Below are 72,089 nucleotides of genomic sequence, written 5' to 3' on the forward strand. Positions count from 1 at the left end.
CTGTAAGACAATGATGAAGGAAATTGAAAACAATACAATTAAATGAAAAGAAATTCCATGTTCATGGATTGGAAAAATTAATATTGTTAAAATGTCCATACTACCCAAGGCAATCTACCAGTTCAATGCAATACCTATCAAAATACCCATGATATTTTTTTTACAGAACTAGAACAAATAACCTGAAAATTTATATGGAACCACAAAAGATCCCCAATAGCCAAAGCAACCTTGAGGGAAAAGAACAAAGCTGCAGGAATCATGCGCACTGATTTCAGACTATACTACAAAGCTACAGTAATCAAAACAGTATGGCACTGGCATAAAAACAGATACATAGATCAATGAACAGGATAGAAAGCCCAGGATCAAACCCACACACCTATGGTCAATTATTCTGTGACAAAGGAGGCAAGAATATACAATGGAGAAAAGACAGTCTCTTCCATAAGTGGTGCTGGAAAAACTGGACAGCTACATGTAAAAGAAGGAAATTAGAACATTTTCTCACACCATATACAAAACTAAACTAAAAATGGATTAGAGACCTAAATATAAGACCAGAACCATTAAATTCCTAAACAAAAACATAGGCACACTTGCTCCTGATGCCCATAACTTCCCTTCTAAATAGGTCCCATTTGTTTATTTTAATATTATGCTTGGTGAGGTAAGTGAAAGACAAACACTGTATGATATCACTTATATGTGGAATCAAAAAATAATACAAATGAATGTATATGCAAAACAAAAACAGACTCACAAATATAGAAAGCAAACTTGTGGTTACCAGTGGAGAGAGGGACAGCGGGAAGATAGGTGTATGGGATTGAGAGGTACCAAATACTATGTACAAAATAAGCTACGAGTATATATTGCACAGCACAGTGAAATATAGCCATTATTTTATAACAACTTTAAATGGAGTATAATCTATAAAAATATTGAATCACTATGTTGTACACCTGAAATATTGTAAATCAACTAACTACACTTCAATTAAAAAAAGCCAACCCTACCCATCACCTTGATCTCAGACCTTCAGCCTCCAGAACTGTGAGACAGTAAATTTCTGTTTTTTAAACCACCCAATTTGTGGTACTTTGTTATGGTAGCCCTAGCAAACTAATACAATTATACACAGAATTAATTATAAATGACTAGTCTCTTCAGGAGACTAATCATTTTAAAAGACTTGAAAACAACTGACATTATGTCATTTTTTAAAAATTAAAATCTTCCAAGATATAGTGTTTTATCTATCTAAGTAGGTCTCCCTAAAAATTCTGAAATATTACTATATTCAAATTAGGCAATGATATCTAAGCATGTAAGTTTTTTGGCCTCACTAAAGGTGTACTCAAATATTTCTGAAAGTTTGTGAGGTCCAAGAAAAAACATTCTACCTACTAGTGACTTAGCATGGACACCAGTCATCTACACAGGGTTTCCTAAACAATTCAGAGGTTCCCAAGTTTGGATGATTATTGAAATAACCTGGGAGAGAAACAGTCACTGATCTTACCCCAAAACTACTCAGAATCTCTGAGGGGGATTTTAGAAGCTTATTTCTGCAATGCTTCTCCACTTCTCTAGGTTTGTATAATAATTAGGTTTGTTTCTGTGTTGGGTCCTATTGAGTCAGGTCACCCAGTCTTTATTTGTGCAAGTTAACTTTTTAAGCCCTGTGCAGAATTTTCCCTTACCACCCGTACACACTCACCCTTCTTCTCTTGATACTGCCTTCTTGGAAGAAACCAGGCCTGTTGTCTTGCAGAACACATGACGCACACTTGATAAATGCACACTTGCTCCTGATGCCCATAACTTCCCTTCTAAAAATTCATTCAGCATTTACTGAGCAATATGCAAGTCAGAGTTAGGAACTGGGGATAAAGGTGAATGAACCAGCTTCAAACTCATCAAGGAGGTCTATTAAGAATGTTAAATAATTAGAATGCAAAAAGGTTTTTGTGCCATAAAGACCCATACTGGCAATGTAGAGGGCCCAGATGCACCCCTAATTTAACTTGAGTGAGGGGCAGGGGTGAGAATAGGAAAAATGATTCCAAGGAGACAGAGTTTGGACTGACACTTGCAGGGCACTGGGCAGGTAAACAAGGATGGGTTCCTCTCTGGCTGAGGAAATTGCACTTTCACAAAGGTATGAGACCACGGCCCCTTAGCTATGGAGTATGGCTATCACAAAGATGCACCTAGAGGTGTGTAAAAAATAAACCACAGAGAAATAGAATGGTCATCAGAGACCTTCTGTGTCAGGTTAAGATGATCTGGTTTTTAATATCAGATTTACATTTTAAAACAACTAATCCACTAGGACTGTGGACAACGAATGACTTTTGGAAAGACAAGATCACGACGGCTTCTAGCACTTTGTTGAGGGCTGACATCAGGTTTTCCCTCTGTAATTTCCTGTATCTCCTCCCACCTCTCTCATTCTCCATTAGTTAGAATTTCCTAGCTCAGCAGTGAAACGAGAAGCACACTGATCAAGCCCTTGATTAATTAACTAGACTGAAATTTATTTCTCAGTTCTTCATTAACTTCAGAAATTCTACTTTTTCTGCAGTTACCTTAGGACAATTTTTTCCCCTATAAATAGTTATAAAATTTAGAAACATCATTTAAGTAACAAAACAACAAATCCCATTTGATTCATACTGCAGAAATATCAGCAAGAAATACTGAGCTGAATTCCTAGCACTGGCTTCCTGATCTTTTCAGCTGCCTTTACTGCATTTAGAAACTACATTTGTTTATGACATAGACTTAAAACCATTTTTTTATCAATATTTAACAACAGATTGTTTTATATTCAATTTTGACTCAATTTCAACAGTTTTGCCATTTGGTACTTAATTAACCAGAAATATGATCTGGCCTTTAGAACTTCATGATTAAAATATGATCTAAATTAAAGGCATTAAATTATACTTAGTAGTTTGTTAGCATATTTTATTGTAATCTTGATTCTTTGAAAATCTGTGTACCACTATCAGCATCCCAGCAAACAGGGACAAATGCAAAGAATTTTCATTATATCAATTCTCTCTCTTTAAAATCTTCCAACATCCCCTGTGATGTAGGTATTTTTATCCCCATTTTAAGCACCAGGAAACCGAAGCTAAGTAAAGCATCTAGTAATAAGTGGTATTCAGATATGTCTGACTCCAAAGCCTATGCTCTTCCTTTAACCTCCGAGTAGAAAACTTCACATTAGTATAAACCACTGGTTCTCAACTAGGGGCAGTTTTGCCCCCCACCCCAGTGGCTATTTGGCAACACTGGAGACATTTTTGGTTGTCACATCTGGGGGAAGGAGGGCAAGAGCTACTGGCACCTCGTAGGTAAAGGCCAGTGATGCTACTAAACATCCTGCAATGCACAGCATGGTCTCCCACAACCGAGAATCATCCATCCCAAAATGTTAAAAGTGCCAAGGTTGAGAAACTGTAGTATAAACAAAATATTTCTCAAAATACCTTCTTACAAAAGCACTGCTGGGATTTCCCTGGTGGTCCAGTGGTTAAAACTCTGCCTTCCAATGCAGGGGGTGTGGGTTCGATCCCTGGTTGGGGAACTAAAATCCCACATGCCTTGTGGTCAAAAAACCAAAACATAAAAACAGAAGCAATATTGTAACAAATTCAATAAAGACTTAAAAAAAAATGGTCCACATTAAAAAAAAAAAAAAAAAAAAGCACTGCTAACCCCATCTTGTTTTTTTTCTGAAATCAACAGTCAATGAAAATAGCTTTAACGTATAACTAGATGTGTGTGTATTTAATACATATATGTATGCGCATTTTAAAAAATTATTTATTTATTTATTTATTTATTTATTTATGGCTGTGTCGGGTCTTCGTTTCTGTGCGAGGGCTTTCTCTAGTTGCGGCAAGTGGGGGCCACTCTTCATCGTGGTGCGCGGGCCTCTCACTATCGCAGCCTCTCTTGTTGCGGAGCACAGGCTCCAGACGCGCGGGCTCAGTAGTTGTGGCTCACGGGCCCAGTTGCTCCGCGGCATGTGGGATCGTCCCAGACCAGGGCTCGAACCCATGTCCCCTGCATTAGCAGGCGGATTCTCAACCACTGCGCCACCAGGGAAGCCCCATGTATGCACATTTTTAATTCATCTGAAAAACTCTTGAATTTACACTGTAAATTGTGACACGATAACAGAACTTTGGAGGTTTCAACCCCAAATACATTATGTTATTTACTGTCATATAGATGCACAGGACTGGAGAAATTTCTATAAATATGTTTGATATGTTTTCATTGATGTTATTGTTCTGATCTTTCCTTTGTTTAATAAAAGATGCAAAGGAGAGGGCAAAAGGAAACCCTGGCTCAGGAAAGCAGAGAGGAACAGTATAATGAAGCTTTATAAAGTAGACATTTTTTAATAAAAGGCACAATGAAGCCACACCATGAGGCAGAAAACTGCTTTCTTGATTTTATTTTTTTTTAAAGGTACACAAGGTCACAAAACCAGAGCAAGTTTTTGGCTTTTTGTTAAACCAAATTTTGTTCTTACAAATTTCAAAATCTGCACCATTGGATATTTAAGCCAGAAACTTGAAATACAAAAAATCATTTTTGAAACTGACACTATCAATTCTCTACTTGCATATGTGAAGTGTCAAAATATTACTTCTCAGTAGTATAAGTGTATTTGTCACAGAAATTCACAGTTAGGGATGAAAATCAGTGAATCAGTGAATTGTGGTTCTCTTAACACTTGTGCCATTAAGTTAGTAGAAAACAGAGTTCTTTGGAGCTTTTAGTGTTCAGGGTCAAAACCAAATCCAACTGATATTCACACCACACTCTGAAATTACAAAATAGGGTATTTTGTAAAACTGGATTTTAATGAACAGTGAGAAGCCAAATGCAGCAAATATTTGCTGGTGTTACCATCCATAAGATAAACAGAACCACAATTCACCAATTTATTTATTATCCTTTCCTGCTTCTATTAGGTAGAATTTGTGCTCAGTTATAGACCATTTCAGTGTCAAATGAGTAAAAAAAATCTAACTACAGAACACGTTGCCTTTACTGCAAGAATATCCAAAGGCATTTGAAATATTAAAACTTGCCCAGAACATTTATACTACTAAACACAGGAATATTATAAAGATATATATACATATAATATATAATGTCACAAGCCACTAAAAAGTTAAAATTATGCCAACATTTTCTACAAACTACTCCTTACATGACACATCAAAGCAGTAACCACAAAAAATAAGGACTTTTTCTGTTCACACTGGAATAAGGCATCTGAAAGCCCTAAACACTGGAGATGAAACAAGATTAGAAAAAAAACTTTAAACATTCATATAACTTCAGATTTACATGCTGCACGCACACAGAAAGACAGAGAATAGTTAAGAAGCCATACATTACAGAATTTGACATCCAACTTCATGCAATGAGTTCTTTTCATATTTAATCAAAATGTTTATTTGCCCCTTCACTTGCTCCAAATTTCCAGAACTCAATCCTAAAAATTATCTTTTTAATAAAAACCAGGTATTAATTCATACCAATAATCTAATTGTGTTTCTTGAATTAACCTCCCCCTAAGACACAGTCTGTGTTTCCATTGTAACAACTTCCCAGCAGATAGCCCAAATTTAAAGAAAGTTATTTGGCCCGTTTATCAATAAGGTTTTTTGTTTTTGGCCTTCTAGCAGGGAAATATTAGTAAGGTTGCCATAAGAAAAAGAAACCTGTAATCTACATATTCAAAGCACAGAATTACATCCTCTATGATATTTCTTTTGAAGTTATCCTGCATAACTCAGAAAGATGGTGTCAAGTCTCTTAGGTATAAAGTAGAATGGAAGAGTTTTGCTTTGAAGGTTCAGTGCCGTCCTTGACTGATGTTTGGCTTCTAGTGGAAATGCTTGAATAACAATTTTTTGTTGACTTGCTTGATGATTACCAATAGTAATTCTAGAACAAATACTTGATCTCTAGTTCACCAGAAACTACCACTGAGAATTATTTAGGAAGTTATCAGTACTATTTGACTTTTGGATTCACTGAAATTTACAATGAGTAGCTGGAGACATAAACCTAAAACTGAGTTCTGTCCTCTAAACTCAACCACATCCAGTAGGTCCCTTCAGGTCACAACAGTAGTTTTTTTTCCAAGCTTGTTTCTCAGGCTGTAGGTGGTAATGGCCCTGAACTGGAAGGAAGCGTTTCTGGAAGAGATTCTGATTTACTTATAACCAAATCCTAGATGAACCATGAAGTCTAAGGGAAGGAAAGCCTTACATATGTCCACCTTTTGTAGTAATTTCTACTCAGATTGATAGCCTAATTTTCATTATATGAAAACTGGGACTAGAGAGGACCAAAATTTTTATTAGTAATGTCTGTGCTCTATTTATTTATTTATTTATTTATTTTTTTTCTCTATTTATTTTTATAATATCTTATAAATTTTATTCATATGAAACAGACCAGAGGCCTGGTATTCAAAAACAGTTATTATTATAAAATCAGAAACACAGTCAAAAGAGTGTAGGGGATGTTGAAATTTTAAAAACTTTATGAGTAACACAATCAGTTAACTTGCATCTAAAAAGATCAGAAAAGAGGCAAGACTGAAAGTATGAGGATAGAAAGATATCACAGTGATGCATTTTTAGGAACAGTACCTTCACCTCTAAGCACCTTTCAGGCGATAGCTAGCTCATAGGCACCAGAAATTCATAATAAAAACTAAATTACCCAAAAGGCACAGATGAAAACGTTAACACAAGAATAAAAGCAATATTATGTAATGTTAAAAACCTATTTTTAAAATGCTTCCAAATATGTAAAACTATACACGAATCCATTACACATTCAGCTTCAATTTACCATTAAAAAGTGTATACAATCCTCTGCCTAATCATAAACTCATGCCAACATTAATTTATAATGTAGCATTTACCACCACAGCACCCAAAGAGATGAACAGAAACCAACTCCCTACTAAAATCTAGGGAAAAGGTTTCAGAGCTAGTGAAATAATTTACTGCAGACCGTACTACTATAAAGAAACTGGTGGCTCATTCTACTCAATCCACACTCCCTCACAATCTTAAGGAAAGTACAATAAATTCACTTTCATCTACTAAAACAGTACTTAACACATTTGGCAGGTAGGAGTATTCCTTTTATTCCTTTTCCTTTCATTTCTCTCTTCTTTTTTTCTTTTTCTTTTTTTTTTAAAGATTAAGTCACTTCCACAAAACTAAGACAAACTTTTCAAAGCTCAACTTGATTTTCTGCAACTACACAAGACATGCTGGCCATACAATAGCAACTGTACATCCTCCCAAGTCTGAAACACAGAATTGATAGAGGACACTTACTAGTTTAAAGTGTATTTCATCATTCTAAGTCTATGAAGAAAATATCCTCCAGGAACTGCATTCAAGAGGGTAATTTAAGATTACATTTCTAGAACATATAATGTACAATACCATCACAAAAACAAAAACAAAACACTGAATCAGGAAAAAAAATTTTAAATTTAGAGCCAATAATTACGGAATTACAATCTGTAATTGTCAAATAATAAATGAGTCGTAAATTTTTCTTATTAGAAAAATATCACCTAAAGTGGAGGACCAGCATTTACTTGGGAATTGCAAAATACTACACTTCCCTGATAGCAGGTCACTGTTCTGAAGACCACCACAGGCCTCAGGGCATTGGAACATTAATCAACAAAATTCATCCTTACGACTGCACCACTAGTGTCATCGCTATATGTAGCTGACAACAAATTTTCTAAATGAATCAGATAAATGCTCCTTTATTTTAGCATACAGAAGAGCTTACTATGTCCCTGCTGCCCACAGCAATCTAGCAATTAAATACTTAAGTCATTTCATATACAAGGTTTATGAATTACTCAGAACTAGTGACTTCTAGTAGTGTTTTCTAGTTATTAGAGACTCTTCAAACACATTCAGAGTTTTCGAAGAAGCAAAAACAAGAACAAACATAAATCTACGTAAGTATTTTTGCCATGAATCTTTCTTTACCAATTTTGGCAGGGGGAGGGGGGGACACTACTGGGTCATAAATTAATTGAAAAAAGCAATATAAAAATAACAGAAATTATAAAGTACCACTTTCAGATGATTCAAGTATCAACTTGGTATGCATGTAAGTTCACCAATTTATTTCTTCACCTATGATTTCATATTCAAAGTGCCACAGCTGACTTAAGTATTGATAGTCAGAAACCTATAAAGTCAAGCTCTTAAAGGAAATATTATTTAGATGGTGAATTTGTCCTTAGAACTTTAATGCCTTTACTATTTCAATATAACCGAACAAAACTTTTTGAAGTATTATTCTTACAGTTTTTGGTTAACTTTTTATATATATATATATATTTTGAGGCTGGTAGCAAAAATTAAAACAGGTGTTCACATCTCAAGAGGAGAGCACAGATGAAGGGTACGGAGGCTCTATACTATGGACCCGTCCTTGCTCTGTGCTGGAATCATCACGGGCACCGCTCCCATCCTACTGAGATTAGGGGCAGCTACCTTAGCAGTTGGGAGAGTCGGACTCTGAGGATCGCGCTCAAAGTCTTCGCTTGGTACTTGGTTATACTGAGTCTTGGAATACCCTTCCATGTTGGAAGGAGACATGGATCCCAGGGATGAGTGATTGCTGCCGAGGTAGCTTCTGGCAGTGGACGTACGGCTCTTTGGAGGAGGCACGTCTTCCCTAGAAATAAAGATCCCAATACACGTTCAAAGAACAAATTTCTAAAAACCTACAATATGTAAGCTATGAATCATGGGTAGGGAAGAGCCTCTATTTAAGCATTAAGTACATAAAATTGTGTGTAACACACAAAAAACAAGCACAATAAGGCATAATGTCATGAACTGTGTATCTGTCCCAAATTTATCATTTACAGTTTCTATCTTCACACACAATGAAATGTGTTTTTTACAAAAATGTGCGATTCTATAATGCTGTATTACAAAGAACAAACTTCAAATATTTTCATATTCTAGTATCACTAATCAAGATAACCTGGTTACAGTCACGTAACACTCTACAGTCAATAAAGCACTAACACCTACAGATATTTCTACCAAAAACAGAACAAGACAAAATATCCTTTTTATTATGAAAGTTACTTATCTTAAGACTTTAGCTGAAAACTTAGCAGATTGAAGTTTGCAAAAACTGAGAATTAGGCATAAGAATTTTCACACTAAGCACTGACATAGAATATATATCTGAGTTACTTCTGTGCATTTAAAAAATAAAAGTGCCCAGACCCACCAAATGTCAATTTTCTGGGTGTTACTTTGGTCATATGTTATTATTTTTACAAGTTCTATAATCCAATGTGCACTTCTAGTTAATATCTACTGGTTTAGAATATTTAAAAAATAAAATAAAATCACATTACCCATAGTTCTATTAACTACCTATGTCACTTGATACAATCAGATCTTTCAAAAAAAACCCCAAAACCTTAACATCTCCATTTTTTGAAAACTTTATGCCTGTACTTTTTTTTTCTTTCACATCTTTATTGGAGTATAATTGCTTTACAACGTTATGTTAGTTTCTACTGTACAACAAGGGGAATCAGCTATATGCATACATATATCCCCATATCCCCCCCTTCTTGAGCATCCCTCCCACCCTCCCTATCCCACCCCTCTAGGTGGTCACAAAGCATTCAGCTGATCTCCCTGTGCTATGCAGCTGCTTCCTACTAGCTATCTTATATTTGGTAGTGTATATATGTCCATGTTACTCTCTCATTTCCTCTCAGCTTACCCTTCCCCCTCCGTGCCCTCAAGTCCATTCTCTACGTCTGCGTCTTTACTCCTGCCCTGCCACTAGGTTCATCAGAACCATTTTTTTGTTTGTTTGTTTGTTTTTGGTTCCACATATATGTGTTAGCATACGGTATTTATTTTTCTCTTTCTGACATACTTCACTCTGTATGACAGACTCTAGGTCCATCCACCTCACTACAAATAACTCAATTTCGTTTCTTTTTGTGGCTGAGTAATATTCCATTGTATATATGTGCCACATCTCCTTTATCCATTCATCTGTTGATGGACACTTAGGTTGCTTCCATGTCCTGGCTATTGTAAATAGAGCTGCAATGAACATTGTGGTACATGACTCTTTTGAATTATGGTTTTCTCAGCATATATGCCCAGCAGTGGGATTGCTGGATCGTATGGTAGTTCTACTTTTAATTTTTTAAGGAACCTCCATACTGTTCTCCATAGTGGCTGTATCAATTTACATTCCCACCAACAGTGCAAGAGGGTTCCCTTTTCTCCACACCCTCTCCAGCATTTATTGTTTCTAGATTTTTTTGATGATGGCCATTCTGACCGGTGTGAGGTGATACCTCATTGTGGTTTTGATTTGCATTTCTCTAATGATTAGTGATGTTGAGCATCTTTTCATTTGTTTGTTGGCAATCTGTATGCCTTCTTTGGAGAAATGTCTATTTAGGTCTTCCGCCTATTTCTGGATTGGGTTGTTTGTTTTTTTGATATTGAGCTGCATGAGCTGTTTGTATATTTTGGAGATTAATCCTTTGTCAGTTGCTTCATTTGCAAATATTTTCTCCCATACTGAGGGCTGTCTTTTCATCTTGTTTATGGTTTCCTTTGCTGTTTCATGCCTGTACTTTATTGGGAGAAGGTAGACAGTCTTGAGAAAAGCATTTTGCAATGGTTCTTAAAGTAGAGCCCAAAACGGGGGAGGAGGGCACAATGTAGGTTGGTTGGCTCCACACACTTGAAATAAGTAAAAGCTGTCAAATGTGTTGAGGGGAAGAGCTATAGCTTTCATCCAATTCTCATAGGGGCAAATGCTTCAGATGGTTAAGAGAATTAATGCTTTAGTGACATAATAAATTGCATATACATCAGTCAACTCCTGTGTCACTTAATTACCTGATATCATGATGAACTTCCTTTTCGTATTTTTCTTCTCTGCGCTTTTTACGACAGCAAAAGACGATAAGACCAATGAGCACTAGCGCCAGCAAAATTCCTATAATGGCTCCTGCAATTGTCCCAGCTCTATTTGAAGCTAGAATAAAATGTTAATAAGAAAATAATTAATATTAAAAAAAGCAAAACAAACAAAAAAACTTCCATCTAGCCATATTGAAGGTAAGGATACACAATGACATTGATTTCATCGCATATACTAACGTTAAGAGACAAATTAGTTAGCTTTTTCTGGTCTAGGGGAAAATCCACTAAAAGAACTTTCTTCTGAACTGTGTAAGCTATTTCAAGGATAAAAACAATAAAACCACTCTAAAAGATTTTAATATTCACAGCTATCTTGGTTGGCATATAAGAATGTTCTAAAAAGCTTGTCCTCACTTACATTGGCTAAATTTGGTACAAGAGTCAATTTGACAACTCTTGCCTCTTTAATGTCACTACAAGAAGGTTTTTATTAATAAAATGTAGTACTTTTTTTCTTTCCACGACTTAGAAAAGCTAGCAACCAAGCCACAGAGGGCTTTGCTCAAAGTTAGCATCCCCTTGCCCTTAATACCCACGCTCACTGATGGAACCAAAGGAGGCTGTATAAAGATAACACTATCACAGCAGAAAGAAGATAACTTACGAGGAACAACATCCAGGGGCAGCAGGCACTGATCAGAGCCCACCCTGTTTCTGACTGTACAGCTGTATGTCCCAGAGTATTCGGCAGTGGCATTTTTTACAGATATAACAGGTGAAGTCATTTCTGTGAAAAGAAAGGGGGTAAGGGAGCAAAACCCATTTTTATAGTAACATATTGCTGAGTTTTTAGTAAAGGCAAACTCTACTTGGTTGACAATCCAGGTAAAAGTGAGACAAACTGAAGCTACATACAGAACAAACTCGGCAAGACACGTGCATGTCTCCGGGATGCAAACAACTGTGCCTCTAGTTCATTTATGTCAAAGCCAAGGTAATCATGACCCCCTTCAGCCAGGCACAGAGAGTCTCTGCTGAAGCAGAGCCACATTGATTATAAAAAAACATTCTGTGCCACAAAGGTTCTTAGGTGAAGCAGTAAGATTTACAAAATGTATTTCATCCCCCCAGACAGAAGAAACATAAAAGAAAGTTAGAGGAGGTCGTATTGTTCAGCCTCTTAGTTTGAAAAACAGAGGTGGAGAGAGATCCTGCTTAAGATCGGGGCAGGGTGGGAGGGAGGAGGGTGGAGCACGGTAACCAGTTTGAATAACAGGTTAATTATAACATACAGATGAGTAATCAGAGTTAACCAATTTGAATCTTTTTGGTTAGTCACAGCTGTTGTTTTGCTGTTTTCACAGACATGCCATGGTTAAATAATCATATCTTCAACATGAATCCAGGCAAAACACTCAAGATCCAGCTCTTGTTGTAACTTAACCACTAATTTATGATAATGAACAGTTTCCATCAATATTACCATCAATTAAAAAATATACAACAAAGAAACCAATTATAATATCCTAAATGGTGATCATTATAAAAATATCTCTTCACTTATACTATATGACACCAAGTTGTCATTATAAAACACTGACTAATTCCCATAGAATCCTGATTGCTCTGTCTAGAAAAGGGAAGGTATCTGGGGATTAAAAAATATACACTTACATGCACAAACCCTACTAGACTTAAGTCCAAATCAATGGCACACGATTCAAAGTGCATAATCAGCAGTACCTGGTAACCATGAGATGGGCAGTTTCTGTGAGTTGGACAATTTTTGCCATTCATATCGTAATGGGAGTGAACCTTCTCTTGGTTCACATTTTAGTTTAAAGTCACTTCCAATTTCTTCTGATCCATCAATGTAACATCTTGTACCTGAAGGCTTAACTGAGAAAAGAAAATAAGTTATAACTTTATACAAGAGAACGGAATGTGTGTTTCTAATGGTTACTTAAACACACAGCATGTCGCACAACCACTAACTCAATAGCAGGGGGTCCTGGGTTCAGAGTGGACAAGACTGAAAGACTACAATAGGTTGCCAACGCCAGTTTACTCAGCTTGATCCAGCACAAAACAGGCAAGAACGAGCTCAGGCAAGCAGCCACTGCACAAGGCCAGGCAGCATCTCAGGTGTGGCTCTGTGCCCCTCCATCCCACGGGGCACATGTGAAAAAAGCAAGGGTGATGCGGGCTGGGCTACTACAGACTCAAGGAAGCTTCTTCCCCCCACCCCCCATTCCTAACCTGTTCTTCTACTTGGAGCTTGACATGTAGCCCTCTGGGAGTATGTGCATTGTCACATCCCTCTCTGTGTGCTGTTAACCCAACAATCAGGGGGTTGACGATAAATTATGCTGATAAGAGGGACAATTCACTTAGTACAGCAAGGACCAATTATTTCCCACATTTACAGCAATCCAAAACCACCCAGAGAGCAGTGTTATAAAAAGGCAGATCTGAGGTTATATTCCAGGGCTCTCCGGGCAACCACTTAGAGCAGCTGCTAACTCCATTATGTGGAACCCACCTCAACACTACGTTAACACCCTGGAAGTTCATACTCCCTTGTTGAACTGCACTAAGGCATAATACACATACAATAAAATTAACACATTTTAATCATGTGAGCCGATCACTTTCAACACAAAGCACCACTCCAATCCTCTCCCAAGCAATTTCCCGCAAGCTGACTGCAGTTGATCTCACTGCACAATCCTGGTCCCAGACAGCAGCTGATCAGATTTCTATTGCTATAGATTAGTTCTGCTTCTTCGTGAGTCCTATAAATGGAAAAATACAGTATGCACTTTTGCTTCTTTTATTCATCGTAAGGCTTTTAAGACTGATCCAATTGATCTATGTTGTTGTATATATATCAGTAGTCCGTTCTTTCTTACTGCCGAGTTGTATCCCATTGCTTGTTCATTCAGGTATTGATGCACACTGTTTCCTGTCTTGGGGCTACTGTTAAAGCCTAATGTGCTAAACTGACCAGGAGCAGGTGTGAAGTCTGTGGAAACCAGATTGACCGGCGAGGAGGCACTATGAGGAGTTGTGACAGGGGAGAGAGGGATTCTGAAGGCTCTGAGAAGAGTCTTCTAGAGGCAGAGATCAGTTCTGAATCTGATGCCATTTCTGAGGCAGGATTAGGAGAAGCGGGGATTAAACTGGAGATGAGGGCCATTTAGCAACCTGAGTACCCCCAGTAAAGGCTGAGTAGTGCAAAGTGGGTCTGGAGGCAACAATGAGGAGACAGCAGTAGGCTATAGTTTACCAGCGTTCCACTACCTTGGGAGAGCAACATTCCCCATAAACCCTGTACCTGGCTCTATTTGCATCTCTCCTCCCAGTCTGATAAATGGCAGGACTGCTTTTCTTCTGTTTTTCTGATTTTCATTCTTTCAAGTCCTGGGTGGGCTTTTATTCTTTCACTACTAAGAATAAATGTGAATGGGTTTTACAGTTTGGCACTACGTGAACAGTTTGAACAACACTGCTTGTAAACACTGGTATATGTTTTCCTTTTTCATATCAGGTAAGTAAATGTTTAACTCTATAAGAAAGTGTCAAACTGTTTTCCAAATCTGGCTGACAGGGTCTGTCATACGCAGTGGGGCATCTTTACCTAAGGTTGTCAATCATGATCTCACTTCACACATTTCCTGGTAATTCTTAAATTTAATTGGATTTCTCCCCTTTGTTACTACTTACACTTTTTAGTAAGGATCAACAGATGCATTTAACTGCGCTGTTGACTTTCCTAAGCAAATCTCTTTCTTTTTCAGATTGACCAGTTGCCCTGGACATTACATCAACTGGACTTTTGAATCAGTTTTGTGCATTATTTCATCCTCTGAGTCTTCAACAAAATGAGTCTTGTTCTCCATTTCTTCAAACTACCAATAAATCCTTTATTACACAAACTAGCAGTAAGTGAGATACTGAAGCAATGCTTTGGACATCAAACTTCTATTGGTAATACAGCGTTCTAACCCTAACACCTCTTCTTTTCTACTGAAAAATGTCCCCTCCCCAAACATATCCAATAACAGGCAGTTGTTTAAAGTGGCTGCTCAGGAAATCAGGGTCCCACTGAGTTTGAGATTTCAACATACTCTATGCACAGCAGAACGAGATGTTTACCAGCACTGGTTCTGAGCGGTGCTTAGGAGCGGCTGCCTGCTTTCCGTTGGGTGGAGAAAGAGCAAGTCTTTTACATGCCAGCCCCACCATTATAAAGCCGGGAAGATGAACTCCTAATCCACGGCACTTAGCTGAATTGAAAGAAAGATGAAACCACAAAAGGAACAAAAATAAAGTCTTACCCACTAATGTTTCTTTGGTCTGGGGCTCCAGGATATCTAGCTATTGTCCTCAGAACATCTGCCACCATGATCACTAGCAGAGCTAACAAAAAGTCCTTCTCAATTAAGGGTATGTGGCCGTCAGCTTGTATTCGGTCAGTGTCCCACCGATTTAGCAATGCTGTACACCATCTGTGTATTATATCATCATCCCTCCATGCTAGTGGCTGACTGCCTCAGTCTTATAGGAAACACTCTAAATCTCTATTTGGGACAGAATATGCTTGGATCATCATGTCATCCATCCAGGAATATTTTTGCTTAGTTCAAAATACCTTGACTCCTGGCAAAATCCATGCATAGATGCCAAAAATCAATGGGCAAAAGTTTGAGGAGAAACAAGATATTCGCATAGTCTTAAAGTGGCTCCCCCACTGGGATTTTTTTTTTTTAACATCTTTATTGGAGTATAATTGCTTTACAATGTTGTGTTAGTTTCTGTGGTATAACAAAGTGAATCAGCTGTATGTATACATATATCCTCATATCCCCTCCCTCTTGCGTCTCCCTCCCACCCTCCCTATCCCAAACCTCTAGGTGGTCACAAAGCACTGAGCTGATCTCCCTGTGCTGTGCGGCTGCTTCCCACTAGCTATCTATTTTACATTTGGTAGTGTATATATGCCCATGTTACTCTCTCACTTCATCCCAGCTTACCCTTCCCCCTCCCCATGTCCTCAAGTCCATTCTCTATGTCTGTGTCTTTATTCCTGTCCTGTCCCTAGGTTCGTCCCTAGGTTCATCAGAACCATTTCTTTTTTTTTTTAGATTCCATATATATGTGTTAGCATACGGTATTTGTTTTTCTCTTTCTGACTTACTTCACTCTGTATGACAGACTCTAGGTCCATCCACCTCATACAAATAACTCAATTTCGTTTCTTTTTATGGCTGAGTAATATTCCACTGTATATATGTGCCACATCTTCTTTATCCATTCATCTGTTGATGGACACTTAGGTTGCTTCCATGTCCTGGCTATTGTAAATAGTGCTGCAATGAACCTTGTGGTACATGACTCTTTTTGAATTATGGTTTTCTCAAGGTATATATATGCCCAGTAGTGGGATTGCTGGGTCGTATGGTGGTTCTATTTTTAGTTTTTTAAGGAACCTCCATACTGTTCTCCATAGTGGTTGTATCAATTTACATTCCCACCAACATGGGATTATTTTTTAATCCCAGAGGGAAAAGTAGTAATTTTATAGCGGAGAAACCTATCAGATAAAACTGAAACCAAGTGATCATGGTTTACAATAAGACAGGACATCACGTGCCCCCTGACATTAACTGGAGACTACAGATGTCAACGCAGCAGGGATCTTAGATTTGACCCCAGCACAAAAAGGCATTAACAGGAAGCTGTGAAATTCAAATTAGGCCTGTAGTTTAGTTAATATTATTGTCCCAACATTAATCTCTTGCTTTTGGTAGTTGTACTATGATTTTATAAAATGTTAACATTAGGAAAAATTAGGTTATGGGTATACTCTCAGGAACTTTCTGGTATTTTTGCAACTTTTCTGTAACACTAAAATTATTTCAGAATAAAAAGTTGAAAAAAAATCCCAGTGTCGACTGAGTCCCCACACATGCTGTTGTCACGTGTTCTTGTGATGTGGGTGCAGTCTGAGCGCACCACATACACACACGAAGGAAAGTTAACTGCGCGTGCTCTCCTCTGCAAAACAGCCCAGTCTATTTATACCAAAAGGTCTCAATAATAGGCTTTTTCAGAGTTCTCAGGGAAGGTGCTGGTAATGTGTGGCCACCATATTAACCCTCTGTCAATTCCCTTTGTTATCATCACCCCTGTCCAGTTTCTTTCCTGAGTTGCATCCACATATACGTCTGGTGTATCTGAAAGAGCAGGGTGGGCCCCAGCCATGGAGCGAGGGATAGCAACATACCACCGCTCACACCGAGGCAGCTAACGGTCCACACAGCGCCCGTGGCTCACCGAACGAGCTTTCATTACTCTGTGAACACCATGGTGGCATCTTCAGGTTTCCCACAAACGAATCAAAGTATCAGGCAGAGCCTCTGACAGTGAACCAAGCAAGAGGTCCACTGGACTGCCATTCAGTCTGGTCCCTAGAGGGCACTTTATTTAATCTTTCCTCCAGACTGTCTAAGCAGAATTTTCAGAAAAAAGCAAGCAAATTAGGCTTCTGTCCAGCTCTCACTTTCAAGAGAAACTTCTAATGTTTTCTCCCACAGTGGTCATGACTCACCTGGAAACACGGAAGAGATAAAGAAATTCTCCTCTGGCTCTGAGACAGCCTCCAGGTCAGAGGATTAGTCATCCCCACTTCCCTTCAGCAACCACTGCCCCCATTCTCCCCTACCCCTCATTTTAATCCCTCTCTCCCTCCCTGATTTGACTTCAGGGTTTGCTTGGCCACGGTGATGCCCCACGGAGTTAACAAAAGGAGTTACTGTGTCAATGCTTCCCACAGATCTAGGCTGAGGAATAAGATGTCAGGGGTGTGAGGTTTAATGTAAAAGGCCATCCCTCCTGCCCGACAGTCATGGCTGCTGCCTCAGTGTGCCCGGCCAGAGCCTGTTCCTAAGGGATCTCTCCTCTCTCCCTCTCACACACACAGCGCCTGTGCACACCTCTTCTGGGAACATGTGCCAATCGCATTCCTCCCAGTGTACCTGTCCCCATCAGACAGGGATTTCACAATAAATAATTCTGATAAATATGTATAGTCTGCTTGGTACAGCATAAACTAGTAAAATTTTCATATATATCCTAACTCAATGCTTCCTGGAGAGCAGTGCTTAAAGAAGATATACTCAGGGTTATAATTCCAGGTATGCCTGGGCTAAGAGTTCAGACAAATTATTAAACTTTACCTGCTTTCATATTTATAAAAAAAGAAAGGCAACTCCATGTTCGCTGAATGTAGACACAAGAGGCTAGAATTTCCAATGTTACCATATTCCTTTTTCTGGTTCCTTGTTCAGGTTCACTTGCTTTCATACCACAGACATATTCTGAATGAGTTCCATTTAGCATGGAGTGCCCTTTACCAGGACCCCCTTGTGTGCCCCCCTCAGTGATGTTGCCAGAAGACTGCCTTACCAACCAAGACAACCCCTGGAGTTGCCATTGGGGTGCAAAGAAATCTGCATTCTTATTCCTAATCTCTACCTGCTCTGATATTCATTCTTTAGAAAAGAATGCTACTCAGGATGAGTCTGGAACCCAACGCGCTTAACCTCTCTGCTCAGTTTCTAAAACAAAAGGAACAAAAGGTAGAAGTTGATGTGGGGGGGAGGTGTCCAGATTAGTTATTTCCAGGGGTATGGCAGGTGATTCCAGCAACCAGCATTTCCCACATAAAGTGGGTGCCCAAGTGTCCCCCAAACCTGACACCTTAGGTCGCAGGGGAATTTACTGTCACTGAATAGTGCTAGACAGTTGAGATTTTCTACATGGCAGCCATTGTAATTTTGGGTCAAGCCCACCACGATAAGATTTTAGAAGTATATTTATGAACAGTCCCTTTCAGAGTTTCTCAATTTGCAGCGGTAAAGAGTGCTTGTGCATGACCACAGAATCTAGAGGAGGATAACAAACTCTGCGGGCTTTGACTGTTTATAAAGCAGTTTATACATATCTCCTTCTTAACTATCCTGGAGAGTTGCATCTTAGTGGCCACCCGTCTAATCTCCTCACCTTAAGGATGAAAAACAGTGATGCTCACGGAGGTTAAAGGACTATCTAAGGTCTAAAGGCCTTACGCCAATTCAATATTCCAGCTACCATGTTCCATCTCCTCTGTTCTAAATGCTCCAATTATTCATCATAGAAACCTCTTTTATTCTTTGGGAAATGCAGTTCGAAAAAGCTTAAGGCACACATCACAATTTTGAGCTGAATAAGACTGCAAAGAGATTTAATGATAATTATTTTTATGTTTCGAAAATGTAGGCTGAGGCCCAGGAAATGAAGAGGTTCTATTTAATTCTCAGGGCAAACCTGAGAACAATGGGAAAAGCCTGGATCCCCTAACTCCTGCTTTAGGGTTCTTCTCCCATATCACAGAACTCCTTTGTTTACTTTCAAATGCTTTCATGAACTTCACAAAGAAGTTGGTCGCTTATTTTTCCTATCCAAAAAAAAAAAAAAAAAAGGTAGCTTTATGTTTTATGCTATTAGAGGACATTAGAATTATGTCAAGTATTTAAAATTATTACTTTAAAAACCTAAGCTTTGTCTCACGTAAATGCTGCTACTATAGTACTGTGACCACTCACCCTGTTAATAAGTAACATTATTACAAATAACTTACCAAGAACTGTCAGCTGAATCTTCTTATTCCCAACACCTGGAGCTTTTTTCACTTTGCACTGGTATGTGCCAATATCTGACAACTGTAAATTTGTTACATTTATTGATGCATCACCAGATTTGAGATTAGTACTTGTAAAATGTACTCGTCCCTTGAGATCTTGATAGTAGTCATCATAAATTTTGTCTCCAGAATATAAAATAATCTAAAAGAAAACCAAGATAAGACAAGGAAAAAACAAACAAGCAAGCAAACTCTCTGTCTCATTAAAGGAGCTCTGGATACACCATGGTACTGTAGGATGCAAAAAAAAGAATAAGAACACAGTATCATGAGGAATCTACAGTTATTCAAATCACAGGTTAAGAAAACAGAAAGAAACCACAATATGATCCTTAAGTATGGTCACACACTGTCATTGTAAATGGGGAAACCAAGACCGCCACATGATTAAGTAATGTAGCCCTCTATCAGAGAGCCATTCAGTGAGTCTCCACGAGAGCATGGATTTGTGAATTCTGATACACTCTATTTTCAGCTGCCTCAGAGGATGCAGTATGCCAATCAACTGTATAAAATCAGGTACAAACCACCACTACTCCCCAAAAAGGGCTTATGATAATTTACCTGTGGAACTTAACAAAAAAAGACAACATTTTTTGTCTTAATATACTAAGTTGGAGGCACTCAAAGGTTCCAGACTCTAATAGATAAAATAATAAAATAAACCTGTTAAGATGTGTGTGCCCAGCCAGGTTAACAGGACCTTCCAATTAATCTGTGACTAAGAGCAAAGACCTTTCCTAATTCCACTAAGTTTTCTGAACCACTGTTAGAGGCTTTGATGGAAATAACTAAAGGCTAGATTTAGAGGGAAAATAAATTCTGCTAAACTTGACTTGGAAGAGAACTTATAACAGTCATCCCTAACTATCACTAAAATTAATTGAACACACTTTATAATTTTTCATTCGCTAGTAAAATCCTTCATTCTGGCCATCTGAGACCCAAGGGCCAAAGAGCAGTGGTACCAAAGTCAAATAATCATCAGAAAAGACAACTACAGTCTACATCCTGCAAATAATTTTTTATCTGAGATGTTTATTATGAACAATAAGATCAGAATCAGTGCCATCTGTAGGAATTTCTCCAGGGCACAGACTTGGGTTCTTCTATTATCACCTCCCCTACCATGCGGACCCCACCCCCAATTCACTGAAGATCTTTTGCTTGTATAAAGTGTCTGCATTGCAGACACACTCAATGCCGGTTCGCTAATAAAAGAAGCAGTCGAAGGGTCCACAGCTGACTTACTCTGTAAAACAAGCCATCACTTTGCTCCACCTTCTCCCCACACCCACTTGACAACAGCAACATGGAGAATTCCTCAAATGAGACAGTGTCTCTTCCTCTATATTAAACTGTGGACTCTCCTGAGCCACAAAGGTCAGTCCCTCATTTTGCTACACACACACTTCAGCAGTCTGTCAAGGAGGGCCTGACAAATAAAATGTGTCTCCACTGTCAGTCATTTTTGTAAACTCACTTAATGTTTTCCCATGAAAACAGTCTTATAAACAGTAGTTAAGAAATGGGGAAGTAACATTTACCAGGCAATTTTGATTCCTCTTTACAACCCAGCAGCGATGGAGGCTCTATCCACATTTAACCTTTAACCTGAGGAAAGCAGCGGCTGTCACAGACCTACTCTCCCAAAGCCACACAGCTGAGATGCAAACCAGATCCATTTGGCCTGGCACTGTATACTGACTGACTTTATAAACATTTCTTTATGACTTACAGGCTTACGAAATGCTAATGCATACAGTATTTCAGAGAATTCGTACCACAGCCCAGAGGCAGGTGTACTTGTTCCTATTTTACACATGAGGAACAGAGGAGGTAGTACACGTTAGTGCAGAGGATAATCAAGTGCGGGCTGGGGGGTGGCGGGCGGGGCAAGGTCAGAGAGACCGGGGTTCAGACCCCCAGCTGTGTCTATTGCCAGCTGCGTGACCCTGGGCATGTTCCTTCAAATCCCTGGGCCTCATTTCCCTCCTCCTCACATGTATAATCATCCTCATTCCAGGATGCTGTTTTAAGGCTTAAATAAGTATATATAATTAAAGTATATAAAACACTGCCCAGCACACAGTAAGTGCACAGTTCATGGTAACTGTTTGCTGACTAAAGAGATCACACAGGGAATGAGGATGGAAATTTCTCCAGCCCAGTCCCCCACCGCACTGCCTGCTAGCTTAAGAATATTAAAATAAGGATTTAGCGAGCATTATAATGTAGCTGAAATTCTATGTAAGCATCCTCTTCTGCATCAATCTCTCCCTAGCCCTTCTTTCTTTTGGTCTTTCCTTTACTGTGTTTTAGGTTAGAGGCTAGGCTTCTAACCCAGAAATGGACACTTCAACCCGGTCCCTAGTTTCACACTTGTCTCACAAGTCCTGTAGGCAGCAAGGCTGGGCCTCCCACTCAGCATAGAAGTCCTTGGGTTCTCCTTACATGAATAGAAACGCAAGGCTATAGGGCACGCTGGACTTCTTGGTCTCGAGACGTACCTGGTCACAGGGCTTCACCCATGAGTCTTAAGCCAGAAGCATTTATGACCTGTGCTCTCCATTCATGCATCTTAACCATGGAACCAGAGTCCTGGACTCTAAAGGGGGATGGGCACTGCACTGGCAAGGGAGTCCGGGGTGTGTAGGACCTCAGGTAGAAGCCTGCGCTCAGGGTGCTGGCATTGCCATGGAAAGAGAGAGGGGATGAAGAGCAAGATGGGAGGGGACAGGGTATCTGGGCTGAGTACACAGGATGAGTCAGGCTCAATTTATTTTGCTTAGGGGGAGAGAAGGAAGTTCTAGTACCAGAATCAGGGCAGAGATATATCGTTGGAGGGGGTGGCCCTAGACATCTACGACTTGGGAAAGCACCTTAATTTTTTTCTTCACAAATACATCATGGACAGACTGCTTGTATTTGCCAAAAATAGTTAATTACCTAACTGCACTGATTCAGCCATTAAACAGCTGGATAACCCCTTCTTTAATATGGACCATAAGCAAAAATTTCTCTTCCAAATATATTATATATATTATAATATTCCTCCAAATATTTGAACTTCTTTTTCTCTCCCTGGTTTAATATAATTTATTAACACTGATTTTTTTAAATTAAATATATCAGGCGAAGCTAATATGAAGCACTCTAAATTAGTGGAATATTCTGGTACTATTAAAAGGCAAAGCGTGATATGTGTATTTGGAGATGAGGTTGAAATCGTGCCCCAAAGGGTTAACAGAAACTGGTGACTAACAGGAATTCTTGAGCTTGTCTTAGAGAACAGCACATAAGAGCACAGCTTGTTCAAAACCCCTCCACTTGTACCCTACCTTCACTGACCCAGCTCGCCTTAATTATTTTTTATCTCCTTAACCACCTTTACAGATAATGCTGATGTATGGGTCACATAGTGATTGCGGGGCTTAAGTTGTTTTCCAGGAACTGGGAGTTGGCTTCTCCCCAGTTCAAGCCGGCTAAGGTTGGTTGGGACCACCGACCCTAAAACTGAGTTTGGGCAGGTGTCCATTGAATGACCTTTTGACGTCAGAGGGCTGAAAACTCCACCCTCAATCATGCTAAGTGCCTCCATTTCTGAACATGAATCTCAAGAAAAAGCATGTAACTAAGATATACCTGCACAGAACACTGATGACCTCACCTTTCCCTACCTCCAAACACCTTTCCCCACCTCCAAACACCTTTCCCCATGCCTAAGACCACCCTGCTTCTTTATCTCATGTATATGTCAAGCCCTTGCCTTCAGGGAGGCAGGTCTGAGATTTGTTCTGTCTCCTCACTTGGCTGCCTTGTGAATAACTCTTTCTCAGCTGCAAACCTTGGCATCTCAGCTCTTGTCTTTCAGCATTTGTCTTGCTGCAAGTCAGGCAAAGGAACCTGGTTAAGTAACAAGGTTATTGGGCAATTTTTCTCCTTTGTGCTACTTTTGGCTTTTCAAGTTTTCTACATTAGGCTCTTATTAATTCGTAATTAGAAAAAATTCTATAATAATAGTCATCCCGGGGCTTCCCTGGTGGCGCAGTGGTTAAGAATCTGCCTGCCAAGGCAGGGGACACGGGTTCGAGCCCTGGTCCGGGAAGATCCCACATGCCGCGGAGCAACTAAGCCTGTGCTCCACAACTACTGAACCTGTGCTCTAGAGCCCGCGAGCCACAACGACTGAAGCCCGCGTGCCTAGAGCCCGTGCTCCACAACAAGAGAAGCCACTGCAACGAGAAGCCCGCGCGCCACAACGAAGAGTAACCCCTGCTCGCTGCAACTAGAGAAAGCCCGCGTGCAGCAATTAAGACCCAATGCAGCCAAAAATAAATAAATAAAACTGAACACATTAAAAAAAAACTAGATCTTAATTATAAAAAAAAATTTTTTTAAAATAATAATAATACAGCCATCCCTCCGTACCCATGGTGGGGGTGGGGATGGGGGTGGTCCAGGACCTCCTCCCTTTCCCCCTCCCCTCCTCAGATGCCAAAATCCACAGATGCTCAGGCCCCTCATACAAGATAGCATACTTATGAGATGATTTAAAGTATATGCACTCTCCCATATACTTTAACTCATCTCTAGATTACCTACAATACCTAATACAATGTAAATGCTATGTAAATTGTTGCTGGCATGTGGGAAATTCAAGTTTTGCTTTCTGGAACTTTCTGGAATTTTTTTTCTCGAATATTTTCAATCCATGAATGGTTGAATCCACAGATGGGGAACCCACAGATACGAAGGGCCAACTGCTGTTTTGTTTTTTAAGGAATTCAATGTATAGGATATTTAACTTGCAAAAATATGGAAAGCAGACTGTAATAATACGTACCTTCATTACACTGTTAGACTTGACCCTTATACTGGTAATGGAATCCTTGTGTGAAATGTAAAAATTCAATTCTACCTAACCTTTCTCAAAGCCTAGTTTACCAGGCATCCCCTAACACGTTATGCGCATTCCTGCTGCACTATCATACCTGCTCCATAGATGCGGCCCCTGCGCCCTGGCTCACCTATACTTCACTTAAGTCCAGATTTTCAGAACGTTCACAAGTTCCTCTTCTTCCTTGCAGCCTTCTCTAAGAAGTCTGGTGACCTTTTCTTCCTCTTGAAATCGGAGGTCACTTATTATCCTCTTCCCTCCATTACCTAAGTGTCCTCAATTTCCACAGCATCTGCCTTCCTCACCTACACCATAAGCTATGACTTTCTTCATAGCTCCCCAGGTCCCCCCACACGTTATCAGCACAGTGACAGACACCGAAGACCAGTTCCCCGGCATCTGCCGAGTAAGCAACACATACCACTTGATCCACCTTCTGATTATCAGCTGGTGATAGCAGCCACTCGATGTCCAGAGGTCCCTGGTCTTCTGGACCGAGGGTAAATTTGCACGGTAAATAGGCAGTTTCCCCTTTGGCCTTTTCAATCATCTGTTCAGGAGTAGTGATACTCAAACTTCTGGCGAAATCTAGAATATGAAACACGTATATCGACTGAGCATCTGCTCTCAGGCTGGCAGCACACTCGGCGCACCTCAGCTGTTCAGGGGGAGCACAGGACGTGGGTGAAACAGGATTTTATTTGGGACCAGAGTAATGAAATCCCCACTCAGCGGTCCCCAGTTTTTAAGTTGGTGCTTCTGTAGAAATAGCATGACAAATATTAATATCCATCTTATTCAATACAATTTCCTTTCAGAACACTGGGAAGTTCCCAACATTATATGGAATACCAGCATTCTCATATGAATTATAAGAACCTAGTAAAGGATTTCTATTATCCAAGCAGATATTTAAAACTGAACCTGGCTAGAGTCTCTGAAAGGTCAATTACGTCATACTAATTCAAGGCCACATTAATTCACGCTTCCATGGTGCCAGGGACACACTTGGAACTCCCATCACTGGGGCACATGCTGATGAATTTTGACACGTTTTCTGCCAAGGCTTCTGTAATTCCAAATTTTTATTAAATTTGATTCTGTAACTTTTATTGAATGCTTAAAAATATTTCTAAGCAATAAATTTTGATGACAATTCAAAAAGAGAAGAAACTGTCAGTTTATATATTTTTAAATGTACCAAATAATTGACCTCAATATTATTTTTAAGACATTTCTTACTGTTTGTCCCTTCTTATTTCCCTTCTGAAAAACAGTCAGACATATTTATTATATAATTTTTTAAAGGACATCATAAAATTCCATAACCTATTCTCAAATCTGTATTCTATGAAACTTCCACTTAGATCACACTAGTGCTGCATGGCAATATTTGAAAACTCTATAAAAGCAAAAATAGATGTCCTGAGCCCCAAACAAAAATTCCAACATAGTTTCTTCCAACTGAGTTTGTGCAAGAGACGGCTAAGACCCACTGCAACCCCATAAGAATTGAAAAAAAAGTCTCCTCCTTGTGGCTAATGACTTACTGTAACAAAATCAGTATCTTTTACATGCATAAAAGATGGAAATTAACTACGAGCAAAATGATGTTATTTCTTACCAATAAGGGAAAAAATACCAAGTTTAATTCACACATAAAAATAGATCTGTTCACTACTTATGTCTTACAATAAAGATTACAGTTTGAGCAACCAACAACTTAATATAAAATGCAAATTTAGTCTGTAAATGAACTATCACACAAAACTTTTTTTTTTTTTTTTTTTTTTTTACTATTTACACTATAAAAGTTTGAACCACACTAGTCTGTCACTGTATGTTTTTCTTGTGATAACCCAACATTTTCTTATGGGTAAAGTCAAATGTGTAACGTCTGCAGATCTGAAGTTTCAAATGAATACACTGGTTTCCATTCAGCAGCTCTACAACGTGGGCCTCTACATCACCCAACCCTGACGTCCAGGGCTGGATGATGACCTGGAAGAGGCCCCAGGCACAAAGATTACGATACATGGGGCTTTCCTCTCTCCCCCACTCCCCATCCCCCTGCTCACACCAGAAAAATAAACACAGAGCAAAATTAAAAGTAAATCCAAGTCCTAATTCTCCATAATGATGATTTTGTTGCTGGTTTTCAAATGACACATTCCAACAGAACAAACCAAAATGAAGAATTTATATTATTATCCATCACATGAACCTTTCCATTAGCTCTTAGAAGACGCTTAATACACGCGGACTATCAGTTGTAATGAAATGTTAGTAAGGTTGTAGCCAATAGATTGAGAATGAAAGAAAAGTCAGGTTACATTCAAGACCATTTATATTCAGGCACCATCCTAGGCTTTTATCACATTTAAGTGCACTCATCAAACAGCAAATTAAAATTGGACACAGACTCTCTGCAGGCCCTCCCCTAAATCAGAGGTGGCCTTGTTTTGGCCAATAGAAAGTAGCCTGAGTACTGCTGAGCCAGTCCCAAGGCTAGGCTTCAAGAGGCATTGCTGCTGCACATAGAGAGAACTGAGGTGTCAGACACCAACAGCTATAAGCACCCAACCTGCAGCCGCCCTAAAACACCAGCCCAGTCCACACCAGCTGCCTGCAGCTCCAGGAGTGACCCTAGACAGGATCATGAGCTAATACACGATTTTCTTTTAAAGCCTCTAAAGTTTGGGTTGGTCTGTTAAACAGCAAAGATTGATATGCCATCCAAAACCACTGATTCAGCCCAAATGGACTACTTACCATCCCCCCATAAGTCCATACTACTCCAATCTCCATTTCAAGTGCACATTTCTATTTTAGATGGTATGATTTGATAGGTATCTGTATAATCGCAACTATTTCTCCTGACTGATATTCAATCCTCTGAATAAATACTTTCTATCATTTCTAATAAACTCAGTTCCATTCCTACCTCATTCACTCAGGCACTCTGCTACCTCTCCAGCCTACAATGATTTTTCCTTCCGTCTTCCTAGTAACGCTCACAGTACTTTACTTTCTGCCATCCGTTATCACCCGTTTGGCACTCAGCGTATACTATCTTCTTTCTTTTTTTTTTTTCCTTTTATAAACTCAGGCTCCATGGTTTTTGTCCCATCTTCTAGATATCGATGAGCTTATCTTCCCATACTACCTTGTAATTTTAAGTGAATTTTTTAAATGCATGCCCTGATTCACCATTAGCTCCATCAGGGTCAGCAGAAATTGTGGATACCTTTATCCTCTGTTGCGTTCCTTGCACATTAGTAGAAAATAACTGGTGACTGGATTATAAGTTTGATGAATTTTAGAAATGTTGAAAAATAGCATTAATCTGCCAGAAGGTCCTGTACTTGAAGATCTCCTGTCTATAGCTCCTACAATTGTCTGCATTTGTCTGGGTATGAATACCATATGTATGATGTAAGATAAGAACAATCTAAGTACAGTCCAGGATGAGAATTCCATTTCAAACAAATCAAGACACAGCCCAAAAATATGGAGGCAAAAATATATAAGTAAGAATGAAAATTTGCTATAAAAAAAACAATTAAAACTTCCTGGTTACTCTGTGCTTCTAGAGCTTTTATTTTATAAAAAATCAAATGAAAAGTTTAGAGGCATCAGTTAGATATCAAATGAGTAAAAGTTTAAATTCTCCTAATTCATGCTCTCAGTACTTATTCTACAGTCATTAGAATGAAATGTAACTTAGTTTTCATGATAGTATCATCCATTCTTTCTTCTTTGATACATTAAAAATTACTTTTCTTTTAAAGAGTATCTTAGAAAACAGTTACATGTGTATAAAAATGATCTGGATAGATATCAAACTGTTAGTTATTTTTCACAACTGAGATTTTAAGAAAGGTGAGCTTTATAATGAGATATCCTTAATATGTATACTGCTAAAAGAAATTTTAAACAGACTTTTAAATGGCTTTCAGCATTTCTTTTTCCAAAAATGTTTAAAACATTCAACTGCTCTTCATTGTGTTGCACTAGAAATGAATTAAAATCTCAAGATGGTAGAAAACAGTTATTGGGTTTCCTAGCAACACTGAAGGGGCCTCTCTGCACGAAGGCATCGTTTTTCAAGCACTGATGTATGCATCAGTCACAAATTGTAGAAGACAAAAGGCAGACACTTGGTCTCAGGCAGTGTCTCTGGATATTCTTAACACTGCCCAATTCTATTTATGCAGCAAATTGAGTGATAGTTTAACTTGCAAACTACTTGTAAGTTCAAACATGGTCTCAAAACTAAGTCAAATAACAAATTTTCTTATAATTTTATTCAAACATATTCAGAATGTCATGAAATACGCAGCACATGATCAACCACAAGTACTTGGAGGGTCCTGTTAATAAGCGCTCAGCACTGGATTATGTAAATAAACAGACTGAATCATGTCCCTTTTTGGCAGTGACTGAAATAACATCTCCCAGTTTTCTGCTTGCTTTTTCTAATCTCCAAATTCCAAATCACTTGAGCCTGTGGAACCTCTCTTCTGCCCAGTCTGACTTCTATCTGAGCATCAAAATCACATGAATTCATCAGAGTATTTTTCAGCTTTGATGTTGTCATCTTCTGCCAAGGCCTTCGATCTGTTTCCACCGTCAGAAAAGAGCAGAACTGGAGAGCATGGCAGGCAGTACTCCTCTAGAAGGCAGGCAACGTTTGCAACTGATAACCTGCCTTATTTCTTTCATTTCTTTTCAAGTTTAAGCTACACGTTAACCTGGATGGTCTTCAGCTATCTTTTCCTTCTGTCAATCTTAAAATCATAGGAAGTTGGAACGTGCTCATGAAACTTTATAGTTGATTAAAAAAAAAAAAAATGAAGTCAATGTGTGAGAATTTTCGATAAGGTTTTGACTGAGGAAAGTCTTAAAGAAAACTAGAGAACACAAAACAGAGAACACAAAAGCTATGAAGAAAAACACATAAATTTAACTATATTAAAAATCTTAGGTTAAAAAAATCACCATTTAGCTTTCAACAAAACTTGCTGAACGAAGGAAGGTTTTCTGCTATTCTATCACTGAGGAAATGAGACAAAAGGAATGATCTGAAACATGTTTGTCACATATTTATCTATACAAGCAAGACACTAAATGTGGAGTCTGACCAAAGATGGCATATGCACAGGGATCTTTCAAGCAGTGACGGGCGAGGTGTTTTCACCTGGGTGGAGAGAGGGGCTCCTGCATAAGCTGTCTAGAGATCTAAGCAATCAATGAAATGCTTCGTTACAACAGAATCAAATGGCATTCAAGCAATTCTGGATGCCCGAGGTAAGCAGGTCACAATATGCTGGGGACAGCACAGGCAAAGCAAACTCACAGGCCCAAGTACCTTTGTATAAGAGAATGGAAACAGAAAGAGCCAAGGTAAGCAAAAGTGTTGGAAATATTGCAGCACCCATGGAGGGCGAGTCCAACTTACCGGACCAACACTACAGGAGGCCTGTGAAATGTAAATGCGCAAACCCACTTTGAAGAATTGAGGCTGAACTCACAAGACCTAATATGTGCAAGCATGTATCTGAAAACGACCCCAATGTCCAACAAAAGGCAGCATCCGAAAACGACCTAGACGCCTAATAACAGGCAGGAGAATTAGCGAAAGAAATCCAAGCTCTCCTACCTGAGACAAAGAACTAGAGCAAACACACTAGGCCAGAACGAGCCCGCTCCAGCCAAAGGACCTGACTAAAATGTGGCTTTCAGGTAGTAAAATCGACTCCCACTTACATTAATGGAAGTTCGACTAAACACTGCCACCACCAGGTTTCATTCCATTTACCTGACAGCAAAGATAGTTATCTAATCAAATTAGATCTTTCAAAAAGAATATGACCTTTAACATACACGTTTAATAATAAGTATACAAGTATAATAATACTCTGGGGGGACTGTGCTAGCGACTGAATCGTGTCCCATCATAGTTCTTGGGGAAGCCTTAACAAACCCCCCAGGTGACTGTGTTGGAGACAGGGCCTTTAAGGAGGTGATTATGTTACATCCGGTCGAAGGGCGGAGCCCTAATTCGATAAGAACTGGTACCTCCTTAATGCAACTCTGATGTTCTGATTTATAATACATATATATTTGGTCTGTGTCCCAGGGCCTGGCACAGAGTTCCTAGGAGCGATCAAGGTGTCTTTTGTTATGATAATGGGGACTTTTAGAGAACTCCTAAGGAACCTAAGGATGGGCTGGTTGCCTGGGGAGGCGATCATGTGATTAGAGGATTAGAACTGGCATCTGAAGTGTGTGTGTGTGTGTGTGTGTGTGTGTGTGTGTGTGCGCGCACGCGCTTGGGTGGGCAGGGTGGCAGGCTCGCAGAACCGAGCCCTTATGAACCTGTGGGTCTGACGCTACCTCCGGGTGGATGATGTCAGAACACCCAGCTGGTGTCAAAGAATTCCTTGGGGCCCCCACACACAGCAGAACTGGCGTCAAATTAAAATATCCCAAATGCAACCACTGTTCTCTATGTCCAGGCCACTACCATCTCTCCCACAGGCTGAGCCTGCTGTCTTCCCGGCACCCACTCTACCTCATTCTGACCACCTCCACGCTTCACCCGTGTGCTCTGAACAGCTGTTTCTGAAATTATACCACTGCCATGTCTGAACACCCCTGGCAGCCCCTCCCTGGTTCAGACACCTTTATCCTCCTCGAGGCCCCTCGTGAGCAGGCGTCTCCCCACCTCTGGCTGCTCAGCACCCGCTCTCTCCCCGCATGCCTCTCTCCCCGCGTGCCGCAGCACTGAGCACCCACACGCTTTATAACACTACCTTCCTTGCTCCATCCCACCTTTCGGAATCACTTCTATTACTTTGGTCTCGGGTCAGGCACTTCCCCAGAAAGCATTCTTTCTTTGTGCCCAAATACGGATTGAATCCAATGGATTCCTCAGTCAGCTGCTAAGACCTCCATCACAAGTACTTACCCTGTTTTACTGAGGTTGCTTCTTCGCTGTGTGTCCTTCCTACCCTATACCCTCAGTGGAATATTTCGCATTTGATTTAGAAGCCAAAGCTTCTTGATTATCATTGATTGCCTAGCAAAATTTCTGGTGCTTAGCTTAAAAAAAAAAAAAAAAAAAAGGAAAAGGAAAACTCACAGGCACAAGTAGTACCTTTGTGTAAGAGAAGGGAAACTGAGGATCTACCAGAAATGAAAGATGTTTCATTTCAAAATAGTGGAGAAAAATTAACAAGATGTAATGTGGCTAAAAGTAGGTGAAAATACGTTAAGACTTTTCTCTATTAAAGGTGGAACCACAACAATGAAAGTGTCCTGGTCTGGAACCAATCACAGAAGGAAATCAAAGAAATCAGAGGAAGCACCAAAGGGGAAAAGATGAGTTAAGCGCACACTTGCGGAGCACCCGTGTTTGTGCACGTTTCCCTCGTCTGAAAGGCCCACTTTCTCCCACTGAAAGCACCTGCAGCCATTCAAAGTACCTCTCACCTGCGGCCTCCTCCGAGGTTTTCCCAGATCCCCACAGGCAGTGTTAATTGCTTCCTCCTCTCAATTACACAACCCGCACCTCTACTGAAGGTAGTTGTTTACATGTCGCTACCCTTAAGCACATACTTTCACTTGCTTAACAGGGTGTCAGGGTTTCATCTCTGGAGGGCATGTTCCAAGCCTTAATTCAACAAGACCCCAGACCTGCCTCGGACGAAACTGCTCAGTTCCAGTGGAGGGCGGGAGCTCAGAGCAGAGGGAAGGTGAAGGAGCTATTTGAAAGAGGAGTGGTGATGGGAGAGAGGACCATGAAACCTTTCGGGAAAAGGATGGGAAGGAGAGCCACGGGAAGACTGTGCATCCGGGGAAGTAAAGGAAAGGAACAGTGAAGTCACTGGAGATATATGGAGCTCACAGGGAGCTGAACAAGCCTGGTCGTATGCTAACAGGAGCAAAGACGGATGCTTATTACTTTAATATTCATGTTACAAGAAATGTTAGCAAATGTGGTAAGAAATTAATGTGTATGCAACTTTATGTTTAGTTATATATTTTAAAGCAGCCTACCTCATCAGTCACTCATTTTTTAAAATATTTTACCTATTTATTTATCTATTTATTTATTTGGCTGCACCAGGTCTTAGTTGCAGCATGCAAACTACAAACTCTTAGTTGCAGCACATGGGATCTAGTTCCCTGACCACGGATCCGAACCCGGGTTCCATGCATTGGGAGCGTGGAGTCTTAGCCACTGGACCACCAGGGAAGTCCCTAAGTATAGTTATATTAACATGAAAGAAATATGACATTAAGAAAAACTTCTTTCATGAATATTCTAAAATCACAACTAGGGATGAAGAAAAGTTGCTTGTCTATCTATCTCTAGAACAACATGAAGCAAAATGAGAAAAATGTTACACACCAATGTGTGGTTTCTCAGAATATCTGGAGTTGGACTCCCCTGGTGGCGCAGTGGTTAAGAATCCGCCTGCCAATGCAGGGGACGTGGGTTCGATCCCTCCGGGAAGATCCCACACGCAGCAGAGCAGCTAAGCCTGTGCGCCACAGCTACTGAGCCCACACACCGCAACTACTGAAGCCCGCATGCTCTAGGGCCCGCATGCCGCAACTACTGAAGCCCGTGTGCCTAGAGCCCATGCTCCACAACAAGAGAAGCCACCGCAATGAGAAGCTCATGAACCGCAATGAAGAGTAGCCCCAACACAGCCAAAAATTTTAAAAAAAAAAAGAAAGAAAATCTGGAGTCATTCCAAAGATATTAACAAAAAAGAAAAACTAGGAATAAAAATAAGAATAATTTAACTTCACATTCCAGAAGTCTTGCATATTTCTTTGGTTTCTTGAAAAGGGGTATGTTATGATGACCTTCATGTCAATTGTTACAAAGAATGTATTTGATATTGACTTTTGTGAGAAATGTCAAAGTATGTCATAGAGGTTACTATTTTAAATAGAGAAGATGTTCAATTGTCCTGCTTAATTCAGAATATAGAATTCAGGAACCTTACATAAAAACACAGTAACATTCAATAATAATTCATGAGAACAATGTTAAAAAATAAACTGGAAAAATCAGGAAGTGGTATGTTTAAGGGATTGATCATGACAAGTATAATTTTGTTGTGTGTGTTCGACAACAAATACTACACATCAGATGTCTGGGTTAGCAAGCAAGTCACTGGGATACTTTAAACCCTGTTTTAAATGTTGCAAAAATGCAACTGCCAAGCTATTTAGACCATTTGCTTGACCCTAACACCAATCTGCCAATTTCCTTCTCACCAGGGAGTTGTTTTGGGATTAGCAATGTTTAAAATTCACCTAAATAGTGTTTCTTTCTAGAAAGGAAAAAGAAAAACACTTTAAGTATGTTAACACTAGTTAACCACCCCAACTAGGCCTTTAAATATTGCTGGGGAAGAGAAGAAAGCACCAGAAGGTAGATAGAAATTATGCTCTTTGCTGTCTAGGAGTTTTTGTTTAATTCCCATGTGTTACTCAATACAGGATGTTAATATGTACTTAGAGCTAAGAAAATAATACTTACAGTCAGATAATAACAACAAGAAATGACATTAAGTATACTTACTTAATGCTGTTCTTTTCTATGCTGTTTTTAAAATATCAATTCTCAGCTCCCCACCCCAAGTGAGAAATCAAAAAGCAAGTGCCCAGGAAATAAACTGAGACGGAAATGAGGAAACCATCATCTTAACCATAAATAGTAACTAACAATGACTGAGTACCTATTATGTGCCAGGCACTTTTCAAAATATTTTACACATATTAACTCTTTCAAGCCTCATAACAACTCTGAGAGAGGTACTAAGATCATCCCGATTTTACAGTGAAGAAACAGAGACACTGAGAGGTATCTAAGCTACTATGGGAGCAAGATACAAATCTAGGCAGATTGGCTCCCAAGCCACACTCATCCTGCAAGTATAAGTCCACCAGTCAACAGCCCCGGACATAAGACATATCCTTTTAAAAATCACTACAAAGTAAAACAGTAAGTTATTAGACCCCATTCCAATCACCTTGATGGAAGGAGGGTTCAGGATTTACACTATTCCTCTCCTATACTAGATTTCCAAGAAGACAGCATTTTAGGTAGCACATGGTTCAGGAGTTTGGGTGGACCCTTCTTTTAAACAGAGAAATAAATACCAGACCAGGATCTGTTGTCAAGTTTGTCACAAAAAAGCTCTATCACTTTGGACATGTTGTTTCTCTAGGGCTCAAACATAAATAAACGGTGTTAGTAAATTATCTGTTTCAGATCTAAATATGTCCTACATATGACCATCAATCAAGCAACCAACAAGAAGCCTTCCCCCAACATCCATCCCCTCCCCTCCTTGCACAACTCAAAGGCAGTAGCGACAGTTCTCTGAGTTCACCTCACAGCAAGTGCAGACATTTCCGACATATGAGCAGACTGAATTATGCAAGCAGTTCTGCCCACAAATAGCATCGGCTCTGAAGTCAGATCTGCATTCAAATTCAAACTGAGCTTACCAAATGCTTAGCCAGGGCAAGTTTCTAGCCTTTTAAAGTATTAACGTTGGGGCTTCCCTGGTGGCGCAGTGGTTGAGAATCCGCCTGCCAATGCGGGAGACACGGGTTCGAGCCCTGGTCTGGGAAGATCCCACATGCCGCGGAGCAACTAAGCCCGTGCGCCACAACTACTGAGCCTGTGCTCTTAGAGCCTGCGAGCCACAACTACTGAAGCCCGTGCTCCACAATGAGAAGCCACGGCAATGAGAAGCCCACGCACCGCAACGAAGAGTAGCCCCCACTCGCCACAACTAGAGAAAGCCCACGGGCAGCGACAAAGACCCAACACAGCCAAATAAAGTCTTAGCGTTTTTTTCTGTAAAATGGGAATTAGTAGTAACAATGCTTACTTCTTTATAGGAATTAAATAAAATAATGCATGTAAAGCTCTTAGAACAGTTCCAGCACAACTTGGTATCATCCTATCAATAAGCAGTATCCAGGACCCTCTGGTCTTCTGAGATGGCCCACACTCTGTCTGCGGAGTGTGTTTCTCTCTCAATAAATCCACTTCTTACCTATCCTATCACTTTGTCTCTCACTGAATTCTTTCTGCAATGAGACATCAAGAACCTGAGCTTCATTAAGTCCTGAGACCAGATACTGAAACCCCTACCACGCAGAAGAAGTTAACTGTGTGCTGCATACAAACAGACCAGTTGGAACCGGGTCGATGATGCTGACTCCCAATTACCTCACTACCAACCAATCAGAAGAATGTTCATGAGCTGACCATGCCCTCCTCTTTGAACCGTTACTATAAAACTCCTCATTACCTCCTCCAGGTGGGGATACATAGTTTTGAGGGCATTAGTCCGCTGTGGCCCCCTTTGCCTGGCAAAGCAATAAAGCTGTTCTTTTCTACTTCACCCAAAAATAAATAAATAAATTAGACAGTATCCAGTATGACAATTGACTGTCATCTTCCAAGCCTGTCATTCCTACTAGAAATAAATTCATGTAGCATTGGGAAGGTGTCTTAATCTTTTATCCGTCACACTAAGCAGAGCCTTCCATATAGGAAGAACTCAAAATCTGTGATGTAAGTAAAGGACACTGACATGTATCTACTAGGTTTCGCAATCAGAACCTCATTGGTGACCTAGGCCAAATCTGATTTATTGAAGGCTCAGGGTTGGGGGAGGGTGCAATGGGATATTTCTAACTACAGAGGTGGAAATATGTGAGCAGGGACAGAAAATGACTGCTCTTTTGAGGAACATGGCTCCCAAGAGTAGGAGATAGCAGTGTGCTGTGTGGTCAAGGAAAGGCTGTTTCAAAATGAGAAATGTAGAGCATGTTTATAACTCAAAAGGAAAGAGCAAATAGAATGGGAGGTTAAAATACATAGAACAGAACATTCAGAGAGTGAAGGATCAAGACCCCAGGAGACAACGAGACCTAGAAAACAGGGGATAAGACAACTTTAAATAAGATTCGAGGGAAGGGCATTTCCTCTGTAACAAAGGAGGCACAGAGCATTTACTTAGAATAAAAGAGGCAGAAAAAAATGTGGGTAGAGGGGTTTTTGGAGACTGGTTCAAGTCTGAACTATGTGAAGAGGAATGGGAGAAGAATCAAAGGACTGCAGAATGGTACCACGAGTCCATCGGAGACGAGCTGATGGCTGATGAAGCTGAGCAAAGATATATGGTTTATCATCCCATTTTTTTTTCTAGTTTTATATTTATTTGAAATTTTCCATAATAAAAATGTTTTAAAAAGAAAACTACAATGATGTGGCACCACACACGCACCAGAGCAGACAAAATGAAAAAAGGCTATGATGAGGATGTGGAGCAACTCTCATCTCTATTGATGGGAGTGTCAACTGGTACAATTAACTTTGTGTGTGTGTGTGTGTTTATTTTGTTTGTTTATTTTTTTGGCTGCGTTGGGTCTTCGTTGCTGCGCGCAGGCTTTCTCTAGTTGTGGCAAGTGGGGGCTACTCTTCGTTGCGGCACGCGGGCTTCTCGTTGCGGTGGCTTCTCTTGCTGGGGAGCACGCGCTCTAGGCGCGTGGGCGCAGTAGTCGAGGTGCACGGGCTTAGTTGCTCTGTGGCATGTGGGATCTTCCCAGACCAGGGCTCAAACCTGTGTCCCCTGCACTGGCAGGCGTATTCTTAGCCACTGCGCCACCAGGGAAGTCCTACAATTAACTTTTGAAAATGTTTGGCAGCATCAACTAAAGCTACACAGATGTATAATCTATAAGACCCCAGAAAGCCACTCATAGTTAGAGAACTGTATGTACGTGTGCACTAAAACAAATGCCTGAGGATGTCACAGCCGCATTTTTCACAACAGCAGAAAACTGGAGGGAAAAAATGTCCATCAACAGTAGAATGGGTTGGAGAAGATTAACCAAGATGGCGGAGTAGAAGGACGTGCTCTCACTCCCTCTTGCGAGAGCACCAGAATCACAACTGGCTGCTGGACAATCATCGACAGGAAGACACTGGACTTCACCAAGGAGGATACCCCACGTCCAAGGACAGAGAAGAAGCCACAGTGAGACGGTAGGAGGGGCGCAATCAGAGTAAAATCAAATCCCATAACTGCTGGGTGGGTGACTCACAGACTGGCGAACACTTATACCACAGAAGTCCACCCACTGGAGTGAACGTTCTGAGCCCCATGTCAGGCTTCCCAAACTGGGGGTCCGGCAACGGGAGGAGGAATTCCTAGAGAATCAGACTTTGAAGCCTAGTGGGAATTGATTGCAGGACTTCGACAGGACTGGGGGAAACAGAGACCCCACTCTTGGAGGGCACACACGGAATAGTGTGCGCATCGGGACCCAGGGGAAGGAGCAGTGACCCTGGGGGAGACTGAACCAGACCTACCTGCTAGTGTTGGAGGGTCTCCTGCAGAGGCGGGGGGTGGCTCTGTTTCACCATGGGGACAAGGACACTGGCAGTGGAAGTTCTGGGAACTACTCCTTGGCGTGAGCCCTCCCAGAGTCTGCCATTAGCCCCACCAAAGAGCCCAGGTAGGCTCCAGTGTTGGGTTGCCTCAGGCAAAACAACCAACAGGGAGGGAACCCAGCCCCACCCATCAACAGTCAAGTGGATTAAAGTTTTACGGAGCTCTGACTGCCACAGCAACAGTCAGCTCTACCCACCACCAGAGCCTCCCATCAAGCCTCTTAGATAGCCTCAACCACCAGAGAGCAGACAGCAGAAGCAAGAAAAACTACAATCCTGCAGCCCGTGGACCAAAAACCACAGTTACAGAAAGATAGACAAGATGAAAAGGCAGAGGGCTATATACCAGATGAAGGAACAAGAAAAAACCCCAGAAAAACAACTAAATGAAGTGGAGATAGGCAACCTTCCAGAAAAAGAATTCAGAATAATGATAGTGAAGATGATCCAGGACCTCGGAATAAGAATGGAGGCAAAGATTGAGACGATGCAAGAAATGATTAACAAAAACCTAGAAGAATTAAAGAACAAACAAACAGAGATGACCAATACAATAACTGAAATGAAAACTACACTAGAAGGAATCAATAGCAGAATAACTGAGGCAGAAGAACGGATAAGTGACCTGGAAGACAGAATGGTGGAATTCACTGCTGCAGAACAGACTAAAGAAAAAAGAATGAAAAGAAATGAAGACAGCCTAAGAGACCTCTGGGACAACATTAAACGCAACAACATTCGCATTATAGGGGTCCCAGAAGGAGAAGAGAGAGAGAAAGGACCAGAGAAAATATTTGAAGAGATTATAGTCGAAAACTTCCCTAACATGGGAAAGGAAATAGCCACCCAAGTCCAGGAAGCACAGAGAGTCCCATACAGGATAAACCCAAGGAGAAACACGCCAAGACACATAGTAATCAAAGTGGCAAAAATTAAAGACAAAGAAAAATTATTGAAAGCAGCAAGGGAAAAATGACAAATAACATACAAGGGAACTCCCATAAGGTTAACAGCTGATTTCTCAGCAGAAACTCTACAAGCCAGAAGGGAGTGGCATGATATACTTAAAGTGATGAAAGGGAAGAACCTACAACCAAGATTACTCTACCCGGCAAGGATCTCATTTAGATTTGATGGAGAAATCAAAAGCTTTACAGACAAGCAAAAGCTAAGAGAATTCAGCACCACCAAACCAGCTCTACAACAAATGCTAAAGGAACTTCTCTAAGTGGGAAACACAAGAGAAGAAAAGGACCTACAAAAACAAACCCAAAACAATTAAGAAAATGGTCACAGGAACATACATATCGATAATTACCTTAAATGTGAATGGATTAAATGCTCCAACCAAAAGACACAGGCTTGCTGAATGGATACAAAAACAGTAGAATGGGTAAATCAACCGTGGTACAGTCACACAATGCAATACCATATAGCAAAGCAAATGAATAAACTAGAGCTACACAATAGGAATAATTGTACAAGCATGATAGGAAGCTTAGGGAGAAAAACCTATACTGTATAACATTTATATAAAGTGTCAACACTAATCTATGCTGTTAGAAATCAGAAGACAGTGAAGGAAGTGACTGCAGGGGGCATGAGGGGACTTCTGAGTTGTGGGTTATGTAATAAATCTTGATCTGGGTGACTAACTGTCTAGATGGGTCTGCTTTGTGATAATGTTCTTACCTGTAAACTGGTAAATAATGCTCTAAACTGCATGCTATTCTATGTATGAATGTCATACTTCAAATAGAAGGTCTATTTAAAAATGAATTTAAAAAGAACTGAAAGAGTTAGAGGCAGAAAAGTTATTTTTATTTTGTCTTTGTTAAAAATATAATGTTCTGGGAATTCCCTGGTGGCCCAGTGGTTAGGACTCGGCGCTCCCACTCCGGGATCTGGGTTCAATCCCTGGTCAGGGAACTAAGACCCTGGAAGCTGTGCTGTGCAGCCAAACAGTAAATAAATACATATATATGTGTGTATGTGTAAATATATGTGTGTGTGTGTGTGTGTGTATAGTATGTGTATATAAAACGTTCTGATGTTTTATAAATGTAATTGAAAAAAAAAGTCTAGCCAAATGGGAAAATAAGAACAGTCTCCCTAATGTATGCAGCTATGCATGTGCACTTTTTCTCCAGCTGTGCACCCCAGTCCATGAGCAGGAGCAAAGAAACTGGCCCGTAGGATTGATCCACACCAGGGATGGGAGCTGAAATCTAACTATGGGATGCAGGATTGGTGAAGAAATTCTGGTTTTAAAGTAACTGGAAGACTAGAAGCAGGGTGGAAGTGGGTAAGGGCCTGGAGATCTCACTGACAGCAAGGTGTGATGAAAATTTGACAAAGCTGGGAAATAGTGACAATAGAGTTCAAGATTTCAAAGGAAGAACCAAGTGTAAGGAGAGGACTGCCTAAGTGAAATGCACAGAAAATCACTGTGTTTGAGGGATCAAGGAACTGTGGTGTAAAGATGTTTGAAAAGTGAACTGTAGGACGAAAATCCTAAAATACCAAGATAATGCTATGATGGGGGTGGGGGGGGTGAGTATGAGGCAGGCATTTCATGGTCAGTGTGGGGAAACAACCAGAAGTTTGGCATAAGCAGTGGGCTGAAGGGTTGGTACACAAGGTGAAGGGGGAAAATGATCTGGAGAAGCCAGTGGGTCCCCAAGAGAATAATCAGAAAACCATATGGTTTTACATCACATAACACATCTGTTCAAATCAGTACCCTGCTCTGCCTTATTTACTTACTTATTTGTTTTGTTTTACTCAAGAATAAGTGTCAGTCTCCCTCCTCCAGATTGAAGCGTGCCAATAGTACTGGAATGGCATCTTCCTCATATCTCCTGAAGCACCTATTACAATGTCTCACCCACATGTACAGATTATTTATTTACCCCCCAAACTTCTCCTACAGGGATTGAGATTCTGTATGAGAAACTTAACATATAACTTATAAATCAGGACCAGGGAAAGTGTAAATTATAATGTAAAACCAAAGGGGGGAGGAGTTAAGAATGGAGCATACAGATAGATTTTCTCTAAGTATTTGATGAATTGGATTGTGACCCACCCGTTCCCCCCGCCCCTCACGAACACACAGACATACTCGTCTCAGGAAAGCATTCAAATTTCATTTCTGATTAAAATTAAGTCTCGACCACAGGACAGACAGCAGAAGCAAAAAGAACTACAATCCTGCAGCCTGTGGAACGAAAACCACAATCACAGAAAAACAGACAAAATGAAAAGACAGAGGACTATGTACCAGATGAAGGAACAAGATAAAACACCAGAAAAACAACTAAATGAAGTGGAGATAGCCAACCTTCCAGAAAAAGAATTCAGAATAATGATAATGAAGATGATCCAGGACCAGGGAAAAAGAATGGAGGCAAAGATTGAGAAAATGCAAGAAATATTTTAAAAAGACCCAGAAGAATTAAAGAACAAACAAATAGAGATGAACAATACAATAACTGAAATGAAAAATACACTAGAAGGAATCAATAGGAGAATAACTGAGGCAGAAGAACGGATAAGTGACTTGGAAGACAGAACGGTGGATATCACTGCCACGGAACAGAATAAAGAAAAAAGAATGAAAAGAAATGAAGACAGCCTAAGAGACCTCTGGGACAAAATTAAACGCAACATTCACATTATAGGGGTCCCAGAAAGAAAAGAGAGAGAGAAAGGACCTGAGAAAACATCTCAAGAGATTATAGTCGAAAACTTCCCTAACATGGGAAAGGAAATAGCCACCCAAGTCCAGGAAGCGCAGAGAGTCCCAGGCAGGGTAAACGCAAGGAGAAACACGCCAAGACACATAGTAATCAAACTGACAAAAATTAAACACAAAGAAAAATTATTGAAAGCAGCAAGGAAAAACTGACAACATAAAAGGGAACTCCCATAAGGTTAACAGCTGATTTCTCAGAAAAAACTCTTCAGCCAGAAGGGAGTGGCATGATATATTTAAAGTGATGAAATGGAAGAACCTACAACCAAGGTTACTCTACCCAGCAAGGATCTCATTCAGATTTGAGGAGAAATCAAAAGCTTTACAGACAAGTAAAAACGAAGAGAATTCAGCACCACCAAACCAGCTCTACAACAAATGCTAAAGGAACTTCTCTAAGTGGGAAGCACAAGAGAAGAAAAGGACCTACAAAAACAAACCCCCCAAAATTAATAAAATGGTAATAGGAACATACATATCGATAACTACCTTAAATGTGAATAGATTAAATGCTCCAACCAAAAGACACAGGCTTGCTGAATGGATACAAAAACAAGACCCATATATATGCTGTCTACAAGAGACCCACTTCAGACCTAGGGACACATACAGACTGAAAGTCAGGGGACGGAAAAAGATATTCCATGCAAATGGAAATCAAAAGAAAGCTAGAGTAGCAATTCTCGTATCAGACAAAATAGACTTTAAAATAAAGAATGTTACAAGAGACAAGGAAGGACACTACATAATGATCAAGGGATCAATCCAAGAAGACATAACAATTATAAATATATATGCACCCAACATAGGAGCACCTCAATACATAAGACAAATGCTAACAGCTATGAAAGAGGAAATTGACAGTAACAAAATAACAGTGGTGGATCTTAACACCTCACTTACACCAATGGACAGATCATTGACAGAAAATTAATAAGGAAACACATGCTTTAAATGACAGAATAGACCAGATAGATTTAATTGATATTTATAGGACATTCCATCCAAAAAGAGCAGATTACACTTTCTTCTCAAGTGCACACAGAACATTCTCGAGGATAGATCACATCTTGGGTCACAAATCAAGCCTTGGTAAATTTAAGAAAACTGAAATATCAAGCATCTTTTCTGACTACAACACTATGAGATTAGAAATCATTTACAGGGAAAAAAACGTAAAAAATACAAACACGTGGAGGCTAAACAATACATTACTAAATAACCAAGAGATCACTGAAGAAATCAAAGAGGAAATCAAAAAATACCTAGAGACAAATGACAATGAAAACAGGATGATCCCAAACCTATGGGATGCAGCAAAAGCAGTTCCAAGAGGGAAGTTTATAGCAATACAATCCTACCTCAAGAAACAAGAAAACTCTCAAATAAATAATCTAACCTTACACCTAAAGGAACTAGAGAAAGAAGAACAAACAAAACCCAAAGTTAGCAGAATTAAAGAAATCATAACGATCAGAGCAGAAATAAATGAAAGAGAAACAAAGAAAACAATAGCAAAGATCAATAAAACTAAAAGCTGGTTCTTTGAGAATATAAACAAAATTGATAAACCTTTAGCTAGACTCATCAAGAGGGAAAGGACTCAAATCAATAAAATTAGAAATGAAAAAGGAAAAGTTACAACGGGCACTACAGAAATACAAAGCATCCTAAGAGACTACTATAAGCAACTCTATGCCAATAAAATGGACAACCTGGAAGAAATAGACAAATTCTTAGAAAGGTATAACCATCCAAGACTGAACCAGGAAAAATAGAAAATATGAACAGACCAATCACAAGTAATGAAATTGAAACTGGGATTAAAAATCTTCCAACAAAGAAAAGTCCAGGACCACATGGCTTCACAGGTGATTTCTAGCAAACATTTAGAGAGGAGCTAACACCCATCCTTCTCAAACTCTTCCAAACACTGCAGAGAAAGGAACACTCCCGAACTCATTCTATGAGGCCACCATCACCCTGATACCAAAACCAGACAGAGATACTACAAAAAAAGAAAATTACAGACCAATATCATTGATGAATATAGATGCAAAAATCCTCAACAAAATACTAGCAAACAGAATCCAACAGCACATTAAAAGGTTCATACACCATGATCAAGTGGGATTTATCCCAGGAATGCAAGGACTCTTCAAAATACACAAATCAATCAATGTGCCACACCATATTAACAAATTGAAGAAGAAAAACCATATGATTCTCTCAACAGATGCAGAAAAAGCTTCTGACAAAATTCAACACCCATTTATGATAAAAACTCTCCAGAAAGTGGGCATACAGGGAACCTAACTCAACATAATAAAGGCCATATATGACAAACCCACAGCAAACATCGTTCTCAATGGTGAAAAACTGAAAGCATTTCCTCTAACATTAGGAACAAGACAAGGATGTCCACTCTCACCACTATTAGTCAACATAGTTTTGGAAGTCCTAGCCACGGCAGTCAGAGAAGAAAAAGAAATAAAAGGAATACAAATTGGAAAAGAAGAAGTAAAACTGTCACTGTTTGCAAATGACATGATACTATACGTACAGAATCCTAAAGATGCCATCAGAAAACTACTAGAGCTAATCAATGCATTTGGTAAAGTTTCAGGATACAAAATTAATGCACAGAAATCTCTTGCATTCTTATACACTAACAATGAAAGATCAGAAAGAGAAATTAAGGAAACGATCTCATTCACCATTGCAACAAAAAGAATAAAATACCTAGGAATAAACCTACCTAAGGAGGTAAAAGACATATACTCAGAAAACTATAAGACACTGATGAAAGAAATTAAAGATGACAGAAACAGATGGAGATATACCATGTTGTTGGATTGGAAGATGACTATACTACTCAAAGCAATCTACAGATTCAATGCAATCCCTATCAAACTTCCAATGGCATTTTTTTAGAGAACTGGAACAAAAAATCTTAAAATTTGTATGGAGACACAAAAGACCCCGAATAGCCAAAGCAGTCTTGAGGGAAAAAAAGGAGCTAGAGGAATCAGACTCCCTGACTTCAGACTACACTACAAAGCTACAGTAATCAAGACAATATGGTACTGGCACAAGAAACAGAAACATAGATCAATGGAACAGGATAGAAAGCCCACAGATAAACCCACGCACCTATGGTCAACTAATCTATGACAAAGGAGGCAAGGATATACAATGGAGAAAAGACAGTCTCTTCAAAAAGTGGTGCTGGGAAAACTGGACAGCTACATGTAAAAGAATGAAATTAGAACACTCCCTAACACCATACACAAAAATAAACTCAAAATGGATTAAAGACCTAAATGTAAGGCCAGACACTATAAAACTCTTATAGGAAAACATAGGAAGAACACTCTATGACATAAATCACAGCAAGATCTTTTTTGACCCACCTCCTAGAGTAATGGAAATAAAAACAAAAATAAACAAATGGGACCTTTGCACAGGGCTTCCCTGATGGTGCAGTGGTTAAGAATCCGCCTACCAATGCAGGGGACATGGGTTCGAGCCCTGGTCTGGGAAGATCCCACATGCCGCGGAGCAACTAAGCCCGTGTGCCACAACTACTGAGCCTGTGCTGTAGAGCCCGTGAGCCCCATCTACTGAGCCCGCGTGCCACAACTACTGAAGCCCGCGCACTTAGAGCTTGTGCTCTGCAACGAGAAGCCACCACAATGAGTAGCCCACGCACCGCAACGAAGAGTAGCCCCCGCTCACTGCAACTAGAGAAAGCCTGCATGCAGAACGAAGACCCACCACAGCCTAAATAAATTAATTAAATAAATTTATTTAAAAAAAAATTAAAAAACAAACAACCCAGTCAAAAAATGGGCCAAAGAATACATACAGATGGCCAAGAGGCACATGAAAAGCTGCTCAACATCACTCATTATTAGAGAAATGCAAATCAAAACTACAATGAGGTATCAACTCACACTGGTTAAAATGGCCATCATCAGAAAATCTACAAACAACAAATGCTGGAGAGGGTGTGGAGAAAAGGGAACCCTCTCACACTGTAGGTGTGAATGTAAATTGATACAGCCACTATGGAGAACAGTATGGAGGTGCTTTAAAAAACTAAAAATAGAATTACCATATGACCCAGCAATCCCACTACTGGGCATATACCCAGAGGAAACCATAATTCAAAAAGACACATGCACCCCAATGTTCATTGCAGCACTATTTACAATAGCCAGGTCATGGAAGCAACCTAAATGCCCATTGACAGACGAATGGATAAAGATGTGGTAAATATATACAATGGAATATTACTCAACCATAAAAAGGAACGAAATTAGGCCATCTGTAGAGATGTGGATGGTCCTAGAGTCTGTCATACAGAGTGAAGTAAGTCAGAATGGAATTTCTATATTCCATTAACGTGGAATCTAGAAAAATGGTACAGATGAACCAGTTTGCAAGGCAGAAATAGAGACACAGATGTAGAGAACAAACGTATGGACACCAAGGGGGGAAAGCGGGGGGGGGGGGGGATGAATTGGGAGGTTGGGATTGACATGTATACACTGATATGTATAAAACAGATAACTAATTTAATTTAAAAAAAAAAGAAAACCCTCCCATAAATAAATAAATAAAATTAGTTCTCAGTGAATTGAGGGGAAAGGAGTAAGCCACATTTCTGTTCAACTCCAGTCTGAAGTTAAGAGGTCTAAAGAAAGAGCAAAGCACACATAATGGAATCCAACTCTTGGAGGGTATCAAAAATGGAATTTTCTTATACAATCTATCTGTTCAAATTAGCATGCAATCATTTCAGCCTTTCTAAATAAAAGTTTTATTTTTTTAAACCTTAAAAAAAAAATTAAGTCTCAGCCTGTTTTCAAATCTATGTAGTATATTATTTTCCCCATGTTCTCTAATACAGAGATGCTAATTTCAGAAGTATCTGGCAAAACAAATGCAAATAGGGTATTTTGCATTATGGGTAAAGCAGATCTGTTGCCATAGTGAATATTTTCATCACCTTCATAAAATAACATGTATCGCTTCATTTTAAGAAATCTGCCTTTGCCTCCTTGTTCAAAAAAAACCTCAGGCTCTCTTTTCTTCCTTTAATTAACCTGAAACAGGAAAAGTGAGTACCTGGCCAAAAAAACAACAACAACAAAAAAAAGCAAAGAAACTCAGGTGAAGTGTCTTATAAAGATGAGATCACATAAAAAAAAAAAGCAAAAAGACATAATAGCAAAGCAAGCAAATGTTATCTACTTATGGAAAATACTGAAGTTAATAAAGAAAAGGTTAGTTACAAAAAAAAAAAAAAAAAACAACCCTGTTGTAAGCATGTCTAACTGTTGTTAAGATTGCCTCAATCTTGGCATGATTTCCTTTCTAATATTCCAAAATGAATTCAAATCTCCTAGCAACCATCACCAGGGACCACTCTATCCTTACTTTCAATCTCTCCATAAATGCATTTATTCCCCCCATAGGCAAGCCAAAAATATTATTTTTGTCCATATATTTGTTTTTTCTACCTTATACCTAAAATATAACTACCAAAAAAGGACAGCTGATATAATTTTGTGTGCAACAAATGCTCTGATGATTACAAGAAACTAAATAACAAGAGACTTTATTTAACTTGTTGTCAACGGGAATACTGTGATACAAATAATTATTTTAGATAAAATCTCATGAGAGCAGTTCCAAAGGCACTTTCCATTTGACAAAGCTGTTTTGATGGCACACCACACCCATGCTATTTTAGTTAGTGGAATGTTCTGAAACTAAATATGGTGGAAGGTGACTGGAACTAAAGCTCCAAGTTCTAGACCTGTGCTGACCAAAAGGGTATCTGCTAGCCACACACAGCTACTGAGCACGTGAAATGTGGCCAGTGCAAACTGAGATGTGCTGTAGGTAAAATACCAGATTTTGAAGGCTTAGTATAAAAAAAAAAAAATTAATCTTACTGATGTTCAATTTGACCACATATGGAATTAATATTTTGTATATATTGGGTTAAACAAAATATATACAAATTGATTTCACCTTTTCCTTTTCACTTTTAAATGTGACTACCAGAACATTTTAAATGACATATGTTTCTACTAGGACAGCACTGTCTTGGACCAATGCCATAATTTATTGAACTTAAGGCCTTGGCTTTACAACTTGATTCCTTATTTAAAAAAAAAAAAGTGTCCTTCCTACCCATAGTCTGTCAGGAGAGTGGATTCAAATTAGATGCATGTGAAACTATCTTTAAAAACACAGTAAGATCACTTTTCTAGCCCAGAGTTACCAGCTCATTCTAAAAGTATCAGATTTCACAGTGTACAACCAAGTAGGTTAAAGAGTCTTCTCAATTCTTACTGTAGAACTATCCAGGACACAAAACACTTGAAGTTCTTGTCTGGTCCATTAAAGAAAACCCCCATGGGAATAGTCTGGTATTAAGAGTTCAAAGCACTCTTCACTGGGGCATCTGAGAGACTGAGGAGGGTCAACTAGAGTCACTCTAACAATTCAACAAAGATGTGGCTCAACACGTTTCATTTCACCGTATCTGCATATTCCTTGAGATTCCTTGACAGCATTTTTACCTGTGCAGCCAAACCATACTTCCTTTGGAGAAACCTATAAAACTCACACAGGGACTCCCCTGGTGGCACAGTGGTTAAGAATCCGCCTGCCAATGCAGGGGACATGGGTTCGATCCCTGGTCTGGAAAGATCCCACATGCCTTGGAGCAACTAAGCCCGCGTGCCACAACTACTGAAGCCCGTGTGCCTAGAGCGCGTGCTCCGCAACAAGGGAAGCCACCACAGCAACTAGAGAAAGCCGGCGTGCAGCAACAAAGACCCAAGGCAGCCATAAATAAATAAATAGATAGATAGATAAATAAATACACAGAACATACAGTTACACGATAGGGAAGTGAAAAAGTAATCATGATTAGTTATGTTGCTTCTTCTTGAAATTTAAAGTTTTATTTCTTAGAAGTAAATGAAACAAAGTCATTCCCATTCCAACCTGTAAAATATCTTTGAAAGAATGAAAGTGATTTAATAGTCTGTAAAGAAGTTTGCACTGTCTCAGTATGTATAAACATTGGTTAATGTGACTATTAATCCTTTTCTCACCAACTATCAGAGGACAAACTGAACCATGCCATTGATCTCACACCTACCCTAAAAATAGACTGTTACTATCTCCTTCCCTTATCCTACCTTCCCTTTGTCAACAGAGCAGGCAATAACCTTTTCTTCTACCAGCACCCTGCCAATTAAAATAAACTCCAAATACTGCTGAGTCAAGCTAAGGCCTTTAAGGCTTAAACTTTAATTGGCTAACTCATTATTAGAAACCAGAAAGGGTGAGTCAATCAGGGGAGGGAAAGCCTACAGAAAAGACCAGTGGGAAAGCACAAAAGAGGTAAATGTTCCTTTAAGTCACCATTTTGCCACTGAATACAGAAACATTTTCAACTTCCTTCCCATTTTCTTTTAGGTGGAGACAGTAATGGATTTAACAAAGTGAACAAATTACAAAGAATATCAATAAGTGAGCCCCAAGAGATCACCAAACCATAAACTACCAGCTTCCTGTACAGACCACTTCACTGGGCCAAGGTGAAGTTCTCCCATCCCCCTCACACTCCACCATTTGTAATTTCAGCTCCACTGAAGAAATTAAGTAGAAAATAAAGGAGCCAGGGCTAAAAAAGGTTACTGCTCTTTACTTCCACTTAGCATCATATTCTTAACAGAAACCAATCTAATTCCAAAACCAATCTAACAATTATTCTAGAACATTAGATTTGTTTTCTTTAAAAAATGCAAGGGAGGCACTTCCCTGATGGTCCAGTGGCTAAGGCTCTGAGCTCCCAATGCAGGGGGCCTGGGTTCCATCCCTGGCGGGGGAACTAGATCCCGCATGCGCGCCGCAACTAAAGATCCCACATGCCGTAACTTAGACTGGCGCAGCCGAAATACGTAAATAAATAAAAATAGAAATAAAAATGCTACGTAGATGACAGTAAGATAAAGACATAAGCTCATGTCAGTTAGATAATTTTTAATTATTTTCCAGGTTACCTTAATAATTACTTTAATAATTTTTAAATTATTTTAACGTTCACATTCATTACTTGCTGGCCACCAAATGAAGCAAATCAAAAGCTCCCAGTCTCAATTCTTGCCTTTACTTAGTTACACCTGATAATGATTTGAGTATGATAGAGGAAAGGCAGAAACGAAGGGAGAGGGGAGAACAGGCTGCAAGCAGGGGATTAAAATGAGACTGGAGTGGTAACATAAATTCACTCCAATACTGAACGCATGGCAGGGCTGACACACACAAAGCTGGCCTGTGCAGGATGCCGAGCCCAGCCCTGCTCACCTCTTCAACGATATACCTATCCTTGATCTTCAAATACTCTTTCCCTTCCAGGTCTTTTCTCAAGCCAACAAACAGAAACTCCTGCCTAGTACATCTTTCCCCATTTATTTCCTCACTCAATGAAAAACCAATTATGAAGCTACTTCAACCACCTTAAGAGATGGTGGTATACACTGAGGTACGCTGTATCCCTCCAGGAGTGGCTGGAGGGACACAAGTGACTTAGAAATTGGGTGTAAGCTGGGGAGACAATACGAAAAGTCAAGTAAGGTACCCAGATTTTTGCCTGGGCATTTTGGTGGCTGAAAATGCCATTTAATGTGAGAGAGAACAGTGGTTTGGAGACAGGTTCAACTGGTGGTACCTGTGGGAAGTCTAAACAGAGCTGTCAAGTGAGTGGTTTGACATTATGGGCAAAGCTTTGGGAGAGTGAGACAGGAAACAGACTGGAGGCTGTAAGGACATAAATGGTAACTGAAGCCAGAAACTGACATTTAAGTAGAGGGAGGAAAGTGGGCCCACAAAGGAGAATGAGAAACAGCTCAAGGAAGAAAGAGATTAGTCAATAGAGCCATTCTCGCTAAGAGGTTTAAGAGGTTGAAGGTGTGACATGTCCACTGGATGCAGCCACAGCGGCCACTGCAGTTTCACAGGAGTTGAGGGGGGTGAAAATCAGATTTCAAAGGGTGGAAGAATTAATGGATATGAAGGAAAATAATGGAGTCAACAAATGCAGGCAACTCCTTCAAGAAATCCGGTGGAGAAAAGGAGAGACAGGCAGTACTGAAAGAGGGATATAAGGGTTGAAGGAACGTCAGGAGGGATATTTAAGCATTTTTAAAGTTGATGGTATCCCTACATAAGAGATGGGATGAGACAGTGACACCCCCTGGGAAGCCAAGGGGTTCAGAGTCCCGGAATGCGTGTAAAGAGGAATACACTGTTTTAAAGAAGAATGATCATGTGAACAAGGTTCTATGTCTGGGTGGTTGGAAGTTAAGAGTTCTAGATAAACAATGAAGACCTACTGTATAGCACAGGGAACTATATTCAGTACCTTGTAATAACCTATAATGGAAAAGAATCAGAAAAAGTGTGTGTGTATATATACACACACACACACTGAATCACTTTGCTGTACACCTGAAACATTGTTAATCAACTAAACTTCAATAAACACACACACACACACACACAAGTTAAGAGTTCTTATCTTCTGGCTTCTACCTTCTCCCATGGAGTCTGCTACTGTCCCCTGGAATGAAGGCCATATGTGCAACATGCACTAAACCAACTGCAAGTGCAAAGTAATCTCTCATTCTCTACTTACCTGATGCCCTCTCCTCAATCTCTTAAAATCTAGCTTTACTCTCAGTACAGGTACTGTCCTCCCTCTGGATTCGATCACTTCCCAAATGTTCTCAATAATCTCCTAATGTAAGACCCACTGGGCTCATTTCTTCATCAGTTTCTGGGACACCTCATCCGCTAGTTCTCCTGCACTCTCCATCACTCCTTACTGTCCCCGGGTTCCTCACCTCCTGCCTACTTATTAGATGTTGATGTTCCCCAGCATCACATTTCACCTTCTTTTCTAGTCCTTCCTGCTTTTCCTGGTTAACCAGACACAGATGCCACCTATCAGCAGTGATTCTCAATTCTGTATTGCCCATCTTTGCCTCTCTCCTGAGATCCAGTCCTTTGCTTAAGTCTTCCTACTGGGTATCTTTCACCTCCATTCCCCTCAGGCACCACAAATACAACTTGTCCAAAGCTCACTGTCATCTCCCTAAAACTTGCTTCTCCTTTCTTTATTCCCTATAGATTAGTGACATGATCATTCACTCAAGCCAGAAATCTTACTGGCTCCCTCCAACTTTTTCTTGCCACTCGTTCAATCAACCAGATACCAGGTTCCTCTGCATCTCCCTCAGAACAATTTTCAGATGAAAGAGGAAGCCCAGCGCCACTCTGCTGTATTTCAGCAGGGACTGCTTGTGTCCAGGTCATCCCAGATGGATTAATGCGTTAGATCTCTTGGTCCTACCTGCCTCCAGAACTGCTGCAGAGTTCTACACCATTCAAGAGAATAAATCTCAGTGTATAACCTCACTTCTTTAACACCTCCACAAGCTTCTCAGTGCCACTCTTTGGGGATCATCTCCTAAGCTCTCAGCACAGTATCTGGGTCTCTGTCCACTCAAAGTGTACTCAGCAGTGATGTCATGTGGAACCTGTTAAGATATAAACTCTCAAGCTCCACCCCACACGTCCTTATAATGACTCAGGTGCACATCAAAAAGAGAAGTGTTAGTTAGATGCCTTATACGCACTGAACCCAAGGCACATCATACCCTTTCAGATCTCCATCTGCTGGGAACGTTCCACCAAACCTTTTGCACCTTGCAAACGCCTGTACTATTGTAGGGGCATCTAGCACAGCCATAGTATACAGTAGGCCATAGATATTTGAATGACTGGATCATTTAATCAGTTAATTAATGGGAAGTTCAGTTGAGGACCTGCAGAGCCTGAGGTACTCAAGTGCATTCAGGTGGGATGCCGAATGTTAGGCAGATGGAAATAGTGGCCCAGAATTCAAAGGAGAGGTGAGTTGGCAACATTTTTAAGTCACTAGCAACAATTCTGAGTGTACAGTGATGGATAGATGAAGTCAACCCGGTTTAAGATGGAGACTGAGAAGAGGACTATGGGTTAAATCATGGGGGAGGCTGGCATTTAAGGGACCTATTGAAGAAGGTAGTGAAGGGCAAGTTAACAGAGTAGGAAAGAACCAAAATAGGTGTCAAGGAGCTCTCAAGAAATAAATGGATTTGGCATGTGGTTATTGGTACCTTTGGCAACTGAAGCAGGTGGGTGAGACAGAATAATGAGGTCAGAGATAAAGCAGAGGCTTAACTTCTCACAATGGAATGAAGTAAGGCTAGTGGAATGATCACTAGTGGAGGATCATCTTTATTGGATGAGAAGGGAAAGAGAGATATGACTGAAGAGAGCCATATCATATACATAGGCCTACTGGCAAAGAGGCTGAAAACGTTCAGCCGTGCAACATTTGCTGAACACTTGCTGTCTGCCAGGTGCCACAAGCTAACACCGGGACTGCAACAATGAACAGAAGCACAGGCAATGCCCCTGCCCTCTGACCTAGTGCAATGAGATACATTGGGTAATTTTATGGAAACCCCACAACAGATAGGGTAAGGAGCCAATGTTGGGTGGCTTGCCTTGGAGAAGAGGCAACTTTTGCCCTGGTGGTGGTATAATGGCAGGAATGTAATTAAGAGAGAGGTATACGGAGGGGATAAAGTTCACATCTAATAATCTTCATTTTTTTCAAGTAAAGGAAAAAACTCCAGGTAAAGCAAAACAATAAACATTTCCCACTATATCAACTGATACAGTGGGATTCCCATTCTTGACACAAGCAGCAACTGAAACACAGAGAACAGGGTCCTGCCGCCACTGCATGGCTAACAAGTGGTTTGGAGACCAGAATCACTGGCCAGTACTTTACTTTCACTCATACTGACACTGTGAAAAGCAGCAGCACCCCAAACTTTAACAGTCATCCCTAGGTGACAATGATGCTGCTGGGTCATGGGCCATTTAAGCTTACAACACCAGTCTAAGCCCTGGATCCTCGTGTTCGCAGAGGGCCTGAAAATATTCAACTAAGATCAAGAAATTAAAAGGCTAATAATAAAAGCCTTCAGTACTTGGCAAACGGTCAAACCAACAGCAGGTTCTTAATAAATGACAGATAACCAATGATACAAATTTAAGATGTTGATTAGAGGTAATCAAAGAGGAAAGTGGCAGCATAGTGATAAGAGCAGGGATTCAGAAGGAAATTTGTGACCTTGGCAAGTAAAGTTATACAACCACTTCATGCCTCAGTTTCCCCACTTGTACAGTAGGGATCATTATAATACATATATATCCTCTAGGGCTGCAAGGTACATTAAATAAGTGTATGTAAAGCCCTCAGAACAGTGCCTGGCATTTAATAACTGAGGAATCAGGGACTTCCCTGTTGGCGCAGTGGTTAAGAATCCACCTGCCAATGCAGGGGACACAGGTTCGAGCCTTGGTCCGGGAAGATCCCATATGCCGCGGAGCAACTAAGGCCGTGCGCCACAACTACTGAGCCTGCACTCTAGAGCCCGTGTGCCACAACAACTGAGCCCGCACGCCTAGAGCCCGTGCTCCACAACACGAGAAACCACCGCAACGAAGAGTAGCCCCTGCTCGCCACAACTAGAGAAAGCCCACGCGCAGCAACGAGGACCCAACACAGCCAATAAATAAATAAATTTATTTAAAAAAAAATAACTGTGTAATCAAGGCTTTATTTTTACTAATACTGCTACTGCTCTACCACTACTGACACTACTATTACTAGTGGTACGACTTGCTACTAGGTAGGCGATAAAAACGCATCAAAAAGTGTTCCATCAGCAACCAGAGTACAACACAAAACTCTACAACCCACATAGAGACAGCTCTAGAGGAAGATCTACTAATAGCACTGCAATTTTTAATATGTAAGCCTCCACCTTGTTTTGCCAATTGTACAATCCAATCATGTTACCACTCAAACTGAGTTCATGGCAATAAATTTCTAAGATGTCAAGAAGTATCTGAAGAAATACCCAAAGCCATACATCAATTACAGTTTTTGAGTTGCTTCCTAAGCTGGAAAATTGAAGTAAAATAGTTTAGTTGAAGACAACAGTCCTTTAAAGAGATGTTCACTGTACCATAGTGTACAGTTTATGAGAATGACTCTATATGTATCAAAATATTCTAGGTTGAGATTGTGCCTACCAAAGTGAGGCATCCAGAAAAAAATGAAATCCAGACAATTATCCTGATATCCCTGGGGGCGGGTGGGGGGGAATCCTCTATATGGTTTATGTTCTTCCACTTCTCTGCTCTGGATGTAGGCTAAAACATTTTTACTCACAGAGATCACAATGTTCTCAACTTCTACTTCAGTTTAGTCCTTGACCAAAACAAGGCGTAACGTATCATGTAAAATGGTTACTGACTCTTAGCTTTTCCGGAAGCTTTACTTTGGAAATTTCAGCCATGTCTAAATGATATGTATTTAAAAAGGTGGAGGTAACGCTATAGACTCATATCGAAGATTAGACTTGTTAATAGAATGTTGATCCCATGAGTAATGCTTACAGCTGGGGCATCCAACAATGGAATTAACATTTCAACAGGAAGCAGAGAGCCATCCCAACAGAAAGGGCCACTCGATCGAGCTTTAGAGCGCTTAAAAAAATTATCCTTCCGGAGGCTACACAAAGTGTGCCTCCTAGGGTTCCATCGATGGATTTTTTTGTTGTTGTGGTTGGTTTAATGAATCCTTTGGTTCTAAAATGCTTACTTTGACAAAACAATATCAGTTGGTTAAAGCACGGACATGGCAGCAAATCCGTTTTTTAAAGATATCGAACGATTATGTCTTATGTCCACTCAGTTTTAAATGCCCTTTTCCCCCTCCCGAGAAAGGCGCAGTCGAACACGTATTACTTGGCGAATCCTTTCGAAATTTCCTGTACAAGTCATCTTATCATCAACATGAATCAAAACATTATAAACTCAAAACCAAGGTTACGAATTTCTCCTTTGCACTTTGCCCCGCGACTGCAGAAATCAATACTGCATTTTTGCAGGAATCTACTGATTTTCCACGGTCCACTTCGTCGAGTTACCGTCTAGTTAACAGCTCGTGCCTGGGCTCGCCTCTTCCATGAGACCAAGAATGCTCAGCCTACAGTTCGTTCAGCGCCTCTTTCCTAGAGGTAGCTTGGACGATCTGAGGCACTGAAAAGCTCAGTGTCCATTTAATCATGGCGTTTGTAATTCGGTCTCCTGGCTTGGACTGCTCCACACCTGAAAACTCGCCGCCCAAGGCTTTTGAAACCGGGTAACCCCGATGGAAACGACACCGCGGCTAACAGGGGAAAGGGCAAGAGCAAATAAAGCAAAGCCCGCAACCGCGGCAAAGAATAGTCTGGGAGAGACGCCAGGCGCAGCCGGCACGCCGCGCCCACCCACCCGCGCCCAGGGAGCCCTCTTCACCGCCGCCCCACATCCCAGGGCTCGGTCCCCCACTCCAACGCCCCCCCCCGGTACCCCACGGCCCCGCAGGGCTCCCCTCCCAGCGGCCCCACCTTCGGGGCTCGCGCGTCCGGTCCGGCAAAATCACCCCGGTGCAATTCCGCGCGCACCACCACCACTGCCGCAGCGCCCCCAAATCGCGCCCGCCCCCTCCCCCAAGCCTCATTGTTCCCGGGTGGCCGCAGGCAGCGAGCGCCCCAGGGTTGGCCAGGCAATAAAGACCCGAGGGACCGATCTGCCCCCCACTCACCCGCGACTCCGCACAAGAGCACGAAGCGCAGCAGAAGCGCCATGGTGGCGGCCCAGCTGTGGGCGACGACTGCAGGTAGGCGGCTCTCACCCGGGGTCTCAGTCGCCCGGCTCCCCGCGCGTTCCCGACCGGCTGGCTGCGGCGGCACCTCGCCGCCCGGTCCCACCCCGCCCTCGCTCGGCAGGTGAAACACGTCACTTCCGGTAGTAGTGAAGCCCCGCGGCGCGCGCCGTCCCTGCCAGGCGCGTGGGGTTGCTATGGCAACCGGGAGCCCACGGCGGGCTGCCCTGGGACCCACGCGAGTAAGGAACTCCTGCCAGCGGAGCTCGGGCGTTGACGTGCGCCGGCAGCCAGTCGCCCCAAGCCTGAACTCGGATCCGCCCCTCAATGCCTTCAGTTAAATTGGGTTTGTGCACGTGGGTCGGGCCAGCCTCTCTCCCCAGACGACTGAAACTGCTATCGCACCCTGGCTTAAAGGCAAGGCACGGGACAAAACTCGCCCACCTGCCCCCGGACCCTGAAAGGCAACTAAAGCAGTCAGCCCCGCCTGCACTTACCCCACCTTCCCCTCAGGGTAGTAGGGGTGGGAGCCTCCAGCCACGCCTCCTATCTCTGGATGTTTGCTGCTGGGGCGGGCTCTTCCACCTAAGGCCCTAGGGGAAGCCAAGTGGGCAGCCCTGGCATTTGCTCCCATCTCGTAGAGTCCTTTCAGGCTGGTGTAGAAGGCTAGAGAAGGCTTTTCCCCATCTCCAGTAATGACTAAGCTAATTTGGGAAATACCCGGATTGGGCTTCTTCCCCTGTATTTAAACGTTATTCCAGCTCTGAAATTGGCCAACAAGGACCAGTGAGGTTGAAAAGCGGGGCGAAATAGGGACGATTAAAGGCTTGGGGCGGGGGGTCGGGGGCGGGTGGTAGTTGGGAGACCGGGGGATTAGAGATCTTGAATCTCGCAGAATCTCCCGGTCAGCCCTGCAATGTCGCTTCTGCCTCCTGGTGCCCTCCATTACTTGTTCTTCGTTGGTCTTTCCAGATAACGTTTATTTATATCTGCTGAGAGACTTTGGTGTTCACAACAGTTCCTTATGAGGAGTCAATTAGTGAGGAGAGAAGCAGTATTGTGCAGTGGGTAAATTCTTGGGCTCCGGAATGGGGTAGTAACTGGGCAAGTAACTTAGAAACAGCACCTACTCATAGGGTAGCTATGAAAATTAGAGACAGTGCACAAAAGTATGCTTGGCACCGTGCCTGGCACATAGTAAGTGGTCAGTAAAGTGGAAGCTAATAAAAAATAATATTGGAAAATTCTTGTTATTTATTGAACTAGCAAAGAAAGTAAACCAGTTATCGGGAAGACCAAAATTGCCCAGCTACAATTTAGGCAGGTGATTTGCAACCCTGGCTGCACATTAAAATTATCTGGAGAACTTTTGTAAAATACAAATACCTGAACCCCTACTCCAGCGATCCTGATTTAACTTGTCTCCAGTGGGATCCTGGCTGATCTAAGGAGAGTCCAGAGTAACTGCTAGGGACTTCCTATTAGTTGAGGAAACAGGAATTCTACTGGATATAATTGAAGGTATAAAATATTTGGAACTTGAAATTTTACACACCACGTTATATTTTATGAGATTAGAAGAGATTAAGTATTAAAGTTCACATCTATTTCAGACTGTTTATGAGGACTCTTCTAGTATTAATCACTTCCAAGCAGCACACATTTTCTTATCAGGTTGCTACCTTGAGTGTCTCCTTCAGTAGAAAGCAAACCCACCCTCAGGGGTCATCTCAGGGGTCATCTAGAGGAAATCTTTAGCAATTACCCAAAAGGATTTTCATCTTAATCCTTTTCCTTCTGGTACTTTGTTTTACACGCCTTACCTTTTGCCTCCTTCTGTGGTAGGCATTTTCATACCTATCAATCACTTCTCTTACTCTGAATATTCCTAGAAGGCCAAAAGGCACATTATTCATCTTTTTTACTCTTGGGAGCACAGCCCATAGTAGGTTCTCTAGTATTTGTTGAACTGAATATATTTAATTCATATATTAATAAAGTGTATGTAAATATCTGTACAATAACTCACAAATCATTACATCTTAATATAGCTTTTTAGCAAGTAAAGGTAAATTTCACGGAATTAATGTTTTCTACTTCTTTAGATTACTGAACACAGATTTTTCAAATGTATCATCTCTAAGATTTAAGTAACTTTGAAAGGAGCAGTTTATCTTATTTAGTGAACTATTTTTCTTTTAGAAATTACATTAAAACTCAGGAAAAAAGTTATTTGAATTGAAGTCATCTTTAGACTTTGGCTTATGAGTACATTATTTCATATAAACAGTAGCTGAAATTATGCAGTAGTCTGAAACTTCTTAATGACACCTTAAATAGTCTTTGTTGTTGTTGTCAGCTTGGAAATTATGTCTCCTGGAATCTGTAATGAGATAATCTCATTAATTCTGGAATGTACAAATTATGGATTGTTTGGTATCCTCAAACCAAGGTAACAAATAGCACACAACCATTAAATAAATTGCCCTTTCTTAGGGACCAAGCACTCCAAGACAAGTGCTGGTTGGAAAGGAAAGGTTGCTTTATTCAGGAGGCCAGCAACCTGGGGAGAAGGTGGACGGACCGCCAGGTGAAGTTATTCAAGAACCAACTCCAAAGACTCTGCTCGACCATGAAAAGTTTTAAAGGGAAAAAGGGGGAGTTAATTGCAGTTAATCATTTGGGGAGGATTTTAGAGTCTTTGTTATCTTCCACTGTGTGCAGACTTTCTTCTGATTGGTTAGTGGTGAGGTGACAGGTTGGTTTTCCAGGACTCTTGTGCTCAGCCTGGAGTTACCTTCCTCCACCTGGGTGGGGGGCCTTAGTTCCAGCAGAACTCAAAGATATTGTTGTGTATATTCCTTGAGGAGGAACCAGGACCCTGCTTTATTGCTGTGCTATTGTTTCTTGATTGCTCTTCCTTTGTTTCTGCATTCCCTCACTTTTCTGATTAGTAACTGTTTGAACCTGCCCTTTGGACTTCAGGGAAGGTCAAAGAGGCTGATTGAAACCTATTTCCTACAAACAAGAAATGGGGACACAGAAAGGATTTGTACCCTGGAGGGCCCCATGGGGTCCTGCTTGGTTTTGAAACTATTTGAAGCTTAATTTGGACCATTGCTGGCCTAGAATTCAACTTTCTTGAGTGCATTCAGTCAGTAAACTTTCATCCATCTGCTTTTCAGCTTCCAAAAATTTGTACTTCATCTTCTGTCTTCTTTGTCCTTATACCCGGAGGCCTTTTAAAGTCTATTTACTGTGATTTTAGTGAGGTTTTCTTTGGGAGGAGTAGAGGCAGATGCATGTGTTTAATTCTCCATATTTGTTCAAAAATCTGCCCTCACTTGGGGTGAAATGTTCCCATGAATATTGAAATTTTTAAAGTCTGAAGAGAATTGACATCTTTACTCTTCCCCTGAATAATACAAGGATCTTAGACTGGTTTAACCCCTATCAAATCCCACTCCTAATTTATTGTAATCCATTGTTTTTGTTCTGTCTACCTTATAATTATACATTGTCATTTTTTTTTTTTTTTTATGTAGCCAGTGTCTAATTAGATTTGTCTTGTGGAAAGGGAATGTTGCCTGCCACTCCAATAAACAAAGAATGTTGCCTGCCATTCCAGTTCTACAAGGATCAAGCCATCAACCACTGCAACTGCCCTCCCCCACCCAATAGTGCACCCTGAGGAGAATTCAGGATGGAGAAAAACAGGAAGCATTATGTGCTTTGGATACTAGGCCTAGATAGTTAAGATGCATGTCTAAGGAATGATTTCAGTGAGCCCAGACTCTTGCATCTTCCCACATATAGAAAAGCACTAAAATCACTGACTTAAGATATCTGGTTTTTTGTGATTAGCAGTAATTTTTTTTTTTAATTAATAGACTTTTACTTTTTTTTTTTAAAGTATTTGTTTATTTATTTATTTATGGTTGTGTTGGGTCTTCGTTTCTGTGCAAGGGCTTTCTCTAGTTGTGGCAAGCGGGGACCACTCTTCATCGCGGTGCGCGGGCCTCTCACTATCGCGGCCTCTCTTGTTGCGGAGCACAGGCTCCAGACGCGCAGGCTCAGTAATTGTGGCTCACGGGCCCAGCGGCTTCGCGGCACGTGGGATCTTCCCAGATCAGGGTTCGAACCTGTGTCCCCTGCATTGGCAGGCAGACTCGCAACCACTGCGCCACCAGGGAAGCCCAGCAGTAATATTTTGATGTTTGACTACATGTGTGTGTATTTTTTTCAGCAAAAAACTCCTATATATATCCTGGCTCCTCCCTTACCTCTTTAAAGCAGTTCCCCGTAACTATCTGAGAGACTGCTCCCCAGGCTATATCCTCATAAGGTCCCCAAATAAAACTTCATTCACAACTTTTAGATTGTGTGTTTTCCTTTCATCAACAGTCTACACTTTCTTCACCATTTCTTCTTGTAACTCAAAACACTTCTTTTCCTTCTTCCAGAGGTATGTCCTTTACAAATTCCTTTACTGAGGATCTCTTTAAAGTAAACTTTGTTTCTGTTTGTCTAAAAATATCTGTCTTTATTTTGCCTTCATTCTTAAAAGGTAGAGTTCTTGATATAGAATTTGGGGCTTATTGGTCTGTTCTGTCAATGCTTTCAAAATACTATTCCACTGTATTCTGTCTTCCTTTGATGCTCTAATGAAGTCAATCTAATGATCCTTGTAGTTAATCTGGCTGTTTTCAAGAGCTCTTTGATTTATCATTCAATTTCATTACAATTGTGTCTAGTTTGGAGTTGCTGTTTATTTATCCAGCCAACGATTTCCTGAACCTGAGAGAATTACTGTCATCCCCCAATTCTGGAAAAATCTCAGTATTCAAAATCTTGTTGAATATTGCTTTTCCCACTTTCTTTTATCATACTCTGAGATACCCATTAGATGTATTTTACACCTCTTCATTCTAACCTTCATATCTCATTCTCATATTTTTCATGTGTTTGATATTCTGAACTGAATCCCAGGTAATTTTTTCAGTTTTATCTTCCAGTTAATAACTCTGCTCTTCAGTTGTGTTGAATCTTCTATTCAGTTCTCCGAACGGATTTTAATTTCAACTACATTTTTCATTTATAGGTATTTAATCTTTTTTCATATTTGTTTGTTCCCTACTCATACTTCCAAATATCTCTTATATTTCTCTAAGCATATTGAACACATTTAATATAGATTAGGTGTACAATAATTACATTATTTGAAATCTGTGTGTCTCATTTTATTTCTTTGTTGTTTAGGCAGACTCTTGCTTATGTTAGGCTTCTTTTTTCATGTTTTTTGATTATTTTTACCATAGGCTTGTTATTTGTGGAACTTTATCTGTGTGAATCATTTGAGGGATTTAAGTGCTTTCCTTGAGAGAGGATTTGTATTAGCTTCTTCCAGGATCTTAGGGGCATTACCAATCCAGAGAAACTTAAAAAATAATTTTTGGCATTAAGTTTATCAGATAACACAGGTAATGTAAGTTTGGATCAGAAACCAGCATGAGGAAGGGCTTGTAGTTATAAATTCTCAATGAGGCTCATCACTCTGATCACTTCAATAGCCCTTTTAGATAAATAACAATCCCATGCTCTGTAGATTAGCTGTATAGAGAAATCAAACCACATCTTCCTTTGTTGATCGCCCTCCAGAGTTTTTCACTTAGCTGGTTCTATTCAGTTTGTTGAATCATTTGAAAAACATTATATTTAGTTGCTTTTGTGAGATGCTCTGGTGTCTGGGTAGAAAAATAAATCCTTGTTAAGGATTTCCTCAGCAACTTTTCTTCAAAATATCTAAGTTAGGGCATTTCTAAGGCCACGTTCTAACTTTCACAGGCCCTGGGTATTTTTGCTTTTGTGAACCTCTTCTACCAATAAAAAAAATATTTAAAATTGTCTTTTATGGCTGTGTTGATACAAAGACAAATTTAATCCAGGCTAGATCATATCATTATTTCTTCTAATTTAGAAGAGCTAAAGGAGGACTTCCCTGGTGGCTCAGTGCTTAAGAATCCACCTGCCAATGAAGGGGACACGGGTTTGATCCCTGGTCCGGGAAGATGCCACATGCCGCAGAGCAACTAAGCCCCTGTGCCACAACTACTGAGCCCGTATGGCGCAACTACTGAAGCCCACACACCTAGGGCCCGTGCTCTGCAACAAGAGAAGCCACCACAATGAGAAGCCCGCACACCACAATGAAGAGTAGCCCCTGCTCACCACAACTAGAGGAAGCCCGTGCACAGCAATGAAGACCCAACACAGCCAAAAATAAATCAGTAAAATAAATAAATAAAAGAACTAAAAACATTTTCACAGGCCCTGGATGAGTTGGCACTGGGCATTGCTTCTCTCTCCCTCCCTCTCTCCACCCCTAATATAAGTTGTTATGAAGACACCAATAATATTAAAGGTTTTCTTTGAAAGGAATTAAAAGGAGTCAGCTTACAAACTTCCTTCTCATCTCTGTCTCTATTTCACTTCTTTTGCCAAAAGTCCCTAACCTTATGGTTTCTTCACCTGCAGTTCCTTTTCTCTACTTTTCCTCTTTAGGCCAAAACAATACATAAAGTATTAAATTGCCCTATACTAAAGAAAGAGATAAGATATTTACCTAGGGGAGAAAGCTTATTGCTCGTTTGGTTTTTTTTAAAGCTCTTCCTTCATCTCCATGTTCTATAGTTTATATTTTGGCTTTGAGGTGTTTTTGTTTGCTTGTTTGAGTGAAAACCAAGCAAACAAACAATCAACAGGACTGGCAGAATAAACCAGGAGCTTATTCCTCTTTGGAAAATGTTACCCTAACTTTGGTGGCGACCTTTAGAAAGAAATGTAAACTTTGTGAACTCTATCTTAATTCTCAGGAAGAAAGAATTATAGTGGCTGGTGTTCTGAGAATAGGTGACTTCATATTTGCAGAGTGCTCTGGGCATTTTAGATCAAAGATGCTGAGACTACCCAGCATTAAGCCCATTTAATTTATACCTAGATTATAAATTTAAGTATTACAGAAGTAGATGGAGCCTCATATACTTTATATTTTGCTGGTTTCTTTTTGGCTGGAGACAGCCTTCTGTCTGATAGGTAATAACAATGCTTTATATTAATAAGCTGTATAACATCTTTCATCCAAGGAGTTCAAAGAACTCAGCAGTTATGACTCATTGTTCCTTAAAATATCTCTACAACACTTGAGACAACACACACTGAAGTAAACTGGTTATGGGCAAAGAAACTTGAGTCATGGAGCCATTAAAGTGATAACACGGCATTCCAGGAGTCAGAGATGGAATTCAGAATAAGTTCCCCTCTCTTTGATTAGACCATAATGACACATATTAGCACATATTCCCTCCCAATAAAGTTAGCTCTTCAGGGGCTTCCATTGTGTTTATGACAGAGATGCTACGTCTTACCTATGAATGGGATTAGCTCTTACCTACCTTTCCAAGCTCATCTCATACTCCCTATCCCCCTGTGGCTACAGCCACTTTGCAGAAACTGTTCTCTCTGCCTGGAATACTTGACCTTCTCAAGGGGGTATCTCCTAGTCATCCTTCCTGTTTCAGATCAAGTGTCCCTCCCTAGGAGACCTCTGGATTAAATCAAATTTCAGCTTTATAGTTTCTCAAAGTACCAGGCACCTTCCCTTCAGAGCACTTGCAGTTTTATACTTGAATATGTTATGTGATTGGTTAGTGCCTATTCCACTCTCCCTTCTGTAGGCTCCAGGAGGGCAGGGAACATGCCTTGTTTTCCTTACTGTTGTTGCCCCAGCATCAAGTTTAGTGCTTGGTGCTAAATATGGGCTCAAAACATACTTGTCGACTGAACTAATTTAGATTTTAGGAAAAGTGTTCTCTCAGAGTTTGAACAGGAAGAAAATGGTTGGCATTCTAAGTCGTTATTCTAACATATCCGAATAGGAAAATATATAGACTGTTTTAACAACTTAATTCATAGTAAAACCATTAAAATTCTAGTAAGATGACAAGAGACAAATCAGGAAAATGGTGAAAGGGGGAGAACACATAAAAACTGTGATTAAGAGGAGCTACCACAACTTAACACAAAATTTATCTCTGGTCTTTGGAAATCTGAGATTAGACAAGAAAGTTAGGAGATTATTTCTATAGCTGGAGTCCCCACTTGAACCCAAGAAGAGGACTTCCCTCTGTATTTCCCTTTGTCTCTGTGGCCTCCAGTCATCATCTCACATTCATTTGATGGGTCAGGAGGGGCTCACGATAGAGCAAGCCTGAGAGACTAGGTGCATTTGAGCTGTCTGTTCCCTGGCCTTACTGAAGGGCTCACATCTGAGCGTGAAGAGTTGCTGCCAGCAAAAGCCGTATATGTACTGACCACTTGAGTGTAACACAGAGTGGGCAATAATCTCTCTTCGTGGTGATCATTTTGTAATGTATGGAAATATCAAATCACTACACTGTGCACCTGCAACTAACATAGTGTTGTTGTAGGTCAATTATACTTCAATTTAAAAAATTATATACCTAAAAAAAAAAAAAAAAGAATCCTGTGAAGTCAGGTGTGTGTGTGTGTGTTGTTACTGTTGTTGCTTTTGTTGTTGTTATCACTTTTTGTTTTAAACAGGGCTTGTCATAATCCTGTGTTTTGGGAAGAGGCAGTACCAGGGATGGATCTGAAGAGAGTAGAAAGAAACAAAGGAAGGAGATCATTGAAACTATTGTCGTAGTCACAGTAAAAGCTAGTGGGGTCTGAACTCAAGTTGTGGTGGTGAGCGAGGTTTGGGAGACATTTCAGAGAAAGGACCAGCAGGATGTGAGCCTGTGAGGAACAGGAAACAAGCACAGCCATCTCAGGTTTCTAGGTCTGAGCAATCAGTGGGTAAGGTGCTATTAGCTAAACAGGGAATAGAAGACAAGCAGGTTCAGCGGAGTGTAAATGTTAGGTTTTTTGGCGCCTGGGAGACATCCAAGTAGAGGTGCCAGAAAGAAAGACGACCTGGCTGGTAATCCAGATTTTGGAACCTAGATTACACTCCTTTGAGGAATTAGTTTGTTTTTTATAGTGGTTGTAAATCTCATAGCAGGCATGCTAATTTCTGAAAGCCCACAAACATCCATTTAGACTATTATGTTCCTGATAGAGCAGAAGAAATGTCCTTCATGAGAGTGTTTCTATGGGGACTTGCATTTACAAGGCCAACGCAGGACCCCAGTAAAGCAACTTCTCTCACTCAGACATAAAACTGGGAGTGAGACTTCTTTGCCAAAACTTATTCTGTTCGCCAGGAACAATGGAGCATAAAATGTTTAAGGGCAAATCAGGTATATTATGGTGTGGAACCAGTATTGTTTGTAGTTTTAGGGAGAAGGGACTATATTTGCATTTAAAGAAGTGAGAGGGAGAATTGGCAGATCATTCAGGTAGGAATAAGTGATCTAGCACGGATAGATGCTGGTGCGGATGCTGTGGAAGTTAGAGTGAAAGACCCTGGTTAAAGTTGGGGGAATAGCAGGAGTGGTGGATTAGCAAGAATAGAAAGCCTAGGGACTTTCCTGGTGGTGCAGTGGTTAAGACTCTACACTCCCAAAGCAGGGGGCCCCGGTTCGATCCCTGGTCAGGGAACTAGATCCCATATGCATGACGCAACTAAGAGTTCGCATGCCACAACTAAGGAGCCCACGTGCCACAACTGAGCCCGCCTGCTGCAACTAAGACCCAGTGCAACCAAATAAATAAATAAATATATATAAATATTTTTAAATCTTAAAAAAAAAAAAAAAAAGAATAGAAGGCCTGGGACCACAGATCCCAGGCAGTTTTGGTGACCTTGTTGTTGAGTTTGGGAAGATAATAGCTGTGATATTGTGATATATATTTGGTCGTTCGGATGACCAAAATATATTTCTCATATAGATTTGGCCTTTGTCCACAGTACCTGGCTCACAGCTCCCAAAACTCTTGGAATTTTCCTAAGCAATAAGAGCGATGGGAGCACCTTTTACTATAATATTTGTTCTCTTGTTCTCAGTTCCTGAAAATGCTTCAGAGGCATAAATGTGAAATGGGTGTCTTGATTTTTATAACAAGCTCCTTTCTACCACCACTGGGCTTATGTTAATGATGTGATTTATGGAAATCCCCTAAAGATAGGGACTGGTTGCCAGGGGAACTAACCATGAATAGAGGGTTGGAACTTTCAGTCCCATCCCCTGATTTCTGGGGAGGGGAGAGGGGCTGGAAGTTGAATCAGTCAGCAATAGCCAATGATGTAATCATTGCCTATGTGATAAAGCCTCCATAAAAATCCGAAAGGAGGGGCTTTGAAGAGCTTCCTGGTTGGTGAAACAGACCCTTTCATGCGCCACTGTGCCAGGCCCCAAACTCTACTAGGATGGACGCTCCTTTGTTTAGGACCTCGCCCTACGTATCTCTTCATCTGGCTGTTGATTCGTATCCTTTAATATCCTTCGTAGTAAACTGATAATCTAGTGGGATTCCTAAATTCTGTGAGCCACTCTAGCAAATTAATCAAACCTAAGGAGGATGTTATGGGAACCTCTGCTTTATAGTCAGTTGGTCAGAAGTACAGGTAACAACGTGGGTTTATGACTGGCAACTGAAGTCTGCTCTAGGAAATTAATTTGAACCCATGGTGGAGGTGGTTGGAACCTCCAATCTGTAGCCAGTTCGTCAGAAGCACAGGTGATAATAAGAGCTTCCAACTGGCCTCTGAAGGTATGTGTGTGTTTTTGTGTGTGGGGGGGGGGCAGTCCTTGAAGGACTAAGCTCTCAACCTGTGGAATCTGATGCACTATCCAGGTAGATAGTGTCAGAATTGAGTTGAATTGTAGGACACCCAAATGGTATCAGATAATTTCTTGGTAGCATGCACACTCATTGGAGTTGGGAAACAGAACTTTTAACAGCCAGGGATTCTGCTAATCAATAGTGAAGAAGAGAAGAAAGGTGATGTGGAGGGGGCCCAGGGGCAGTGAGAATAGGCAGGGAAAGGCTGTTCTTTGGACAACCCGGTGACTCCCTGGCTAAGACAGCCATTCATAGGTATATTGGTTATTTCTAATTTCGGATTGCTAGTAGTGAGAACAAATTATCCCAATTTACAACTCAAGCTCTAAAGGAGTAGGAAACTTGTCCTGGGAGGAACTTTACTATTGTGAAGATGGGCATGCTGTAAAGGTGATCTCACCTGTCCCTACTTTTATAGGTTTAAAAGTAAGTTAAGCATCCTTGATTCAAAAGCACTTGAAAGATTTAAGAAGTCCCTCTTATTAAAAAAAGCTTTCTTGTCACTGCTGAGCATTGTGATTTCACTTTTATGTAAACCTGATAGTATATAAAAATAAACTGGCTGATTTTAGTTTTCTGTTTGTTTGTTTATTTGTTTTCTATTTCCCTCGTGCTGCTGTTACTAAGCAAGGAAGGAATATAGGGAGAATCAGTGAAAGAAGATTAATTTTTCTTTTGTCAGAGAGTCAGACAAACTTCCGATTTGGCAGGAGATGCTGGGTAGGGATGGGGGTGGCAGTTGACCCTTTGTAGAAACTTAACAAAACTGAGGAAAGGACATTTAAACATATTTAATATGTACTTATTTTAAAAGTATTTAGGTAGCTCCAATTTATAGCATTTTAGTTTTTGTGCTATTTTGATAGAGATTAAGTACACTCTGCTTGACCAAGTAGAAATGCATTCGGTGCATATGTTGGACTCTGTTAACATGAGAGGAATTTTCCAAACTGCCCTGTAGATGTGCTAGGTCATATCTTTTTTGAGTTCTTTTCTCCATTATTATATGTTTCCTACTTGCTTGATTAGGAAAATAAATGGACTTCTGGTGAATGTCCCAGCATTTCCCACATGGATCTCAACAAATGGCTGTTGGTTTCCTGACATTCTTTTTCTGCAGATGCTCTTTCATGCACTAAAATTGCTTAATGGACAGGAGAAGAATCAAATGGACAAACGTTGGCAACTCAAATAGAAACTCGGATGACAACTCAAAGTGGATAATCAGGTTTGGTCTGCAGAACTGCAAAAAACCATCTGCCAAAAGACATGCCTGTGGATTCCAGGGGCCGACTTCTTAGAATGCTACTAAGACTCCAATTAATTTCTTAAGAAGCATGAGAGCCAAGTAATGGCAGCAAGAAGGAAGAGTCTAAATTCAAGTGAAAAAACAAATAAACCAAAGTAGGTTGTAATCTTCAACAGAATAAGAAAATAAACACTTAGCGTCCTGATATCCTAGGTCAGCTCCCTTTTCACTCCTTGTATTTTTTTCCTCAGGCCCCAAAGGGATGCTGAGAAATTTTAAGTAGTGGTGCAGGGCATAGGAGCCTAAAATTTTAGGAAGAGTAATGCATTTTCCCATACGTTACCTTGTGTGGTATGGAGCATGGTGAGGTTGAATACAAAGTAGGGTCTAATGTAACCACTACAGGAGGGATTAGCAAAACGCAGGTAGGTTTCCAAAGATGGATATAGAACTAGGCCCATTAACAGGCATTCTGATTTTAGTACTGGTTGGTTGGAGTACAGATGACCCAAATGATAGCCAGAATGGATTATCTATATGGGAACCAAAAGGGTAGTGGTTTGACTTGGGATGACCCTGAAGTACATATTTGAGTACAGGTTTTTATTTAGAAGGTGATCCCAGGACACACAAGTAGGGAAATGGGGAAGTGAGACGACCATGGAAGAAGGCCAGTAGAAGGTATGTTGATGAGCAGATTGGCTCCGTGATTAATGGGTTAATCCCAATGGGAGATCCTGAAAAATTATGTAGAGTAGGTCTTTCTTGGCATTGTTCCATATGATGGATGAAGAGGTGGGGTGTTTATTTACCAGCTCTCATCTGTCAATGGCTCAAGGCTATTCCTGGAGACATTAACTCCTCAGCATTTCCCATCTGTCCTTTCAGGACCTAGCACACTCCATAACTGGAGAAGCTCTTAGGCAGTCAGTCATTGGTTCTTCTTTTTTTTTTTTAATTTTTATTTATTGTATTTTTGGCTGTGTTGGGTGTTCGTTGCTGCGCGGGCTTTCTCTAGTGGTGGCGAGCGGGGGCTACTCTTCTTTGCGGTGCGAGGGCTTCTCACTGCGGTGGCTTCTCTTGTTGCGGAGCACCGGCTCTAGGTGTGCCGGCTTCAGTAGTTGTGGTGCATGGGCTTAGTTGCTCTGTGGCATGTGGGATCTTCCCAGACCAGGGCTCGAACCCGTGTCCCCTGCACTAGGAGGCAGATTCTTAACCACCACACCACCAGGGAAGCCCCAGTCATTGGTTCTTACCCATAGGATATATGGGAACAGTAAATGTAGGATGGATATAGGCCAGGCACCTACAGCATGTGTTACATGGCTCTTAAGTTGTTTTGGCAGTTATCAATCACTTGGAGAATTTGATTAAAAGTCATAGATCCTTTCACTAGAAAAAAATAAGTGCACATATATATACATGCTTTTGCGTTCAATTTATTGGGATTGTAAAGTTCCACTTGAGGTGCCCAAGAATCTCGGTCTTTGGGGATCTATGCTGACCTATAGAAAATTTTTACCTTGTCTCAGCTTGCTGAAAGGTGAATACAGAGTGGCTGGGGCCAGCTAGGGAATTATCCATCTTGGAAAGCCTTGTGGGAGAAAGCATTGTAAGATCTGAATAATAGACTCCATGGTTATATTGAAACACCATGTTCTAGATGGAGGAATGGAGGACATTATTAGGGGGATTCAGAGACATGAAGGGGGGAGGCCCAGGTGTTCCTGTAACAGGAGGCATAACTAAGATGTTGTAAAATTGTTGTGTCAGAGAGATACCTAGTGATTGAAGAGTAGTACTGCTATAGACTGGATGTTTGCGTTGCCCCCAAAATCATTTGTTTGTTTGTTTGTTTTCCTTTGGCTGTGCCGTGCGGCATGCAGGGTCTTAGTTCCCAACCAGGAACTGAACCCATGTCCCTGCAGTGGAAGCATGCAGTCTTAACCACTGGACCACCAGGGAAGTCCCTCAAAGTCATCTGTTGAAACCCCTACCCCTAATGTGATGGTATTTGAAGGGGGAGCCTTTGGGAGATGATTGGGTCATGAGGGTTAAGCCCTCATGAATGGAATTAGTGCCCTCGTAAAAGAGACCACAGAGGTCTACTTCACCCCATCCCCTATGTGAGGACACAGTGGGAGGAAGGTCGTCATTCAACTAGGAAATTGGTCCTTGCCAGACACTGAATTTGCTGGCACCTTGATCTTGGACTTCCCAGTCTCCAGAACTGTGTGAGATATAAATATTTGTTGTTTAAGCCACTCAGTCTGTGAGTGCAGACCAAACAGACTAGGACGAGTATCTTCCGCAGTGGGTGAATTTTGAGTCTTGGTTTGATTTTAGTGAGACCATCTAAAATTCCTATAAGAACAGCACAATAAGCTATTTTATTTTACACTTTGTTTGTTGAGTGGATAATGCAATAATATAGCGCCAACTTCAGTAACTATAAAAGGATATAAAAACAAAAATCATGACTTATGCCCTGACTGCCAGTCATCTCTAATTTTTCCAGAAACAGTAACTGTTATCAGTTTCGAACATGGTAGTGTTAATAGTGCTGAGAGCCATAGGAGGGAGATTCCCAGTTCCTAGGAAAATGAACCATTATTGAAACAGTGTCCACTGTTGCCATGATGTCATCATGACTTTGGAACAAAGGCAACATCACAAAACCATCACCAAATATAGCCCTCTCTGCTGGCTCCAGGTTAAGAAGATGGCTTTCAGGTTTACTGGTAAGATTTTTTTTTTCTTTTAATTTATTTTTTTTTAACATCTTTATTGGAGTATAATTGCTATACAATGGTGTGTTAGCTGCTGCTGTATAACAAAGTGAATCAGCTATACTAATACATACATCCCCATATCCCCTCCCTCTTGCGTCTCCCTCCCACCCTTCCTATCCCACCCCTCTAGGTGGACACAGAGTACTGAGCTGATCTCCCTGTGCTATGCGGCTGCTTCTCACTGGCTATCTATTTACATTTGGTAGTGTTTATATGTCCATGCCACTCTCTCACTTTGTCCCAGCTTACACTTCCCCCTCCCCATGTCCTCAAGTCCATTCTCTACATCTGTGTCTTCATTCCTGTCCTGCCCCTAACTTCATCAGAACCTTTTTTTTTTTTTTTTAGATTCTATATATATGTGTTAGCATACAGTATTTGTTTTTCTCTTTCTGACTTACTTCACTCTGTATGACAGACTCTAGGTCCATCCATACTGGTGAGA

The 72,089-nt window shown here is 40.6% G+C and overlaps 1 protein-coding gene across 1 annotated transcript; it reads right to left on the reverse strand.

Moving 5' to 3' along the window:
- Nucleotides 1-4,527: 4,527 nt before the first annotated feature.
- On the reverse strand, nt 4,528-57,090 carry CXADR (CXADR Ig-like cell adhesion molecule). Its single transcript, XM_061194022.1, has 7 exons — nt 56,741-57,090; nt 25,095-25,261; nt 19,711-19,915; nt 12,771-12,926; nt 11,692-11,814; nt 11,001-11,139; nt 4,528-8,778 (listed from the first exon to the last, which is right to left on the reverse strand). Exons 1-7 carry the CDS (start codon nt 56,781-56,783, stop codon nt 8,514-8,516), a joined length of 1,098 nt encoding a protein of 365 aa, XP_061050005.1. The 5' UTR covers nt 56,784-57,090; the 3' UTR covers nt 4,528-8,513.
- Between the last annotated feature and the right edge of the window lie 14,999 nt (nt 57,091-72,089).

Source organism: Eubalaena glacialis, chromosome 6 (assembly GCF_028564815.1).
Source record: "Eubalaena glacialis isolate mEubGla1 chromosome 6, mEubGla1.1.hap2.+ XY, whole genome shotgun sequence".
NCBI classification, from domain to species: Eukaryota; Metazoa; Chordata; class Mammalia; order Artiodactyla; family Balaenidae; genus Eubalaena; species Eubalaena glacialis.

What these genes read in the sequence shown, in the direction of transcription:
- CXADR (XM_061194022.1), bottom strand. Translation starts at nt 56,783, where the DNA reads ATGGCGCTTCTGCTGCGCTTCGTGCTCTTGTGCGGAGTCGCGG. An exon ending in ATCAGAAGGTGGATCAAGTG is followed by an intron (nt 19,916 to 25,094) that starts GTATGTGTTGCT and finishes GTTTTCTTTTAG; the next exon opens with ATTATTTTATATTCTGGAGA. An exon ending in GATTCAGCTGACAGTTCTTG is followed by an intron (nt 12,927 to 19,710) that starts GTAAGTTATTTG and finishes TTCTTTTCTCAG; the next exon opens with TTAAGCCTTCAGGTACAAGA.